The sequence below is a fragment of the Artibeus jamaicensis genome, unplaced genomic scaffold (assembly GCF_021234435.1).
Source record: "Artibeus jamaicensis isolate MK-2021 breed Jamaican fruit bat unplaced genomic scaffold, CSHL_Jam_final scaffold_1964, whole genome shotgun sequence".
In the NCBI taxonomy this organism is placed as follows: Eukaryota; Metazoa; Chordata; class Mammalia; order Chiroptera; family Phyllostomidae; genus Artibeus; species Artibeus jamaicensis.
Genome location: NW_026522030.1, coordinates 50,041,338 through 50,113,426, shown reverse-complemented (window position 1 = coordinate 50,113,426; position 72,089 = coordinate 50,041,338). Strand labels below are relative to the sequence as shown.

The following is a 72,089-nucleotide window of genomic DNA, read 5'->3' as shown; positions in this document are numbered from 1 at the left end:
AAGGTAATCTTGCTTTATAGTATATCTCATTGAAAAGTATTTCAAATGGATCATAAATAAATATCACAACCACCAAATGATAAATAACAAATAATTTATGTTAGAGCTGACCTACAGCACTGCTTTCTGTGGGGTACTGCAGAATGGTGTCACAAGTAAAGCGGGAAGTATGTTACCTAACACTTGTAGGGGATTTGGCAGTCAGATAATGCTGTCCGGTTGACTCCCCAGACGGCATTCAAAGGTACATTTTCAATTTAATGCATGAAAAAACAGTTTTGCAGGTGGCCGGATACCTCACAAGAGGAATCTTACATTGAAACTTAGAAGAGTTGACTATGAGTCTAAAGAACTTTTCACAAACACATAGGAACCTCACACTTATAGTAAGGTAAAATTGATACTTCCCATAATAAACAGTCTAAAACTTAATTCATGAAATCTAATCTGTAAAAATAATATCAAACGATGCACAGTATGTAAAAATGCTTTGCGAACTATAAAACAATAGAGATGCATTTCTATGTGTGAACCAGTGGTCACGGTATCAACATGTCAAATACAATACAAGTCTTCACACTTAAGTGTCCTTTTAAAAATATAATACATGTATTTTTTCTTTTTAACCTTTAATATGGAAAATAATCTACTTAACCATAAGGAAAATATCAATAAAATGGGAGAAGACAGTCTAGTCATAGAAGAAAAGTGAATGGACAATAAGCATGAACAGGCGTCCAACCTCACTAAATATTAATGAAGCAGAATGAAAAATGATTTTTGAGCTAAACCAAAAAGTTAAAATGTAATGTAACATTTATAGTTGGTAAATGTGCTGGAAAATGGACTCCTTAATGGACTGAGTAATTGGTACGACCCAGTAGAAGGGTAACTTGGCGAGTCTTTTAATGCTATCTTTAATTTAGATATGTAGCTGCTGTCTTAGAGTATTCACAATACACATGGGAAAGCGCAATGATGCATAGGAAACATTTCACATAGGCACGTATTTCTGGACCAGGTTGCAGTCATTCATAAACAGTATGAATGTCATGTTACATATTTTAAAAATGTTTTTATTTTACTGTGTAAACTTCATAGTTTTTATTATACTTAATAGTTTTATTAACAGTATCAGTTTCAGTGCATGTAGTACAGTTTAGTTAACATTCCCTATTGGTAGATACTTAGGTTCTTTCTACCTCACTCATTTAACTAATGTCACTACAGTTGCCGTTGTACTTAATGACTTTCTCCTCCCTTGGAATTCTTTTCTGTTGTTTTTGCTCTCAAAACTTTTAAATTTAGATAGTGTCAAGTTGTAAAGAATAGTGTCCATTTAATTGGACAGCAGCACGAGTCTTGCCTTTACTGGTCTTGTGAGCTGTCTAACGTTTTGGAGAGTGGACGAGAGTTCCCCTTCTCTCTAGTTTGAGTCCAAGCCTCTTCTCCTGGCTTCCTTTGTCAGGTTGCACCCTCTTAACTTTATATTCTGATTTATTCTCTAATGTGGTCTCGTTTTGACTAGCTCCTTGGCCTCTGGACCTTGGCTGTTGAGCCTAATTTGTAGCTTTGCAACTTTTTATTATGGGGTTTACTATTGACTTTTATTGTTTATTAATATTTATTTATTTAAATGAGGGAGGGAAAGAGAGAGAAGGAGAAACATATGTGCCTTGACCGGGGATCGAACCCACAACCTTGGCATTATCGGGACGCTCTAACGAACTGACCTACCTGACCAGGGCCTGACCTTTGTTATTTAAAAAATCTTTAGTAAGGATTTATTATCTTAAATCTTGATGACATTTCTAATCTTTTTGCTTTTCCCATTGGGAAGGAAGTCACCTCTTACATTGCAAGGCTGATACTGAGCAGAAGAGGCTTTTGAATGCCATGGTAAAGAAATTATTCTGCAATAGAAAGCTCTTAAATGGAGGTGATACAGTATAGAAGTATAGAATAACTATGACTAAGAGGACGTTTACATCAAAAAAATGTTTTATTCTTACTTGTTCAAAATAAATTTTATGAGAAATATGAAATAGGGTACACTTTCATAATTAGGAACACAAGCCCCTCTGAGAAGGTGCATTTATTTGCATTGCTAAAAGAAGTAATCACAGGATTTATTTAAAAGTGAATGGTTTCATTTAAAAATAAATAATTTCTCGTAATACCTGAGTAATACCAAAGTAAAACGAAGTAATCACAGTGACCCCAACAATTAATTATTCAGATTTCCCTGTAGAACTCTTAAGATACAATCTTGTGGTGAAACTATGTATTTTTTGTTTTTCACTTCCCAGTTCCTGAGTAAAACCTTGAAATTGAATTCTTAAGGCCTTCAAAGCCTGTAAGTTCCTACGTTCCTCATCAGACATAAGAACCTGAAATGTAAAAAGAAAGACTTTTTTTTTTACAGTGATTAATTTTATTTTTCCAAAACAGCATTCAGTGGACCCAACATGTCTTACTTTGCAAGTTCTTTGAGAGACTTGGGGTTTCAACATTTCTAATTAGTCATTTTAGAGTGCTGAGATTTCAGCCATTTTCATATGTGTGCCCGTCTTCCAGAATATGAAGTTATTTGCCTTGTGCCTCATTAACTCAAGTGGGAGCCCCTGTCATCAATTTAATGAGGACTTTGACCCTAACTGCTGGCAAATATTTAAACCTGGAACCATGCCAGTGAAAATCCACAAGAATGTTAATGTTCCAATGTTCTACGGGTGGTAAAAATTTTGAGGAAAGGTAGAGTCATGGTAGATGTTTAGTAAGTCATTTGGTGAATTTTTTATTGAATTAAAATGATCTCTCTGATAAATGGTATGTATATGTGACTGCAAATGATATCACCAGCCATTATTTTCTCACCTATTATTTTTTCACTGATTGATTTGATGAACCTAGTAGGAAAAGTAGACCAGGTGTGGTACATTTTAAATTGCACTCTTACTTATATCGTCTTTGTTTATTATTCTGTAGTAAATCTACCAGAGTAAGTCATCATGTACCTGGTATTGTATCTGTAAAAAGAAGAAGGTGATAGATGAATATTTCACTTCCATTCTTTAAACATAGTGGAATTCTTCAAGTGAAATTTGAGACAGCAAATTAACAATGTTTTAGAAAGGCTGGATGTCTAAAGAATTTTCTATGCATCTTGGTTCGTTTCCAGAAACTAGGTCTGAGAAAACAGAATCTGAATTTAGAATCATCTCATCATTTTGAAGACTTGACTATTACTGCAAGGCATGTACTGTAAAGGCAAAAACTTGTTTTGCTTAAAAATAATCCCCAGATTTATTAACTGTCTAATGATGACTCTGAGGACAAAAGAAAAACAACTGTATTTAGTTTGTGTAATTCACTGCTGGCGCTGTGTTAATCTTAAAACACGAGTTTCACTTTTAATGACTATTTTTGCTAGAGTTTTACAACTGCCATAGGAAATGGGGATGTCAGAAGCCCAAAATATTCTGAGTTCAGGAATGGTTTATATAAACAGCTCAAAGTCAGCAAAAAGTTTTCCAGAAACCCTTGTCAGATTTCTGCATACAACCTATTGGCTAATATTTTGTCCTATAGCCATGGCTAGCTACAAGGGTGGCTAAAAATGCGACAGTTTAACTTCTGCAGCCTCTGTAGAGAAAGGTGTCAACAGAGAAGTCATTTGGAAATAATGGTCGTACAACAGTATGCATACCTCAGTTATATCCCCTGTGATGGGCTGGTCTGAATGTCTTCCTCCTTAGATATAAACAGATTCTTTTACTTAATCATTTATTATAATGGCAGTGACAAAACGTATTACGTGTTTCCATGGGTAAGGCAGTATTTCAAGTACTTTCCAAGTATGAGTTAATTCTCCATCAATTCCATGAGGCAGGTTTCATTATGCCCATTTTACCAATGAGAAAACTGAGACACTTCTCTGTTCATCCATCTACTTGTTGACAGAACAGAAATACTCCGAAACCAGTGCCGTTCACACATGTTATTCCAGCCTTTAATGGGGTAAATGACTATCCATATCACTCCTTCAATGTCTTCCTTTTTACTTTTCATACTTATGTTTTAAATGGAATTTATTGTTTTTGCTTATTGTAGCAAATGTTGATCAGGTCATTTTCTGAAACATAATTTAAAAAGACAGCCTGGCTGCACTGTCTATCTTATGGTACAAGTTGCCTCAAAGTCCTCATTTTTGTTGGTAAGGTGATGGATTACTCTACATGTTCTCTAACAGACCTACAAGAGGACCTCACACCATATAATCTCAGAATTAGAAAAAAAATCAGGCATTTGCCCTGGCAGGTGTGGATCAGTTCCTAGGAGCGTCCTCCGTCCACCAGAAGGTTACAGATTAGATTCCTGGTCAGGGCACATACCCAGGTTGTGGGTTCGATCCCTGGTTGGGGCACTTGTGGGAGGCAACCGATCCATGTTTCTCACATCAATGCCCCTCTCTCTTCAAAATCATTAAACAATTCTTTTAAAAATCACACATTTTTGAGGGTCCAGAATGATAGTTACCTCAGTCCACTTTATATGAAGACAAAATTTTCAGATTGACAGCCATCCCTAATATGGTTGCTAAGAATCTTCAATAAAATGAAAAGATAATGCTTGAGAGGAAGGGCCAATGGACAAGAAGCTGGAATGCACCGGTGATAAAGGAATCAGAGATCTTATGACTGCTCACGTATATTCCTTTGCATAAGAAGAAAAAATGCAAAGTTGATAGCTAAAACTATATTTGATTTATAGGTGCACTTGGCTGATGTAAAAATAATTGTAGTAAATTATTCTGAGATGCCGCATCAAGAATGCGGCATTTCCCCTCCTGGTACACAATCCCTCCTTAGTCAGAAACGAGGTGGTGTAGGCCCTGACAACCCTCCTCCCACACTGGACAGACAGGCTCTGTGTGGGATGTGAATGACTTGAAAGATGCCAGCTCTGGGGAGTGTTTGGAATTTTGCTCTGCATTCACTCTAAATGGATGTGAGCTGATCCCAGCATTGGCACCAGTTTGGCTTGACCAAACCTCTGGTTAAACATGCTACACAGTCCAGAATGACAGGTGAGAAGATTTGAATGAATGTGTATTTAGTGGGAGTGCTCTACCAAACATTTAAACAGCAATAACTATGATTACATAGAAATAGTGAGAGACTGACACACCAGTCAATAAAATCCAAATAGAAACTATGTATCCTGTTGTGCAAGGAATTAAAACCCTGTAAAAATCCAATTCTCTCTACTTCCTTCTCTGTTCTATCATATACTTCTATCGTATTTCTGTTCTTATCCTGAGAACTCCTTCTGCTTTGCAAAACTGGATTTAAATCTTCCAGGCTTAAATGACATTTGACCATACCAAGGACGTGTTGTCTATAAATATAACTAACTGCATGCAAACAAATATTCTTTTGAAACTTCTCAAGCTAAGACACTTGGAGTTAAGCATCATGTTTTCGTGCCACAATCTGCATGTTGTGAGAAGTTTTGGAGTCTATAAAGCTCAGTTAAAATCTTAGATCTGACCATTACTGTCTGAATGAATTTGAGTAGTTTATTTAGAGATGTACCTCGGATAGAGAGAGCATGAACTTACTAACATGCATGAGGTCATCGGACTGCCCTGGAAGAATAATGTTCCATGTGACAGTTTATGGTATTCAATGGCTGGTATTAATCAAGGAAATAGTATTTTTGCTAATTTTTGTATTTATACTGATTCTGTTCAATAAATCCATCTTCTTGGAACAGGCAACAAATGAGTGCTATGACAAACTCTAAACTACCAATTTATTAGCATTATCTTAATAGTTCTCTTGGAAGATGGTCTAGGATTAAAACACAATTCAATGGTGATGAGTAAGATTTGTGCAGAAATAATTCTATTATGCTGTGCCTTTGTTAATAATGAAATGATGAGTAAAATAAACCTCCCTAATATATGCCTTGATATTTCCCAGTGATACAATTTAGTGATTTTTAGATTGATTCAATACCTCTTTCCACATTGGACCATGCTTCTTATTCAGCATCTATCACACTGTTTTATAATTGCTGTTCTTTATTTTTTCTTTAGATTATTGTTTCCATATGGGCAAAAAACATATCTTTTCAACATAATTCCAAATATTTTAGAACAACTTTAAATTTATCTGTGGTTTAGGTGGCACTGAAAGAGAAAAGGAGGCTATGTTATTGGCCACAGAGACATTTTATTGAAACTAATAATTAGAAGCATTTTTATAATATCTTTTTTTGACAGTACAGAAAATGTATTTGAAGCTTAACAGGTCTTCAAACAAATAAGCATCCCATAATAAACACTTCAAGATATAGTAACTCTGTGTTATGAATCACTGAAGAAATAAGCTCATGAAAATTATCTTATGAAAATTAAAACACCCAGTTTTTAAAATGGGTGCTCTCCCACTTAACCAGTGTGCTGAGGGGAGTGCAGGGCACACGGCTGACTTGCCCCAGTAGCATGCTTCAGCTCCCCTCCTAAGTGAGTGCTTCTCAGGAAGATGCACTTTCAGGGCTTCCTCCCAGAGTTGCAGCTGACAGTGGTGTCACTTTCGCTGTTAGAAGCCCAAGAATGGTTATAGAATTCATCATATTTATTCATGAAGTCAGAAGAAATGGGAATTTGTTTCCATAGCAGTTATCTAAAACATTATTTATAAAAATTGTGGGCAGTTGTCCAAGTCTAAATATAGCCTTTCTCTTACAATTTAGCCCAGAACTCCTTCTTGTTCAGGTATCTTCTTTGGCAGTAAAAAAGCAGACAATAAAGCAGAGAAAGACATTTGGAGAGGCACTGTGTTTGTGAGATAACACAAGATAACATATTCACGGGTTTTGAAGATTAGGGTGTAGGCATCTTTGGGGTGTCAGTACACCACATATGAAAGTTCCCTCTCTGGACCCCCACAATGCATGGCCATCTCATATGCAAATTATATTCACCCAATTCCAAGATTCCCAAGTGTCTCAACTCAATAAATGATCAACTTTTAGAAGCTTTCAAGATGGCAATGGAGTAGGATGGAGCAGATACCAGTTCCTAGTACAAAAGGGAGAGAAACCTGTCCGATTGGAGGAGGAGAAGCCAGCAAGCCAGCAGTTGCCAAGCATATACGAAAATAAGGGACCAGAAACCTTGACGGTCACAGAGGAACCAGATGTAATCTGTTATATCTTTTAAATTTTATTACTGTTTCATCTTTCGATACTTTTGTCCTCTTTTCTCGGATTTTCTGTTTTATTCCTTCTTCTTTTCTTTCTTAATTTATTGCTCTTTCTTCCATTTCCCTACCTTTTTCTTTCTTCCTTTTATTTCTTTCCTTGTCTTTTCTTTCTTTTACCCACAAGAGTCACAATCAACCTGAAAATGTGAAAAGACCAGAGCTGGACCCATAGAAGAGGCCTCCCAATAGTAGAGTCAGAATTGCACTTTGCTGTAGGAGAGAAGCCAAAAGTTGCTGCATATATGAGTAGGTGGAAGCAGAAAATGACAGGATAACCAAAAAAGACTGCACCACTGAAATCCACAGGCATTCCACTACAGAAGTTCACACCATAAACCCAGGGAGTCAAAACAGATTAATCTAAGAAGCTGAGGCTAACAAGAATAGTCTCACAAATAATGGGAAGACAAAGCAACAATTCCCAAATGAAAGGAAAGGAGGAACCCTCAGAAAGAATGTTAGATGAAATAGAGGCAAGTCAACTATCAGATACTGAATTCAAAGCATTGGTTATCAGGAATTTCAAAGAGCTCACAATGAGCTACCAGAAACTACAGGGAAGCTATAACAATATCACCACAAACTATATCAACATGAAAAAGGAAATGGAAATTATTAGCAAGGGCCAAGAGGAAATGAAGAATACAATTTCTGAATTGAAAAACACAGTAGAAAGCATTAAAAATAGGGTAGATGAAACAGAAGATCAGATTAGTGAGTTGGAGGACAAAGTAGAAAGCATCTCACAGAAAGAACAGGAAAGGGAAAAGAGGCTCAGAAAGAATGAAGAGGGATTCAGAGAAATGCAAGACAATATGAAACGTAATAATACCTGAATAATAGAAATACAAGAAGGAGAAGAAGAAGAACAAGGGATAGAAAATGTATTTGAAAGAGTAATGAGAGAAAATTTCCCTAATTTGATGAGAGAAAAAGTCACACAAATCCAGGAATCACAGACAGTCCCAATCAAGAGGAACCCAAAGAGGCCCACTTCAAGACACATCATCATTAAAATGGCAAAATTCCAGGACAAAGAGAGAATCTTAAAGGCAGCAAGGGAGAAAAAAGAAGTAACCTACAAGGGAGACCCCAATAAGGTAAGCTACTGACTTCTCAATGGAAACAGTTCAAGCAAGAAGAGAATGGCAAGAAATATTCCAAGTAACGAGAACCAGAGGCCTACAAACAAGGCTACTTTACCCAGTAAGGCTCTCAATCAAGATAGAAGGCCAAATAAAGAACTTCCAAGACAAAAGAAGTCTAAAAGAATATGCTGCCACCAAGCCAGCCCTACAAGAAATACTAAAAGGTCTGCTTTAAGAAAAGGAAGGAAAAGAGACAGAGAGGAACACAGGTACAAAAATGGCAATGAATAAGTACCTATCAAACATAAATGGATTAAATGCTCCAATCAAAAGAGACAGAATAGCTGCATGGATAAGAAAGCATGACCCACACATATGCTGCCTACAAGAGACCCACCTCAGGACAAAAGACCATCACAGACTTAAAGTGAAAGGCTGGAAACAAATTTTCCAAGCAAATGGACAAGAAAAAAAAAGCTGGGGTAGCAATTCTCATATCAGACAAAATAGACTTCAAAAAAAGGGCCATAAAGAGAGACTCAGAAGGTCACTTCATAATACTCAAGGGAAGAATCCACCAAGAAGACATTAACATCATAAATATATATGCACCCAATAATAGGAGCACCCAAATATATAAAGAAAATCTTAGAGGAATTCAAGAAAGATATAGACACAACACAATTATAGTAGGGGATTTTAACACCCCACTATCACAAATGGACAGATCTTCCAAACAAAATATCAACAAAGACATTGCGGCATTAAACAACACCCTTGATGAAATGGACCTAACTGATATATACAGAGCCCTTCATCCCAAAGAAGCTAAATACACATTCTTTTCAAATGCACATGGAACATTCTCAAAGATAGACCACATGATAGGGCACAAAACAAGCCTCACCAAATTCAAGAATATTGAAATCATACCAGGCATTTTCTCTGACCACAAGGGACTGAAACTGGAAACCAACCCCAAAGGAAAAAACCCAAAACACCGCAAATCATGGAGATTGAATAGCATGCTATTAAACAACGAATGGGTCAAGAATTAAATTAGGGAAGAAATAAAAAAATTTCTGGAAACAAATGAAAATGAACTCATGACAACCCAAAACTTTTTGATCACAGTGAAGGCAGTCCTGAGAGTAAAGTTTATAGCAATTCAGGCCTATCTAAAGAAGATAGAAACATTTCAAACAAACAACCTTACTCTATGCCTGCAAGAACTCGAGGAACAACAACAAAAATAGCCCAAAGCAAGTAGAAGGAAGGAAATAGCCAAGATCAGAGCAGAACTAAACGACATAGAGACTAAAAGCGCAATTCTAAGGATCAGTGAATCCAGGAGTTGGTTTTTTGAAAAGATAAACAAAATAGACAAGCCTTTAAGTAGGCTCATCATGAAAAGAAGGGAGAAGACACAAATAAACACAATCAGAAATGAAAGAGGAGAGATTACAACTGATACCACAGAAATAGAAAGGATTGTAAGAAATTACTATGAAGAAATGTATGCTAAGAAATTTGAAAACCTAGGGGAAATGGACACATTTCTAAAAAAATATAATCTCCCAAAACTCAATGAAAAAGAATTAGAAAACCTGAATAGACCAATAACAGCAAAAGAAATTGGAGCAGTAATAAAAAAACTCCCATCACACAAAAGCCCTGGACCAGATGGGTTCACAGGAGAATTCTACAAAGCATTTAAGGAAGAGCTAACCCCTATTCTTCACAGACTATTCCAAAAAATCCAAAAGGATGGAAAACTCCCGAACTCCTTTTATGAAGCCAGCATCATCCTAATTCCAAAACCAGATAGAGATACAACAAAGAAAGAAAACTTCAGACCAATATCGCTGATGAACATAGACACTAAAATCCTCAACAAAATATTGGCAAATCGCATCCAACAATATATCCAAAAGACTATACACCATGACCAAGTGGGATTCATCCCAGGGATGCAAGGATGGTTCAACATTTGCAAATCGGTAAGTGTAATACATCACATAAACAAAAATAAAGACAAAAACCACATGATCATATCAATAGAGTCGGAAAAAGCTTTTAATAAGGCACAACACCCATTTATGATAAAAAACACTCAGCAAAGTGGGAATACAGGGAGCATTCCTCAATATAATAAAGGCCATATATGAGAGACCTACAGCCAACATCATACTCAATGGGCAAAAACTAAAAGCTTTTCCACTAAGATCAGGAACAAGACAAGGATGTCCACTTTCACCACTTCTATTCAATATAGTATTGGAAGTTTTGGCCACACTGATCAGGCAGGAAAAGGAAATAAAAGGCATCCAAATAGGAAAGGAGGAAATAAAACTGTCACTGTTTGCAGATGACATGATAGTGTCCATGGAAAATCCTATAGACTCTACCAAAAAACTGCTCAAACTAATTCATGAATTTGGCAAAACAGCAGGATACAAAGTCAATGTCAAGAAATCAAAGGCATTTTTGTACGCTAACAATGAATCAGCAGAAGCAGAAATCAAGAAAAAAATCCCATGCAATATAGCAAAAACAGAAATAAAATATCTGGGAATACCTAACCAAGGAAGTAAAAGACCTGTATGCAGAAAACTACACAGCACTGAAGAAAGAAATCAGGGAAGACACAAACAAATGGAAACATATACCGTGTTCATGGATTGGAAGAATTAACCTCATCAAAATGTCCATACTACCCAAAGCAATATACAGATTCAATGCAATACTTATTAAAGTACCAATGGCATATTTCACAGACATAGAACAAACACTTCAAAAATTTATATGGAACCATAAACAACCCTGAATAGCAGCTGCAGTTTTGAGAAAGAAGAACAAAGTAGGAGGGATCACAATACCTGATATCAAACTGTATTACAAGGCTACTATAATCAAAACAGCCTGGTACTGGCATAAAAACAGGCACATGGACCAATGGAACAGAACAGAGAGCCCAGAAATCAACCCAACTCTACAGTCAATTAATATTCGACAAAGGGGGCAGTAACATAAAATGGAGTAAAGATAGCCTCTTCAGCAAATGGTGTTGGGAAACTGGACAGCTACATGCAAAAAAATGAAACTTGAGCACCAACTTACACCATACACCAAAATAAATTCAAGGTGGATAAAAGACTTAAATATAAGCCATGATACCATTAAAGTTCTAGAGGAGAACATTGGCAAGAAAATCTCAGATATTCCATGCAGCAATATTTTTTACCGATATATCCCCTAGAGCAAGGATCTAAAGGAAAGAATAAACAAATTGGATCTCATCAAAATAGAAAGCTTCTGCATGGCTAAAGAAAACAGTATTAAATTAAAAAGACAACCAACTGTATGGGAAAACATATTTGCCAATGATACCTCAGACAAAGGTTTAATCTCCAAAATATACAAAGAATTTACACGACTCCACTCTAAGAAGACAACGAACCCAATTAAAAAATGTGAAAAGGACTTGAACAGACACTTCTCTAAAGAGGACATACAGAATATCCAGAGACACATGAAGAGATGCTCAATATCGTTAGCTATCAGAGAGATGCAAGTTAAAACCACAATGAGATACCACTTTACACCAGTCAGGATGGCTATAATAGACAAAGCAACAAACAACAAATGTTGGAGAGGGTGTGGGGAAAAGGGGACCCTAGTTCACTGTTGGTGGGATTGCAGACTGGTACAACCATTATGGAAAACAGCATGGAATTTTCTCAGAAAAATAAAAATCGACCTGCCTTTTGACCCAGAAATTCCACTGCTAGGATTATATCCCAAGAATCCTAAAACATCAATTTCAAAGAACCTATGCACCACAATGTTCATAGCAGCACAATTTACAATAGCCAAGAGTTGGAAGCAACCTAGGTGCCCATCAGTAAATGAATGGATCAAAAAATTGTGGTACATATACACAATGGAATTCTATGCAGCAGAGAGAAAGAAGGAGCTACTACCCTTTGCAACAACATGGATGGAACTGGAAAGCATTATGCTGAGTGAAATAGGCCAGGTGTTGAAAGACAAATACCATATGATCTCACCTTTAACAGGAAGCTAAACAACAAAACAAACAAGCAGGCAGAATAAAAACCAAGACATTGAAATAGAGAACAAGGGGACAATGACCAGAGGGGAGAGGGAAGGGAATTTAAGGGGGGAAAAGGGGAGGGATTTGGAGGAACAAGTATGAAGGACACAGGGACGAGGACTGTGGGGGGGAGGAAATGGGGGGGTAGGTGGGGAGCATGGGTTGGGGGGGCTGGGATTGGAGAAATAGACAAAAACTATACTTGAAAAATAACTAAAATAAAATAAAAATGATCAACTTTTAAGTCTGAAATCTCACTGAAATCTCATCTTCTCAAAAGTCCTACACATCTTCATCTAGATTATCTAAATCAAGTATGGGTGAGGCTCTGGTTCTAATCCCTTCTGAGGTATAATTCCTCTTAATGTGCAAACCAGGGAAACTCAAGGAAAAAGTTATTTGCTCCACAATGATGGGGCAGGCATGAGATACCAATTACAGATATTTCAATTCAGAAATGGAGGATGGGAAGGGGGAAATAAAGTTCAACAGTCCCCAGCAACTTTAAAATGCAGCTGAGACATCAACATTAGGTTTAAAAGCCTGGGAGTAATTCTCTGTGGTTTTCAGCTCTCCCTGGATGTATGACTCTTCCCTCTTATGTTGAGGACCCACCCTGGTAGTCACCCTCCTTTTTTTTCATCAGGAGCAGCCTGTATTTGCCACTGCATAGTTTTACAGCCTATCTCCTGACTCCGGGGTTTTGGGGGGTTCTGTAGCCGTTTTTCATATTGACCTCTCTGTCCTTTCCAGTCCAAGCTGACAATGTCTCTGCTAGTATAAAGTTATCAAGACCCTTATGAGTCTCCTGTGAATGTCACAGGAATTCATTCCACGAGACAAGAAGCTCGTCTGCAGGCCTTTCATAGGTAGTCATATCTTTTTATTTTTGGGTTCTGCTGATGTGGCTGAGGGGATCCATGAATCACCTGCCTAAACTCTTTGAAGAGACTTCTCTGTGACTGAATACTGTGACCTTCTGAAACATTAGAAAAAAAGTTTTCCAGCCACACTCTTGGCTTTCCATCCAGAACACTTTTTCTTGACATTGTCTGAATGTTAGCATTTTTTGCAATCTGGATAGTCAAGAATATTCCATTTCATCAAGTCTTGCTTTTTTTCGATTAAGTTCTTTCCTCTTGCTTATACCTCTCCTCTTGCATTTTACTATAAGAAGCAGGAAGAAACCAAGTCAAATCTTTAACCACTTTGCTTGGGAATCTCCTTAGAACAATATCCAAGTTCATCAGTTGTAAGTTATGCCTTTCATATAACTGTAGAACACAATTCTGCTAAATTTTCTGCTGCTATATAACAGGACTTCTTTTCTGATATCTTTTTTGTTCCCTTCTGAGCCCTTATCAGCAGTACTTTTTCTCATCTTTCTGCTAGTCATCAGCTGATAATGATTTAAGTATCCTCCAAGACAGTATAGATTTTCTCTGCTGTGCTTCTCACTTTCTTTTGACTCTTAATTAGCAGAGCCATTAAAATTCATATTCCTAATGATAGTTTGTTCAAAGCAATTTAGGCTTTTTCTATCATGCTCCTCAAAATTCATTTACTATTTACCCTTTCCTCCATTCCAAAGCCACTTCCACATTTTTAGGTATTCGTTACAGCACCTTCCTACCTCCAGTTTCCAAGATCTGTATTAGTTTTTTATTGCTGCATTAACAAATTACTTCAAGGTTAGTGGCTGAAAACAACGCCAATTCATTATCTTATAATTCTGGAGGTCAGAAGTTCAAAATGGGTCTCACTCAGCTAAAACTGGGTGTCAATGGGGCTTTAGCGGATATCTATGTCTTTGCCTATTTCAGCTTCTAGAAGTTTCTTGCATTTTTTGACTCATGACTCTTCTATTCTCACAGCCAGAGTTATAACACATTCATAACTAACACTACCGCCTCTCATACAGAGCCTTATAATTACATTGGGACCACTTGGACAGGTCAGGGTCATCTCGCCATCTCAAGATCCTTGACTTAATCATATCTGCAAAGTTCCTTTTGCCATGTAAAACATTCACATATTCCAGGAATTAGGATATGGATATCATTAGGGTGGTGGAACATTATTTTCCTACCAGAGAAATATAGTATACATAGGTTCTTAAAAGCAGAGTTTACACCTTTCTTGTTTTTACATTACCAGAACCTAGCACAGTCATTGCCTGGTACCTAGAAGGCACTCAGTAAGTGTTCATTAATTGTTTTAGTAACAATAACATGTATTGGGCATTTGCCATGTGACAGAGACTCTTCTAAGAGATACAGCAGTGAAAAACGCACAGTTCTTATCCTCGCAGACTTTACATTCTAGTGTGGGGAAGAAGAAAGTATACACACAAAATGTTATTAGGTGATGATAGGAAGAAAGATCACCCCGGGTAAGTATAGAATATGCCAGGGGTGCTATGTAAGAAATCCTCTCAACAAGGCCCCATTTGATTGGAGACTAAAAAGAACTAGGGAATCAAGTCATAAATATTCGGGAGAAGAACATTTCAGAATGAGAAAATTCTAAGTGCAAAGATTCTGAGGTAGGAACCTGCAGGGATTTTGAGATTCTTAAGGAATGGTAAGAAGGCAAATGAGGTTCACAGTGTGGGGGGATGGAATAAGATGAAGTCAGACAGGTAGAAAGGTGGCAGGCTGCAGAGTATTTTGTAGTCTATGGTAAAAAGTCAGATTATACTCAGGGAAATGGAAGTACATTACAGGGATGGAACAGGCTGGCAAAAATCTGACTTGTATTTTTTTTTATTTTAATTGTTGTTCAAGTACAGTTTTCTGTCTTTTACTCCCATCCCAGCCCACCCCCCTCTGCCCTCCCCACCTCCCTCCCATTTCCACCCCTTTTAGTTTTTGTCCATGTGTCCTTTATACTTGTTCCTGTAAACCCTTCCCCTTTTCCCCTGAAATTCCCTCCCCTCTCCCCTCTGGTCCCTGTCAGCCTGTTCTCTATTTCAGTGTCTTTGGTTATATTTTGCTTGTCTGTTTGTTTTGTTGTTTTTTAAAAACATTATTGTGGTCACTATGTCAAATCCTGCCTGCAGGAAGGTAGGCCATTGCAGTGGTCCCGGGGACAATGAGGCTGACTTGGATCAGACTGCTAGCATTGCGAATGTGAGAATTTGTGGCTCATTCTGGACATGTATCTGAAGTAGAGCCCATGTGATTTCCAAGGCAGACTGCATGCGGTATGAGAGAGAGCAGTTAAAAATGATTTCATGAATTTGGGCTGAGCATTTGATCAGCAGAGGCTGATCGGTTCATTACTAAACTGGGGAAGATTATAGAACATGAACAAATTTCCGTTTTGAATAGGTTTACATTGAGATGCTTGTCAGACATTAAGTAGAGATGCTGTAAAGTCAGATGGACATGGGAGACTTGAGTTCAAGGGAGAGACTGAGGCTGGAATCAGAGCACCCAGGTGACATTCAACACTGTGAAGCTGGGTGAAATCCCAGGGGGAGGCATTTTAGCAGAGAAGTGATGCCAGCATTGGGCATAGAGTCACTGCTGTGTGTGTAGGTCAGGGATCTGAAGAGAAACTAGCACAGAGTGTGCTAAGAGGCAGGCAGTGGGGAATGAGGGGATCCAAGAGAGTGAGGTCCAGGAATCCAAATGAAGACACTTTTTTAAGAAAGGGGCCATCAGCCCTGGTTGGGTAGTTCAGCTGGTTAGAGCATTGTCTGGATATACCAAGGTTGCAGGTTCAATCCTCCGTCAGGGCACATGCAAGCATCAACCAGTAATTGCATAAATAAGCAGAATAGCAAATCAATGTTTCTCTCTTTCCTCTATCAAATCAATCAATCAATCAATAAAAAAGATTTATACAGATAATGGAGTGACCAAATGTGTTAGCTTCTGCTCTTCTGCTGAGACATCAGTAAGATGAGTACCTCAAAATAACCATTTGTTTTGACATCATGGAGGTGATTTTGTTTTGATGGAGTTGGGGATAGAGACATATAATCAAAGTTATTCATGGTACTCCAAGGGCCTTTATAATCCTCCAGGCAGAAAAGAATCCTTACTACATTTCTAAATGTTGAGGAAATGCTTAAAACTTACTGCTGAGGAATTTGGGCTGACTGGTAGTATAAACATTGGAATTTATTTGAAGTGTAGTCATGACTTCTAATTTAGTCATCTAGAGTTCATTTTTTTTTTTTTGCAAAACCCTCAAAATGTACTAACTTTAAATTGTCTAAATTCCTTACCTTCAATTATCTCTCTCTCAAAAGGCAGACGAGTCTATAAAAATGGAGAGATTAATGTAACTGAAGAAAATTCCATTCCTCTGGGAGAGCACAACTCAGTCCATGTGGAACAATCTGAAATGCACTTTTGTGTTAACATTTTTACCCCATTTCCTGATGGTGCTGACAGAGATCAAATATTAAATGCTTCAGGTCAGAGATTAGTTATGGAGTTCTTTAGTTGAAAATGCATTTATTCTCTTGAGATCAATAAATATGTTGGTAATTAACTAGTGTTGTTTAACTGCATATTTCCCTCCTTTTAGTAAAATCAGCTATGAAAACAGTATTGGCTTGTATGTGACTACATATATCTAAATCACAGACTCTATATTTGGTATCTTTTGAAAAATAGGCATAATTGTAAAGCACATAAAATACTGAAACCCGTGGAGCCAAAAAAAAATTCTTGAATATTCTGCCAAAGTTCCCTACAGGTTCTTTAAAGTTGAATGTATAAATGAAAACTGTTCCACACACTTTTCTCATAGTATATTCCTATGCTTTTTCATTTCCTTTCTACAGATGAAATGGATGGAGGGCATGGGATGGACAAATAACAAAGGAAGCTGATGGGGAAAAAGGGGGGCATAAAAGGAATTTGCAGGGTTGAATTTATAATGTGAAACTGCGATCCGAGGATAGAAATCAATTTCTCCGTGCCTGGCTTGATCTAGGCAAATGCTGGATTTTGCAGGGATTAGAATTTGCTCTTGATGCTTCATGTACTCTTGTTCTCTGCCTGCTTCCTTCTTATTAGGGATATTCTCCTTGCAATGGTGCAGGTATAAGGTTACACATTTCATTACCCTGTGTTTGAAATTTATCAGTCTTGGTCGTAAGAATGTTTTCTTGGCTGGGTCATGAGTGCTCTTGGATTTTAATCTAGTAAACTATTTGTGCTAAAAAAAATTGCTTGGCTTAATTTCAGATTAAAATCAAACAAAACAGTCAACCAACCAGCCTCTATTAAGTTGAATGGAAAAGAAAGCAGAAAGAGTGGAAATATATGAGGAACAGTTAGCATATGGCCAACTCTCTGATTCACCTATGGGCACAAAACTGACTCTGGACTTCTGATTTCAAGAATGGGTTTGGCACTGAAATAGAGAACAGGCTGACAGGGACCAGAGGGGAGAGGGGAGGGAATTTCAGGGGAAAAGGGGAAGGATTCACAGGAACAAGTATACAGGACACATGGACAAAAACTAACAGGGGTGGAAATGGGAGGAAGGTGGGGAGCACTGGGGGGGTGGGCTGGGATGGGAGGAAAAGACAGAAAACTCTACTTGAACAATAATTTTAAAAAGAAAAGAAAAAGAAAGGGTTTGGAAAGCTCACTATTGGAAAATGTATGTCCCACTGATTGGAAGGAGGAGGGTTGGTCACATTTTTCTTTTTGTCATGGGCTTCTATTTGCTTTCTCATCCATACTTAATTACCTAACTTCAATTCATACCAAAAGGGCTCTTGAGTGTTGTTGTTAGGAATAAGATATACCCAAGTTCACATCCCAGCTCTGACACTTACTAAGTGGTTTGACCCAGTAATCTACGTTTCTTCATAGAAGGAAAATCCCTTCATTATGAAATTGTTGTAATGAGCGTTGTATCAAGAAGTTTATGGGAAAGGACCAGTGTAAAATATAGAGCCTATAGATTTTAATTGAAAAGTGAATATTATATATCCTGGAAACAAACATGGTTCACTACAAAAATATAATTTGGCATCTCAATAGATTCACTTACTAGGAATCATCAAGGTAAAAGAAATGTTGAGAATAATATCACATCAAAACCAAATGTTTATCACATAAGTAATATTTTCATGTTATTTCAGAAAACTAAGAGATCATTTGTCCATTCCAGGATGAAATGATATCATATTAGACTTCATAAGTGAATTGTGATTTAGCTTTTCACGCTATATATCCATCCATCCATCCATTCATCCATCCATCCATCCATTGCATTATCTAAGTTTTTACCTATCTTATTAGGATTGCAAGTGTTGACTAGTGTGGGTCAGTTGGTTGGATGCCATCCCACAAGGCAAAGAAAGGGTCCCCAGCTGGGGCACATGGAAGAAGCAGCTGATTGATGTTTCTCTTTTGTGTTGATGTTTCTTTCCCCCTCTTCTTCCCTCCCTCCCTTCCTCTCTCTAGAAATAAATAAAATATTTATTAAAAAGAATTGAAAATGAACCTACATAAACTACAACAAAATCTCAAAATACAATGAAAGCCAAGACACCTTAATCTCTAATCACCATCATACGTGATCTTAATTATCTCTGAAATTTGGGAGGTCAGATATTATCACAAAACATAGTCTACAGTTTCAGTTGTAATCATCAGTTAGATGAGAAAATGCTGATCTACTATATAAACACAAAGGTGAACTGACTGCATGTAGTTGAGGCTTCCAAATGATTGCCTTAAAAAGTGTATGACTAAGAGTATTGTTGATTTTTATACTAGGAGGTTGGGGACTAGAAATAATGCCTAATTTGGTCCCAAGCATGGTGTTCAGTCTACTGTACAAACAATAATAAACATCATTATCTTCAAAGACAATAAAACTTTGAGTGATTTAAGAACACAAGCAACAGAATTAGCTGTTATCGGACTTTGGTTTATTGTAAAATTTAGCAAAGTTTTTGATGTAATCCCTGACCCCTTGCTCTGAAAACAAAAGCAAAACATAATTATTGCTTATTCTTCCCCCCTACTTTTTTGTGCCACTGTAAAGGAAGGGAGAAAAATCATTGTAATAAATAAAAATAGAAATGTAAGAAAGAAAGATAAATCAGTCCAGATGAGAAATATTAGGAGCAACAGAAATATTATCAAGCAGTTTCAAAATATGCCTCTTTTTAAAAGGTTGTCATGTAAAAAAAAGTCACACCAAAAATATAGCAGCAGAGAAGAAAGATAAATACTAGTTAATTGCACACCAATCCCATGCAAAAAACTGGGTCATTAGCCAAAGCAGTAGTATTCAGAATCCAATTTGGGATGCTTGTGCAGTGCCTGGGAGTCATCTATTATGGAGCTGTCGCTGAATTGGTCCAAGTCTGATGGGGTCTGATGGCCTGGAACATCATCTGCCAAAGTGTCCAGATAGCTCCCCACAGAGATGCCATCCAGCCCATCGCTGCCATCATGTAGGCTGTTGTAGCTGCCGTGGAAGGAGGTGCTCTGACTCTCCAATAGACTGCACAGGCTGCCGCTGAGACTGCTGCCTCGGCTCGTGATGGTGGCTTTCTCTTCGATCATCCACTTAATGGACTCAATGCTCTCATTGATAATGAGCAACTGGCGCATGAGCCTGACGTCTGTGGCTCTGAGATTAACCTACAGAGAAGAGGGAGAGGGAAAGACATTCCGGTTAGTCTACATTCCTGAAAGACCCAAAATACAATTGGGTTCAGTCTTATTTGATGCATAATTTTAAATTCATAGACTGAATTCACTTGATCTCAGGACTGCTGACCAATGGTAGGAATCATAAAGAACTCACTTCCTGCCAGATGCATCAGGCTCCGAAAGGGACAACAAAACTCCCACTGAATCCCTGACCAAGATGCCCGGAAATATCATATTGAATGTCAGGTTCTCAGCTAAAAAAAAATGTATTCTCTCTCTGGCCTGATTAGTCATTTATCCAAGTTTATTTGGGAATATGTACGTGGATGCTGAGAAGTAAGGAGAAGAGAAACGTCTAGAATTAAGGAATCATATCACCCATGTAGCAGCTTCTATTATAATGTGCCAGTGTTGCTATAACAGCTCAACACTCATTATAGCAACTCTGTACCACAGGTATTATTTTCATCCCCATTTTACAGATGAAGAAACAGAAAAGAGTTAAGAGTACAGAAAAGGTCTCTTTCCTTTGTGGCTATATTGACATAATACTGCTGAATTCATGTCTAGGAGGAACCAAATTGCTGTAATATTCCCTGAATCCACAAGAGTACCAATATACTAGGCTGATCTACCTTACAAGATGGAATATGCAGATATTTTCTGTAGATCTGATTATTTGCTTCAGATATATCAGGGACAGCCCCAATGAAAACTGGGATATGAGCTTCCGAGAAGGTTCCAAAACTCCCCTAGGTACCTTCTAGGTGTATATTTCTTCTGATAGTTCCAAGTTATTTTAGAGAAATCTGTCTTCAAAGCCCAAAGCAGAGTATCTCCCTAGGTCCTACACTCCAGTGGAAACATTTCCTGACATCAAAGGTGTGGCGTTTCTAGGGAAGGTGGGAAAGGGAGGCTGCATGAACACTCAGGGTGCCCTTCGTCATCGCTGGAGTTGGAGAGACAGGGCTCCTCTAGACTTGAGTGCCTGGACTGGGCGGCAGGGGCAGGTCTGGCCACTAGCCGTCCAAGTCACACTCATATGGTTTAAAATGGATTCCTAGCCTGTCCTTTCAGTTGGAATCTTTCTTTGACCCATGAGGCTGGGTTTTGCTAATTCTCTAAGATGCATGGCCAGTTCAGATTTGTGGGTTTCTAGAATTATCAAAGGCACTCAGTCATGAGCAATTCAAGCCATAAGGGAGAAAGGAGCCTATTGTCTTCAAGTGTATGCATTCATTTTTGTAAAAATATTTCCTGGTTAGGAGTTAATTCATAACTGAAGGAAAACTTTGGATTTAGTGAATGTGATGAACAAACATTAGGAGAGATGAAATTTCTGCCAATGACTTCAAAGAAGTAAGATTACATGTTAGAATATATATGCATAAATACAAAATGCACACAGTGCCATTTGAAACCTTTAATTTTGCAAAGATATTCAATAAAGTGACTTGGTGATTTCATTATCTTCTCTGGAGAAAAGCACTGAACATAAATTCTCTGGAAGGTAACCAGTGAAAATCCTTTCTGGATGAAACATTCACTAAAAGAATGATGTAAACTTAGTAAGTCTTGAGATGTTTTTCTACTTGTGGTGTCATCTCAGTGACCTTGCAGTGACCTGCTGGGGAAGGAGGCTTTCTGGAAGTTTATGGCCAAATTCACCCATACACCCCACGAGCCATCAAGATACTGTAATGCAACAAATATTTGCAAATCAGCAACAATTTGCCCAGGTCCACTGAAGGTCCTCTAGAAAATCAGTATGAGCTAAAGTCTTACAAAATTTTTCAGCATCTGCAGCTGGTAAAACTCACTGTGCCCACTGCAGGCATGGTTCCTTCCATGTAAAAGTGGCCGTTTCCCTGGAGAGCCCCAAATGAACCACGGCTGTCCATGTTCCCTTTTCCACCCTGTCCCATGGAGACATTCTGGCACGGGCTCAGCTCTGGGTGTGTTCCCCTCACTCAAAACATTTTACTCTCTTCCTCTCCAAATCCTCTCCATTCTTGAAGTCCTACTCCTTCCTTCCATCCCGCTTGCTGGCTCCAGCCTCCTCTGCAGTCCTTTCGGTTCGGATCTCAGGGTGTAGCTTGATTTTGTACTGTCTTATGTTGCTACCTATTATTGTGTCATCAAGTGAAGTTGGAGGTTTTTTTAGAAAGGAGCCATGTCTTCTTTCTCTTCTTCCATCTCTTCATGTGTGTCCTGAGCATTGATTGACTTTGATTTTTTAGAGATAGTCATCATTTTAGGATTATGACTATTCTGAAAACTTCAGCTCTTAAGAATTTCTCAGCAATTTTTACCTGAGTCACACAGTGGCTGCATCAAATACAATATTTTTTTAATTAATTTATCTTTAGAGGGGGAAGGGAAGGAGAGAGAGAGAGAAATATCAATGTACGGTTGCCTCTCATGCGTCCCCTGCTGGGAACCTGCCTGCAACCCAGGCATGTGCCCTGACTGGGAATCGAACCACAGTTGTTTGGTTTGCAGGCCCACACTCAATCCACTGAGCTATACCAGCCAGGGCCAAATACAATTTTAAAAAAATTTATTGTACAATATTGCCCTACCTGGTGTGGCTCAGTTGGCTGGGCATCATCCCGCAAAGCGAAAGGTCACCAGTTCGATTTCCACTCAGGGCACATGCCTGGATTGCGGATTTGGTCGCCACTGGGGCCCATGCAGGAGGTTTCTGTCCCTTTCTCCCTCCCTTCCCTTCTCTAAAAAAAATATTGCACAATATGAATAAGAGGGGAGTAGACTATGAAGTAACAAAAGCTTCCTTTGACCGTGAATGATTTATTTAAATACAAAAAATTCTTTTCTTCTGAAAGCAAACATTCACAGGCCATTGAGCCACTGTTGGAGAAAAAACTGACGACAGTTGGAACATGTTGATCTGGCTGATAATGATTACAGAGTTACTGTGTCTAATTCTCTGTCCTCCGTCCTCCGGGCGGTGGGAGAGTAAACAGCTTCCCAGCGCTGTGGGAGCACTGGGCCAGCCGGTTCACACGGCTGCCTGGTCATTTCCTGGAGCTCCAGGCTGCTTGCTCCACACTCACTACTCACTGCTTCTCCTAGTACTAAGGTGTGGTTATGCGACTACTGATGAACCTTGAAAGTATGAGCAATCCGCCACAGGACTAAATCACAATGTCACTTCTGTCTCCAGTAGCTGCCCCACCTTTCCTCAATATTATTCATGGCAGTCCTTATAAAGTCTGGCCATTGATTAAGAAGGCAGTAGACTTAAAAAAAAAAAAAGGAAGGAAAGAGAGGGTGGACTTGCCCTGTTGGCAGGGAACTGTGCTGTTCTTTCCCTTGAGGCTTTGTAAGGTCCTATGGCTTTACTTCTATGGTCTGCGTTGGTGTCCCCACTTCAGAGAGGGGGGCATGAGATCCAATCCTGACACCACATTTCTAGCGTTGCTCCCTTCATAATATTTATGACTAGTTGACATCATTCTGCTTCTCGTCTGTTGACTGATTTTCTGTCTCCCCCATCGGCATGTATGTGCACAGAGTTCTCAGGACTTAGTGTATCCTCTTCACCACTCTGTGCCCAGGACCTACAGAAGTGCTCGGCACGTAGTAGGTGCTTGATTACTACTTATTCAAGGCTAAGTAATGGCTTCAGATTGGGCCATCTGTCAGGAACGCCCCTCCCTCAAGTTTTGCTGTGGGCCAATGAAATGTGACTTGAGAGGAAGGAGGGAGAGTTTCCGGACAGAGCACTTGGGTACTGAAGCACTCCCAGCATGCTGTCCCGCTTCTATTCATCCACAGGATTCAAACACTGCGAAGCTGGTGCAAGGTAATTCCTACTTTTAATACACAGATTAGGACATAGTCTCTCTGAAAGGAAGTGGACTTTAAGGTGTGAATCACACTCCAAACATTGCTGTGTTTGTTCTGAGGTGATAACCCAGCACAGCACAGGTGTTCTGTAAACACTCGGTGGAATGAGTTAAACAAAGGAAATAAACACACCAGTAGGTCATTTACCCAAAAAAAAAGGTTTGCACTAATTGATCCAAAGAGATGTGGCTGTCCTTTCCTCTTCTCCTGTTCACCCTCTCCCACTCTGGCCCTTACAGTTATTGCAATGTGGTTCATCTTCGTCTTGTCTCTCATGCTTCAGGGCTATAGCATAACAGGTCTTTGTACTCTAGACTGAGTAAGTGCTGAAACTGCATTTCATTTTTAAACAGTTGGGTATGAATTGGGTCTATGGTAGACTTGAAATGAAGGGTCTGGAAAGAGCAAATATTCTTGATAATATACTTTTCCAGATCTATGTTTTCTTCCAGACTGTCATTTTAATACTGAGAAAATACAAGATTATGAACTGGCTCAATGGAATCAAAGACAGAGAGAATGCAGTCAAATTTGCAATTAGCAAGAGAACTGACACATGAGTCAACTTGTTTTGTGGTCGCATGTGAGGAGCATGGTGCAGGGTTCTGGCCTGTCACTGCCTCTCTCCACCTACGCGACCTTTGGGCAAAGTGGCTGGCACACAGGATCTGAAAACAAATTCATGTTGTATTATGTGAGCTGTGGCAGATTCAGTGGACGTGGTAAAGCAGTCTTATTGCTACCCAACAGTGAAGAGTTAACTGGCTGAGGAACCCGACTATCGTTTTTGTCTGCTTTGGGTGCTAAGGTGCTATTTGATAAGCAGAATCTGCAGATCGGATCACCTCAGTATTTCCCTGCATTCTGACACTGTCTCTGATTCTTTGTCAGTCCCGTGGCCATTTGATTACTAAATAGTTTTCTGCTATGAGAAAATTTTGCAAGTTAGAGAGGAAACAGCTTATATCAATTTTGCTGCTCAGCGTTTCCAGCAACAGATTTAGCTGAAAGTCAGGGCTCCAGCCAGAAGTTTGCGCTCTCCGTGAATGTTAATCACCTGTGGAAATTGTAATTTTAGCTCTCATTATTTGGGTTTAAATAAAAATCCTACTGTGTTCTGTCCCAAGATAAACATATATATCCTCTGTAATATGCCTATACATTAACTGGTATATGCACATGAACTGCAGAATTGTATTTTCAAATAAGGACATTATTTGCTATATCTTGTCATACCTAGGCTTGGATAGCACTGTGTTTCTATATCTCTTTCAAAGCTCTCCTTCAATATTTTTATCCTTTTATTTATGAGACTTAACTAACGAGATAAAAGCAAGCCATCTCTCTTAGTTATCCATTCCTACAGCAAAATCCACAATGTCCATGACCTAAATCTCAAATGTCCAGCAAGCTGTAATATGGATGAGAAGGGAAAAAGACTACTTTGCAAGCCAGTCCATAATAATGTACAAGTGGAAAGGAAAACAGATTAGATTTGCCTTTTAATGTGATGTTCTAATCCTAGTTTCAAATTAGAGGCAAACAATCAACATTTCTTTTCAACTATGTAATTGGTGGAAGCTTTCTTGTCTAGCCATATTTGTTTCTAAATATATGAAAAAAATCAAAGGCATCTGTATATACTAAGTTAAGGAGCTGTTTTAAAGATGCCTGGAGTATTGTTTTTCCAGCAGTTCATCCCAGTTCGTGTGCATGTTCACTGTGCTGAACCTTACTGTGTCCAAATTTGCTTTCTCCAAATTGACCACATCCTCAATTTGATGATCACAAGAGATTTTCTGCCTACCCATCCTTAAAATTTCCGGCAGCCTTATTAATAGCTTTATTTATAAAGCACTCCTCTTTTTCCTCAGAGGATCCATAAGGATATTATTTCCTCTGTGCTGTCTCAGGAAGCATTGTACATTTCCACCTACTGCCTTTGATTTGGAATATGCTTCAGGAGACAAGCCTTGTGCAAGTCAGTGCTATTCCACCAGTTTTCCTCCACTTTCTCAGCCAGTTCAAAATGCATCAAGAAATTTGTTTCTAACTGGGCAATAAAGGATTCTATTTTTATATCAGTCAGCTTTGTCTCCCTTCATTTGTGCTGTTTATATGTGGAATTGAACAATAACTAAAATAGGTCACTCTTTTCCCAAACCCTTATAGAAGAATAATTTCCCCAAAGATTAAATTATGTACATAAAAAGCTCAGCTGACTGATGGATGTTGTTTTGATACATCAGATAGGTGCATCTGGTTTATTTGAAAGGCACACGTATGACTTCCCCCAGTCCAAAACATAAATTCCTGCCCCAGTCCTACTCGTGAGCCCTGCAGAGTTCTGCTGATGGAGCCCTATGGCTGTCAAAGTAACAGAGGGAGATTTTCAGTCTCATCCCATCAGGTTTTAGGTCCAACTGACACTGAGATGCCTGTGAAGTGAGTTCCCTTCCCATGTCCTACCTAATACAGTGCAATTGTTTCCCGGAGTGCTTGGAGTATGTACCTGCAAAGTGGAATCACCTGGGCTGGAGTTCATTTGGAATAATGTCACAGACACCCACCTCTGTCCCAGAGAAGTTCACACACACAGACTAGTCAAGAAGTGTTTGCACTAATTTGTTATAAAAATAAATGTTCTTTCTGCACTGGTATTTTTCTAATTTCGAACTTAAGACAGTCTTTGTACATGGAAGACAAGTATACGGTAATGTGTGTAATACGCAGTAGCTGAGCTCGCACCGGGGGAAAGGAGGCTGCAAGGCGGTGTGCAGGGAAATGCTTCCCAGCTGGCTCCCTGGGAAACTACACACACACACCACAAATGGCCCTGAGATAAAAGACGTGCAGCATATACTTCACAAATAATACTAAAATATACAGTCCCTACCTTTAATGGTAAATTGCAGATAATTAATTGGTTCTCAGACAATGAAATGCTTGTGTTCATTTTTGTTAAAATATAGGTGCTGCAGTTCAACCACAGTTCAATGACTAGAAATTGATCCTAATCCACTGACTCTTTTCAATAATTTTCTGTCATTAAATCTGATGTCTGATCAGCTAACGTGTTTTTCACCCTTGTACAGGTGATATTTGTTAAACTTAAACTGTTTCACCTGCAGCACTGATTGCGCTGTCCAAGCTTTGCTGGTTGGTCAGTGGTGTGAGCAACTTTGTGAAGCTGGGTAATAGTTTTGAATACATGAAGAATATTTGCCTTTTTGTGTGTGCTACTGATAGAGTAATAGCTGAAGGCACAACCCCCTTTAGGCTTAATCTGCAGTGTTAACATTTTCCCCATCACTGTTTTGTGACATAAAATAAAAGGTAAGTTCTGTTTTTTAGTGTTTTCTAATTGCTGTGTTGTAAATATTCCTACCATGGTCAAGTTCAAGCTACCAATGGGATGTAACTAAACATAGGTCTGGTAAGAGATTTTCAGTAGCACAGCATTCGGCAGTATTTTTGCTCTATAGAAACAATAAGTGTTTTTGAATAACCTCAATGCAGTAAAATAATTACTAAGGGATGAGTTTTGAGTATTGATTACTTTAGTTTTCATATAAGTTACTAAGTTGTATGTTTATATATAAATACAAAAAGGTTATAAAAGTGACTGTGATTAAAAAGCAGTTCATAAAACTGAAAATTTAACAAATAGCTCACACAGGCCAGCGGGACTGAGCTCTAATATACCACTGAAGGTGCTGTATAATGGCTTTCCCTAATCTACTGCACTTTTCATAAGTATATTAAAGATTTTTCATTTTCCCACTTAGGGCATTTATTTTCCTAAACAGTAATAAAAGCCTAATGTAATTTTATCTTCTAACTACAATTTGAGGAAAACATAAAGGATTCATACCAATGTTAGTATTTTTTATATTAAGATTTCAAATATTGAGGTAAGAAATGTACTTAGAAAAGGAACAATCTAGATTTGAAACTAACTTAAGTAGTTGTGTTTTTATGGGATAATTTTTGATGGATAGATTTCTAAATGTGCTACACACTTCTCTAGATAAATAGAACCAAGGAGAATCAAGTATAAACAGCATTTCTAATACATAGTTACTCAGCAGTGCACTTAAGGGTTGGTGAAAGAATAGGATCATAGCTCCCCCTTTTTTAATAGCTCCACACATTCCTACCAGACTCCAATGCTTAATCTCCTTTTTCAGTAACTTTTTAGTGTTCAGATTAGGTTTCTATCAGTCATTATGCCCCCTTTCTCTTCCTCAGTCTCCCAGTTCTATTTCTATTCTGCTATCTGCAGCCCAGTGGTACTTCAATAGGGCAGAACTGAGTTGCAAAAAACCTGATCTTTACACTTCTTGGAAATGAACGTATACTAATGAGTTAAATTAAGTGAGGAAGCATCCTCCCCAACAGAATAAAGCATGTGGGCCTTGCTCCCTAGGTCAGCGCTTCTCAGCATTTAATACACACACAGATCACTTTGGAATCTTGTTCAAATTCAGGTGCTTTCACTAGTCTCATGCTGCATTTCTAACAAGTTCCCAGCGACTGCCGGTGGACGTGGGCAACCTCTGCAATGTCTCCCGAGAATCTCCTCCTTCCTAGTATCTGCATCTTTGTGTAGCTCCTTGCCCTTGCTTGTGATCTGATCTATAGACTTGTTCCAATGGAACAGAATAAGGAGAAGTGGTGGGACATCACTCCTGAAAAAAGTAACAAAAGGACTGTGGTTTCTGTCTGGGGCATATTACTTGCTCTCGTGAGAGCCATCTGCCAGGCTGTGAAGTGTTCTGTTGTGTGATCTACATGATAAGGAACTAATGTCTCTGGACAGCAGCTAGCAAGCAGCAAGGCCTGCCAACTGCTACCGGCTGCGTGGGTGAGCTTGGAAGCAGATCCTCCCTGATTTCAGCTTTGAGGTGACTGCCGCCCCAACTGGAAGGATGATTGCAGACTTTTGCTGAGACTCTGCACCAGAGCCACTCAGTTAATTGGTGCCCAAACTCTGACTCACAGAAGCTGTGAGATAACGCGTTTCTTGTTTACCTTGCTAAGTTTTAGAGTGTTTATTATGCAGCATGAATAAGGAATACACCAGTGAATGCTTTTGGTAAATGGACCACACTGAGTAGCAAGGGCCTAGAGATCTTTTTACTTGTGGATCATTTTGGGTGATAGATGATGGACTACTCTCTTGATGAAATCTTACTCAACTGATACATTATCATATAGTTTGAAAAAAGTGAAAAATAGAATAAATAGGTAGATATTTATTGATGAAGACAAAAATGTTCATGGGCAGTCAAGGTCTTCATTGAGGGGGCCACTGCATCTCCCACAGGATAGCTGTTTTTCTCCCTAAGAAAAGGGGGTTTTTACCATGAAGGAGAAATGACAGGCTTGGATATAGCACAGATTTTGGAATGATTGGACTGAAAATTTAAAATAGCTATGATTAATATGCTAAGGGAACTAATGAACAAATGGACTGTATGCAAGAACAGGTGGGTAAAGAAAACAGAAAGTTGAAAATTCAAAGATTCAGAATAAAGTGGTATAAATCAAAAACACTGTAATGTAAATGGAGAATGCCTTTGATGAATATAGCAATAGGCTGGACAGAACCAAAGAGAAAATTGATGAGTTTGAAGATATTTAAATACTTTGTCCTTTTAATGACATCCCTAGGAGGGCCTAAGAGAATCAGCAAAGCATTATTTAATTATCTATGGGATTACCTTTATGTGACCTGCTACTTACTATTAATTTGGTCAGACTTATAAAGTTATAAATTGGTTTATAGATTTATGTCTAGGAGACCTGAAAACAACTTCTGTCTAGCTAAGAAATAATCTCAAAGGTTATGGTTTTCTTGTCCTTCTGGACATTAAACATTTTGTCTCTCACTTAACAAAATGATTTCGTGTGTCTTTTTGAGAAAATATATCAATCTTTCCTCCAGCTCCCTTTTGAACCAGCTATATCATGATGGGAAAGTCAGTCATGGGGTGATCCAACCATAAATTCCTGACCAGGCAGTCACATGGGTAGTCAAGCCTTAGGCATATAGTGTCTTTAGTAAAAGGTTTATCTTTGCCTTAAGCAAGCCCCGTCTATTATTTCTTTGCATTTAAGTTAACCACTCCTTTGAATAAGCATAACTACTCTGAAGAGAGCGCATAGTCTTCTTAACTGTCCTGTAATCTAATCCCCACCTTGCCTGGGGAAAATAATCTTCCTTTGTTCTCTCCAGAACTTCAACTGATAAGAGAAATTGCAAAACTGCAATTCCCCAGAGCATTTGAGATCTTGCTTCCCAGCAATTGTCATCATTTTTGGCTCAAATTAACTGTAATAAAAATTCTCTATAGGTTTGGACATTTTTTGTGTCCACACCATCTTGCTGGTTCTCTCATTAAATGAGCTAAATAAATCTGCGACTGTGCTCTCTCTGTATAAGAGTCATGTTTTCATCTTTTCAAAAACTACCCTTTGCTCAACTGCTAGAACTAGTTAAACTGAGTTGCCCAGGAAGAGGCTTCTGGAGTGAATGAATCACCAGTTGCAATAAAATTGAACCTTTTCTGAGTGTCAGTTTTCTTGGGATTTGGTTCCTTTTGTTCTGATTTGTTTAGTTTCTGTTGTTTCAGATTCTTGGCCAACAACAAATGCGTTAGTGGGTCTGTATTGCTTGTCTACTGGTGTGCTCAGATCCATGTGGAAAATATTCTGTCCCCACCGATCAGGTGGGTGGCCCTTTGAATGTGTGTTCTGTGTGTTCCAGTGCCCTGTGCCGGAGGGAGTAGGACTGGAATTCCAAGTCCGGTTTATGGTTGAGCATTTGAGAAACACCTTTTACTGCTTATGATAAAAAATATATATATATTTTTCTACTTTTAGAGTATGCCACTACATTAGATTATAAAGTCTACTTTTAGAGTATATCAGTAAGTTAGATTATAAAGTCCCTTATAATTTTCTAACTATAGAGGTTAATAAATACTTGCAAAATTTTAACATTTCCCAGAATTTCAAGAAAATAAAAACTGAACTCTAATACACTGATATTTTTAAGAAAAAACAACAAAAAACATTCTTTACAGACAATGCTACAGAAGCATTTTTGTAGAAAAATCAAAGGGAATCTTTAGAGAGGACTTGGTTTCATAAATTTAGGTAACAAATAGGTAAAAGCTTTTTCTTGGTTTCTTCAGTGTGAAGAATAAGCATAATTTAATTTAATTTTCGAGATTGGTTTTATTTTCCTATAAAGAGACTAGTTAATGTCAACTTCCTAAAATGTTTTTAAAATATTTTATTAATTTATTTTAGAGAGAGGGGAAGGGAGGGAGAAAGGGGTGGGGGGAAACATCAGTGTGTGGTTGCCTCTCACACACCCGCTACTGGGAACCTGGCCTACAACTGGGGCATGTGCCCTGACTGGGAATCCAACCTGTGACCCTTTGGTTCTCAGGCTGGTACTCAATCCAGCAAGTCACACCAGCCAGAGCTAACTTCCTAAATGTCTTATATTAGTTTACTGATAAGCTTTGTGTCTTCTCTGTATTATATAAGAATAAGAAAGTATACAATATGTATTCTGCTATATGTTAAATTATTATTCTTTTTTTAATTCAGCTGTAATTATTTTCTTTACTGTATCAGCTTAAATATAATTTGCAAGATACTTATTAATTTAGAACTTAGACTAATACCAAGTTAATAAACAAAAATTTATGAATACCTGTGTAATTACTAAGGAAGATAGAATATTGAAACACTGGTCACCAATTGTCATTGATATCTTGGCTTTTTATTTTAATGGTAATAAAGTGTATCTTTGGGTCATTTTAACGAACATACCAATTTTGCCATCTACAAAGGTGTGAAAAGTATGTTTTTGGCTGTGGAGGTCTTTTAGTGCAGCATGTAAGCTTTGCTGGACTTCTAAAAAGCTTGTTTATGACACTGATTCTAATTTCTCTCTGAAATATTAGTAAATTTGATTAAAAATTATGGCTTGTCTGGGTAGTTGAGACTACACTGGGAATGATCATGAGAAAGAACTTTAACCAAAATACAGTTTTGTATATTGGAGAGGAGAGTATTTTTGCTCTTAATCAGAATTGTTCCAGAATGTGAAAGGAGATGGTGAAGGATAGACCTGAACTTGATACAGAAAACAAGGTACAAAAAAAATGATTTGCCTTGAATTATAATGTCTATAAGGAATAATTCTGAAAATAATAAAATGGATAGAAATGTTAGTAAATTTGCTCAGTTTAGATGAACTTATTGGGAGATAAATTTTCATTGCACATGTGAATAAATTACTGCTAAATATAGTAATACAAAACTAGAACTATTTTTTTGCCCTCTGTTGGAATAAAAAATTGGTTTAAAAATTTATTTTGCTCAATTTATGCGTTGCTCTTAAGTAGAGATAGTAACAGGTAATTCTTTTTGCCCAGATAGCAGAGATTCCTTATCTAACCTGAAAGTTTCCTGCTCTGTGCTCACTTGGATTTGCCCTATTTAAAAAAAAAAGAAGAAAGAAAAGGAGGGGGTGATTACTTAAAATTATGTTGAAATCCTATTCCACACTGTAATCGTTCATTGTTTCCAGACACATATGAAAGTGTTTTAATCAAATAATAAAATCTATTAAAATAACCCTTTTAATTTGGCTTTCCCAAGACAAAGCCCTAAATTTAGGTCAAAAAATTTTAAGATATCTTTTATTCCCAAACCATTCCTTGAGGGTCTCTGACGAGGACCCCTGGGAGTGACTTAGAGGAAGAGAGTCACGGCAGTCTTAGTAAACGACTGCGCATGCCTGTGTTCCAATAAAAGTACTTACAAAAAGAGGCAAGCTGGATTTAGGCATTCTGTTGCTGTGGAGTACCATTTTTACAGGTTTTGTTTTTTTCTAAAGACACTTCCTTGGGAATTAAAGTCAGTATATCTTTCCTAAAAGACTATTTGCCCTCTGCTCCTCTATTTCTTCCTTTACCCACCTTTTCCAGTCTGATGGTTCAGCACATTGAAAGTTAAATAGCCCTGACTGGTGTGGCTCAGTGGGCTGGGCGTCGTCCCACAGACTGAAAGGTCACCAGTCTGATTCCCAGTCAGGGGCCTGGGTTGCAGGCCAGGTGTGTGGCTAGTAGCATGTGAGAGGAAACTGATCAGTGTTTCTCTCTCTTTCTCTCTTTCCAGCTCTCTAAAAAATAAATACATAGCATCTTACAAAAAAGAATGAAATCTTTAGCATATACTTGCGTTACTTGTATGACTTGTGTTTTTGACATTTTTAAAAATTTACTTTGATGAAATCAAATACTAGAGTCACAGACAGAAATCTGTTAGGCCTGGCACAAATGCGTTGGGGCCCAGAACAGTATAGATGGTGCAGATGGTGTACTGTAAAGGAACTTAAAAACGTTGTAACGAAATTTTCTGTTAAGTTTCTGTCGCCAGTACACTAACTGCTTTTTTATCTTCTCTTATCTTCTATGTATTGCATAAGAGAACATTTGATACCCTAAACGTAACATTCCAAATAAGAATAAGTTGTCTTTTCAGTGTGAACCAAGGTAAATTCTATGAGGAAGGAGTGAGTTTGTTGGTTATTTCCAATGGTTTTATCTCTTAAATTATTTGTGATTCAGCACATACCAAGTATTGCAATGATTCAGTGCTCATTATCTTACTGCGATGTTCACATTTTATTTCCCACAAATAGCTTAATGATGTCTTTGGCACTTGCAGATTATCAAATACTAAATTTATATCTACTATCTTCTAGTCTTTTAGAAATTAAAGTGCTTAAAATATCCCTTTGCACAATATTCTTTTGAAAAATTGTTTATTTTAATGAGATTAATTATAGTCATTAAAATAACATTGCATAAAATATTATGTTCATTTTTTCCAATATAGCATTTTCTTAGAATTTTACTCTAATTGATGTAGATTATTTTACCTGGATATGTGAGTTTTTTCTTCTATGAATATGATGTAATTTGTCATGTTTATATCTATATTGACCCATTTCTAACAGAAATAATATGCAAAGAAATTTAAAACAGAGGTGATGGGTGATTTATTTATTCACACAATTGATGCCCTGCAACCCAACTGAGGCCCTGCATATCAATTGATGATGTAGTCAGTGAGAATAGAAAGGAAAAAAAATTTGGTTCTCATCTTGGTTTCATTAATAACTTAACCTATGAATTGTAACAAGTTACTCAACCTAATCTTCCCATGCCTCTGTTTTCCTTTGTTAGATGAGAATATTGGAGGCCATCTTTAAAATTCCTTCAAGCCCTAAAATGCCTTGATTCTTGGGTAAAGCTCGTTAACAGTATGTGATCAAGTATAGAATTTATAAAGAGAGAGAGAGAGAGAGGGGAGGAGGTTTATCTATGTGTCCGATAGAGCATAGTTGGAATGATCTTAGAGTTTGATTCTGAGAGATGACTGACTACATTGGTAGAAAGAGATTACGTATGAACAAGGGGATTTTTCAAGATAGAGAATTTTTAAAGATATGGGAGGAACAAACACATAGGTGACAGTTGAAAGATAAATGTCAAAGAAGGGGTAAGCATAGAGAACTCTAGTGTGGTGGGTCCGTCCTGTCCACTAACCCTGGTTTTTAACTGGGATTATTAGCACATGGCAAACGAGTGGGGGAAATGGCTGGGAGAGGAAAACCAGCAACATATGCATATGGTAGTGCAGCAGAGGATCAGGATGCATTTGCTTTCTCTGGGAAAAGAAGATATAACCGTTTAATAATTTAAAAAAGGGATGGATTTGGATAGAGAAAGGTGGGTATGGGTGGCCTATGCTTAGAAAGTTGCAATAATTTGAGCCTGCAGCGAGGAAGATAAGCAAAGGCCTGGAGATGTAAAAGTTCATTTCATACTCAGGAAGTAGCAAGCCAGCCAGAGGGCTGAGGATCTAGAATGTGCTAGGGAGGTAATCTGCGGGCATATCATGTTTGCAGTGTTGAGCAAGGATAGCTCTGAGAAATGATTTTACAACCCATTCCATAGAACAGCTCACCGCATTGTCTTAAACAGAGCCTCTTGAGCAGAGTACTATTATTACACTGCTGTGATCTGGGTTGCTGACTTGGAGCCGACCTCAAAAGAGCATAAGGGGGTTTCATTTGCATCTGAGCCTGTTCTTTAGTTTGGGCAAAAATTTACTAGTTGCAACAACAGAGGAATTAAAGAAAAAAGTAAGCTGACTGTATAGGAAAGTTAGATGAGGACTATGGCTTAGATTGACATCAGGCTGTCTTTATCATGTCCATCTCTTTCTGGAATGGATGCTGACTCTTCCAGAATGAGTCTTAGGATTCTTTGTCAGGATGCTGACTAATTTTGCTAAACTTTGAGTGACTTTGAACTCCAGAATCCAAAGGGACAGATTCACTGGTAGGGGGAATTTGCTGAGAATTCAAAGAGAGTTTATTTGTATACGTGAAGCAAGGATGTTTACCATTTTTCAATCAGAAGCAGAGTGGGGTGAAGTGCTTTTCAAGTATATGATATACAAAGGCAGAGGTCTTGACTCCAAATTCTTATTTTGATCTCTCATTTCCTGCCCATAAATGCAGTCTTATTGTTCTTAAAATTCTCATGACAAATATGTTCTTTCTTTTGGATTTTGATTTGTTCTCCCAATTTGGGGACATACTTAAGTTTCTCTGTAGTCTATGTATTTTTCCTGCTTTAAAAAAATAATTGGACACAAAGGAAGTTTGTTACTTGCCTTTCAAATGCAATAACATTAATTGTTCCTAACCTAATGGCTAAACACATTTGTTTTAATTGAGTCCATGTATAAAGGACACATGGACAAAGCCAAAGGGAGGTAGGATTGAGGGTGGGAGGTGGGAATAGTTGGAGTCGGGGGGAGTGGTAGGGGGAATATGGAGACAACCGTACTTGAACAACAATAAATTTTTTTTAATGTTCTTAAAGCAGAATTTCCTTTTTAAGTTGTATTCTTATAGCAGTTTAATGAAGACAATATAGTATAAATTTTTTAAGTGATGGATGATTTGATAGTCCCACGTTTCCCTTTAGGAAAAAAAGATGGTTCAGTACTCCATGATAAGGAACAGCATATAGATTCCTAAGAGATACTTCTAGGTACTCCTAAGTCACTTCACTATGAGCAAGTTTCTGAACAGCTTTCACCCTCTTTAATATACTTAACCACCAATAAAATAATATCCTGATGCCACTTCAGAGAGATGCAGCTGGATCCTTTTAGTCATAGCTTGTGATGATTATTTATAGTTATAACTGTTAGTTAGAGATGGTCTTGAATGAAAGATGCTATGTAGAACTGCAGTATGGTTATTATAATGAGATCACCTTCTCAGTTTATGCAATGCATTAGGAAAATATTTTTGTAGCGATAATAAGAATTACATAATTATCATTCTATAAAAGACCTAAAATTTTCAGTTGATTTTATACCATAGGTATCACAATTAACTTTATGCCTAGTCAAAAAATAAAATAAGAGGTACAATTTTCTGCGTGAGCTTGTCAAGAAAGACTACCATCCAGACACTATTTCTTTTCCATTGTAAAAATTACAAAAAGATATTGGACATTAAGGTGATCTTAAGAGATTCTTGCTCACATAGCAATTATGCCACTATAATCATAATATAATTTAATTTCTATATCATAATATAATTTAATGTAATCATACAGAGTTTACCTAATTGCTTTCCCTAAAATCAAATAAGGAATGATATATATATTTTTTGTTTTATTCTATATTTTTCCTTTTTGACTCAGTATGTTTGGCCATTTCTTTGCTATTTTCTTATGAAGTTCAAAATAAAAACAGTGTAGGAAAATTGTATTCCAGAGGAATTGGAACCCTAGGAAAAAAATATGGGTTTGGATATTTAAAGAACAGGAATAAAGTGCAATTCTTCCCCTAATTAGCTTCTTGAATTTTAATGTGGCTTAATAATTTGTTTACATCAATTTTATAATCCATAAAATGGATTACTCAATGAATATGGTTGGTAGCACTATATGAGATAATGTATAGATGCAGTATGAGCCTTTCCCATTGGTGCTCAATAAAATTTAGTTACCTCTTGAAGTTTATAGTGGTGAGCACCTATGTTAGAAAAGAAAAATAAGTCCCAATTCAACAACCTAACTTTATACCTCAAGGAACTAGAAGAGACAAACAAAATAAATCCAAGGTTTACAGAGAGAAGGAAATATTTAAAATATTTCAGTAGAAATAATCAAAATAGAGAATAGGAAAAAGATCAATGGAACTGTTGATTTTTTTAAAAAATTTCAACGAAATTGACGAAACCTAAGCTAGACTAAGACAGAGAAAACAACACAAATCAGAAGTGAAAGAAGAGACATTACAACTGATGCCACAGAAATAACAAGAATGACAATAGACTTCAGTGAACAATTATATGCTAACTAATTAGATAACTCAGATGAAGTGGATACATTCTAGAAATAAAAGCTTTGAATGCTGAATTATAAAGAATAAAATATCTAGACAGACCTAAGATGGTACTTAGGACAGGCTACCCCCCAAAATGGTACGTTGGCATATTAAATATTTTAAGCTGAAGGAATTTGAGAAAACAGCAGAAGCAGACTGCTAGAGCTCAAAGATCCATAGTTAATCATTGAATCAGGCTACCACATTCTATGAGAAAAGTAGACTAAAAACTGATGACTTGCCAAAATTGTATTATTGCTTAATGATAGAAATAGGACCGACACTTTGGTCTTCTGATTCCAACACACTGATATTTCCCCAATGCTGAAGAATTGAGAAATATAACACTATGGTCTGATCAGTGTGGTGTGAGCCTTTAATATTTTGTCAACTTTCTGATGACAGTTTTGGATTGGTTAGAAATGAATCATCTTATTAAAAAGAAACAATTCTACCACTTGGATTAAACAGGCACCGACCTGTGTAAGTATTCAATAACAACTCTAGTGGCAAAAGTAGGCTTAGAGGTGTTCATATAAATAATACAACAGTTAATAAATAATACTACAAGAATAAACACTGTGTTGTGTTTCATGTACTCACAAATATAGACCTACTTTTGCCTACCCTGTATGATGTCACATTTACTTTGTTGTAAATTCAACACATTTTACAATCAAGGATCACTCCTCCCAATTTGCTGTTAAGAAATGGAGTTACAGAGGTATTACAATTATCTGAAAGTTATACACCTATTCAAAAAAGGTAGCTGGGAATAAAAATACATTGTTATTTCTATTCTTGTCCTCTTGTACTTCCTGACATCTGAGAATCGCTGCTGCCAGATTAAACAGTTTGTGAATAGCTGTTCTCATGCAGTAAAGATTAGCATAAATTCAACATTAATTTATCATGTCAATCTTTGAAGGATCACAAGTGAGGATGATAAAAACAGATGCCTAGCATATGGCAACAGACTGGTCACCACATTTAAAAAGAACTAGTGGGAAGAGGATGGTTCACTTTTCTCAATTCTTATCACATAAGGTGAAAAGGATGGAGAAGAAAACAATCAAGGCAATGCAGACTTAACTGAGTCCTAATTTTCCTATAGCTTGTAAGTGTCTTATTAAAATATGAGGCGTGTAGTTTGCTAGCATGTTCCAGGGCATAGTCATGCAGAAAAATCCATACTGGGAAGAATCAAGGTAGAAATCTACAGGGCCTACTGGCAAAATATGGCTGCTGGTGGCAAGAATTATTGGAGCAGACGCTGCATGAAGAATTCTTCAGGGCATATCCAGATATTCAGCTTCATAACAATACCAAGTTTTTTACTATTTTGCTCAGATGATGCCTTATTCTGCATTACACCGAAAGTTTCATCTATGATGTATTTAAAATTTTGCTATAGTTACACATGTTTTTTATTATAAACAAAAATAAGAATGGTGCTTATGATAAAACTTTGACTCAATACCCATAAAACATTAGAGAGATACCCTAAGATGGGATGCTTGCCCAAGGAACTAGCATCCAAATTACTATTCTTTTTAAGGGATATTCCATTGTATATTTGGAATTCATTCCATAAATACAATTCATACACTCAGATGATTTTAAAAAAGTATTTGTACTCATACACATTATACTAACGAATAGCTGGGCTTTACTAAATATAACTGTTTGACATATAACTAGCAAAGATGATGCCAGATCATGTTTTCTCTTGGCTGTGAATCTTCCAAATAAGGCTCTACCTGGGTTGGTTTACCTCTTTCTGTTAAAGAAAATACATGATTCTTATTCCAATAAAATCCTTAAAATTTTTCTGAAGTTGAAACTCAAAAGTTAATTCTAAATTATAATACAGAAGACAAAGTTACCTCAGTGAAATCTCAAACTTTCATTAGAATTTGAGGTTATTTTTTTATTAATTAAAATCTTGGTAGATACAGCTTAAAAAATGTAAGCAGAATTATATTTAGGCTCCTCTGGAAGCAGTAAAATAGCCTATTTTCTTTCCCCACTATCTGTCTCCTGATTCCATCTACAACTTGGAATTGGTCTCTCCTAACATTCTGTATATGCTGCTTTTATAAACTAATCAGTGCGACCGTCAATATCAATCTTCAATAATAGCAATCACATCTTTCTAGGCTGATTTTACGATGATTGGAATTCACTGCTCAGGAAGTAGCATAAAGAGCGCCTGGAGGTGGTATGTTGAATTTTAGGAAATAAGTATAATTCTTATAAGTAAAGCCCTCCCTTGGGTTGATGGCAGCTAGAGGAAGGATCCTGGTAGCAATGCATTTTAGTGATAGTAGAGCTATTTGCTGCTTTGATTTTTTTTTATTGTTTTTGTAATCCCACACAGAAAATTTTAACTAATCCAGGTGACAGCAAAGAATTCCAGCAACATTAATAATAGCATAAATAATAGCTAGCACTAGTTCCAGGCACTATGACAAATACTTTATATATACTTGCATTTTTCAGCTAATCTCCACAAAAACTCTAATGTTAGATACTATCTTTAAATTGCAACTCGGAAAGGATCTGTAACTGCCAATATCAGACAACTACCAAGCAATGGGGCCGGGATTCAGACCTGGCTCTACCTGGTTCTGACCCACCAGATGCACCCTGTGCGAGGGCTCAGAAAACACAGCATTCGTGAACCCCTTACCAAAATCTTCTAGAATACTCAGTCTGACAAAAAGGAAATCAAGAATTAGAAAATCGTGTTATAAATAGAATGACATTTATTCCCTCAGCCTAGGAATTGTTAAGGCAATTACCTGAAATGTTGTATCATCACAGCAAAAATATAAGAAACAAGTTAAATATCCAGTATTAGAAAAGTGCATGTAAAATGTCTCAGCACACCTGTTACTTTGTAAGGAGCAGAGCCTTAGGTATTTGCCAGGGCAGGGCAACTGTTGTTGCTGAGTTTCCCACTGTATGTGGGGAAGGGGACTGAGAGGGAACAATGGTGCTTGCTTGGCTCTCAGGGGCTTTTGGTCACTCCCCCCACTACCCACAAGCAAATTGTACCCCTCTGGTGCTGATTTCCAGGCAGGCGGGTTTGTGTACATTCTAGGACTCTGTAGGTCTCTTAGATGAGCTCTCCTAGGAGTCTGGGAGTCTCTCCTGGCACCAAAACCCCCACAAGTTTTTACAGACAGAGGTTGCGAGGTTTTATTTCCCTGCGTTGGAACCCTGGGTCTCATAGTCTGTCTCCCTCCCCAGTTGTTCCTCCTGGTTTATCTGCATGCAAATGTGGGAACTTGGTCCTCTAGCCACAGCCTTGGTACATGTCCTCTTTGCCCCAGCTGACCATCTCTGCCCCTCCTACCAGTCGAATGAATGTTTCTTCTTTAACTCCTTGGTTGTCAGACTTCTATATAGTTTGATTCTTTGGCAGTTCTGATTATTTTCTGTTTTTAAATTTGTTGTTGTCCTTTTGGTTGTGCAAGAAGGCAAAGTGTATCTACCTATGCCAACATCTTGGCCAGAAGTCCCAGACATACCAACACAAAAAATATGGCCCAAATGAAAGAACCAATGAAAACTCCAATAATAGAACTAAGCAATGAAGAGACAGCTAACCTATTAGACACACAGTTCAAAACACTGGTAATCAGGATGCTCACAGAAATGGTTGAGTATTGTCACAAAATAGAGGAAAAAGTGAAGGCTATGTAAAGTGAAATAAAGAAAAATATACAGGGAACCAACAGTGAAAGGAAGGAAAACAAGACTCAAATCAAACATTTGGAGCAGAAGGAAGAATAAACATTTAACCAGAACAGAATGAAGAAACAAGAGTTCAAAAACATAAGGAGAGGCTTAGGAACCTCCGGAACAACTTTAAACATTCCAACATCCAAATCATAGGGGTGCCAGAAGGAAAAGAGAGAGAGCAAGAAATTGAAAACTTATTTGAAGAAAAAATGAAGTAGAACTTCCCCAATCTGGCAAAGAAAATAGACTTCCAAGAAGTCCAGGAAGCTCAGAGTCCCAAAGGAGTTGAACCCAAGGAAGCACACACCAAGGCACATCATCATTAAGTTCCCCAAGATGAAAGGTAAGGAGAGAATCTCAAGAGCAGCAAGAGAAAAGGAGACAGTTACCTACAAAGGAGTTCCTATAAGACTATTAGCTGATTTCTCTCAAAAGAAACCTTACAGGCAAGAAGGGGCTGGAAAAAAATATTCAAAGTCATGAAAGGCAAGGGCCTACATCCAAGATTATTCTATCCAGCAGAGCTATCATTTAGAATTAAAGGGCAGATGAAGTGCTTCCCAGATAAGGTGAAATTAAAGGAGTTCATCATCACTAAGCTCTCATTATATGAAATGTTAAAGGTACTTATCTAAGAAAAACAATGATCAAAACTATGAACAATAAAATGACAACAAACTCACAACTATGAAAAACTGAACCCCAAACCCCCCAAACCCAAAACAAACTAAGCAAACAACTAGAGCAGGAACAGAATCACAGAAATGGAGATCACATGGAGGGTTATCAGCTGGGAGGGGTGGGGGAGAATGTGGAAATGTACAGGGAATAAGAAGCATAATTGGTAGGTACAAAACAGACATGGGGAGGTTAAGAATAGTATGGGTAATGGAGAAGCCAAAGAAGTTATATGCAAGTCCCATGGACATGAACTAAGGGGTCAGGGAGAATGTTGGTGGACAGGTTTTGCAGGACAGAGGGAAATAAAGGGGAGAAAAACAATGGGACAATTGTAATGGCCTAATCAATAAAATATATTTTTTTAAAAAGAAAAATGTACATTAAATGGAATATCACTCAGGCAATAACAATTAGGTTTAGGAAAATTACATATGAAAAAGTTTATGATACTATGTCAAGCAAAAACATAGAAACATAGGCTGTACAAAAAAATAACATATAAGTTACATATTATAATTTCAACAATGCAAAAGAAAAAGTACAGAAGAAAAATAATTAAATATAAGACAAATTATATAATAATGGTCTTGAGTATTGTGATAATTATTTTTGTATACCCTTATATGTATGTACTATCGAAAATATTTATCAAGTGTGTTTATTCCATTTTAATCAGTAAAAAACTTAATGACAACATAAATCACATAATCATAAACATGTACACTTATATAAATAATCATTTAATGTTAATTGAATAATTAAAACATTAATTTTTATTTAGAAAACAGTGTAGTAATAAAAGCAACTTAGATTAATTGAAGGTATATTTTGTAACTACAAAATATGTAATTATGAAATGAAATCTGATAGAAAGAAAACCATTTTTGCAATATTTATATCTTGTACAAGTATAAGTTCTCTCTTTCTTGTTCCAAAAATATTTTTGTCATTTTTTACTTTATTGCATACTTTCATTCCTTAGTAATCAACAGTATGCTGTTTTGTTTATGAGTATTTCAAAAGTACAGCATACTTTAAGGATCCCATAATAGAAAACACATGGAAACTGTTTAGTTCTCAAGAAGAAAAATTTTAAGTAAAAAATAAAGTATTCAAAAATATAACTCAGCTTTCATTACATAACTTCCCTAAAATAACAACTACAAATGGTCCTTATTGACTGTCCATCCATACTCCAACTTCTTAGCTCAGGATTCTCTCTTAATTGTGATTGTTTTACCTTGTCTGTCTTATATTCATTAACTCCAATATACCTTCCCACCTAACTCAATCATTCCCATTTTAGATTCCTAGGTAATCAGTGCTTATTCTACCCCCAAATTTGCTCAGGCTGTTCGCTTTACCTATGTTCACTCTCCTGTCTAATTACTTTTTGCAGGTCACTTCAAGATACCTTTAGTAATTTATTTATCCCATACTGAGCTCTTGTACTCTGCTTAATTTATATAGATGAAATATACTGGACCTGGTTCTAGCAGTGAAAGAACTTATAGTCTAGAGAGTGATACAAAAAGTAAAAAAATAAAAAAACAAAACCAAAATATATAGTGTCATGACTTGAAGAATAAAAAGTCCAAGTGAATGGGATGAGGTGTGAGGTACAGCGGTGGTAAAGGAAGAAATATCCAGGCAACAGGTACAACCTGAACAAATGTCAAGAAATAAAAGTACACATGGAGCGTGTGAGGAACTGAGTAGGGCTGGAGTCGTACATGATGATGTAAATGACCAGGTCTTAGGCACAGTATTAAGTGGTTATGATATAATTTGTTTCTTATAAAAACTATATTTTATTATAGATCATGGGCCTTTGGAATTAGAACAGAAATTTTTAATATCATGGGGTTAAATATTGCTAATATTTTAGTAGTAACCTCACTGATTTGCAAGTAACCAGGAATCCATGTCTTCAACTTCATTTGTATTTCTTCTGGGGCCTATAGAGGAGTGGGATATAGTCCATGCTTAAAAATGTGTTGTACTCACTCAATTACTACTATAGTAACATTTCTAGCAGCAGAGGTGGGGAACAGGGTGGGTATTTATATAGTTAAATGGTGTGCAACTGAGAGTTTCTATCTGTTTTCAAGGCCCAATAAGGGGTGAGGATTTGGAAATATGGATGTTTATTATAGATATGCATCAGTGTTTCATGGGAATATCCAAGATTTTTATGAAAAATTAATTTCACATGTAAAGTCAAGAGGTGGCAAATACATTCTTGTTAGGTTACTTTCCAAGTATGTGAGTCACTCAGCATATACTTATCTTATTTGTTCTCAGAAGAGTTAGCAAATATGAGCTGCTTTCAAAGTCTGATTACAAAAAGGCACAGGGTTATTTTCATGTAGAAGATAATTTTTTCAAGCTATTTGATACTATTGTCACAAAATTAACTCAATGACATTTAAAAAAGAGTAAAAATGTAGTTCTTAAAGAATTTTGGGGGAAATCCAAGTGGAATAAATTTGTTTTAAGACTTTCGGCAAACAAAAGTAACCGAGCACTTAATATTATGGAATTGCTGACCATCGCCAGTCATGATCTGGACTTTTGGAAAGTCTAAGTGCAAATTCCTTTCCTCTGTTTATGTTGGCCAGTCCACGGCACCCAAGACAACCAATTGGGAAGTGGAAAATCCTGGCCTTGTCTGTATCTACTGTAAATTGCTACCTATTTGCATTCCCAACTCAGCAATGTGAGCACTGGATAGTGCTCCTATGAGACTTGATGGTTAGTGGTTTCGAATAAAACAGTGTTATAGAATCTAACAATAATCGTTGCCACACACTTGCTTATCAATAAGGTAAGATGGTTGTGCTGTGTGATTATTTAAAAGGACCATCACAGAAAGTAGCGTATATTTATGAGTTCAGCCTTGTTATTAATTTTCTGACTGCTAATGATCATAGTAAGAACTCATTTTATTTATTAATTAAATCAAAATATTCTAGCAATCCCATTTTGTGCTGGCATTGGGCTTCAAAGCATGTTGATTTCCCATGTCTAATGCCGAGTGAAGCCATGGTTAAGTTAAAAGATTACTTTCTCTCTCATGACTGATAGAAGCACTGTCTGAAGAAGCTTTTTCACTGTCTTTTTAATTGCTCTTTAAAATTATAGTATACTACATTATAATAATGTAATAATGATAGTAAAGGTGTAGTGTACATTGATATAAAACATAATGACCACTCATATCTTCTCAAAATTCCTGACCTTATCATGTATGAATCCACATAAGATTTTAACTTTAATAGCAAGGAAGTAGGACAATTGCTTTACTAAATAAATCGTCCATCTTCTATGAAATTAATCTTTTAATCGAACTTATAAATGTAAATTGTAACATGGTTAGAAAGGACAGCAATTTAAAATTACTGCCATTGAGTAACTGAATATATCCCCAAATGCCTATTCTCACATAAATTATGTCCATCAGTTTAAATGTACTCCAAAGTATAGATCATAATCGTGGACAACAAATATGTAAGCTAATAAAAGTCAGCTTGATTAAGTGATAACCCAAAAATATTATACCAATACAAACATCTAAGAAAATAGTTTTATTTTACATTAAATGTACTGGCATAGAGGATACAGCAGGGATTTCATTTCCCTATGGCACAAGATAACCTTGAAGCAGGACACACATTTGTAGACATGTGTGTGGTAATTTATATAATTTCCCTGACCACTGAAGGATGGTGATTGGAGGGAGGGGAACTGCCAAAAATTGGGGGAAATTTCAAGATCCATTTGTCCTGTTTATGCTTGGTTCCTATTAAAATAACATGTACTCTGAGTCTATCATGATGAGTACAAAGTCTACCAAAATAATCCTTGTTATATTCTAGCTTACTTTTCCCCACTGACAAAAACGCACATACAAAGAAGACATAAATCTCTTATACTGATTTTCTTCTTGTATACTTATTCTGGCATTCCCAAACTAATTTTTAAGAACTCCCAAATAAGGGATAATTGAAACAAATATTACATCACAAAGTGAACACAAAAATTTAAAGGGTGAATTAATAAATTCAAAGTTAAGAAGTAGAATATAAACCCGATCAGTGTGGTTCAGTTGGTTGGCCATCGTTCTACAGAGTGAATGGTCGCATTCCTGGTCAGGGCACATGCCTGGGTTGCAGGCTGGTCCCTGGTTGGAATGCATGCGAGAGGCAACCAGTACATGATTCTCTCACATGCTGATGTTTCTCTATCTTTCTTTCTCCTTCTTTTCCCCTCTCTCTAAAAGTAAATAAAATCTTTAAAAAAAGAAGTAAAATTTAAAATTAAAATTTAATTTCATTTTATCAGAGTTGTCAGGGCCATAGTTCCTGGCAAATTCTGAACATAGCCAATTAAAGGAAAAACAAGTGAATGTTTTTGAAGTTAATTCAACACACGGATTTTACTATTAAATATCATCCTCAAAAGGAGTTTAGCACATGACGATAGTGATAGTCTAGCTTGATTCACTACTTACTTGGCCAAGTAACTGTTATTAGGCAGAAGCTGTCATTAATAGTCACATTTATTGGGCAAATATTCTAGAAAATATATGCTATAAACATTGCACTGAACATATGTAGCAAATTTATATTCACTGTCGAAGCATTATAACATCATTAACTCCAGGAGTGAGGAAAGAAGATAGCGTATGTGAAAATGCTTGGTAAACTATGGTGCATAGTACAAAATAATGACCCACAGGAAAAGTCTTTTCTTAGACAACAATGCTAAAAAATTCTTTCCTTTTCCTGTGATCTTTCCTCTCACTTAACAAAACTGGCTCTTCAAATCCTTGTTGCCATACCAATTAAAGAATAGAAGACAATAGTGTTATTACTATATCCAGCTTTCAAAATATATTTACTGAATACTACCTATGGTGCAAAATCTTCCATCTGCTATTCCATATTTTCATATGTATCATAAGCTTTGGCTAAAAAGGTGATTTTGTGAGAACAGAATTTCTGACGTTAAATCAATAGGAAGGTGAGAAACTGAGGGCATTTTCTGATTGCCCCTAGTGTGCTGGTCTGATTGATGGGAGGTGGCTACTTGTGGTACTCTTTTGAAAGATATTCTTAGGAAAGGTCTGAACTCAGCAGGAAAAAGGATGCAAGTCATTAATTATGACTATAATTATGCAAGAGGGAGGAAGGACATTTATGCCCTATAACCGTTCTTGTTTATGAGAAATGCTCACTGATGTATTTAGAAGTAAAGTGATATCATATCCGTCCCCCCTGTTTTTTGAGACTACATTTATTAAAGCTTGGGACAGTGAACCAAATGAAAGCTTTAAGGTAGAAGAACTAACAGGAGAGAGACTAGGCAGTGCTGTGCTTTGGCTCCCTAGAAATGTTATAGGAAAGGAGTAAGCCAAGGCAGGGCTGCTGCTAGTTCACTGGGAAGCCAGAGAAAGGAGAGGCTTACAGACAGGTTCAAGGGGTTGTTAGTCTAGGACAGACTACTGCTGACCCTTGCTCCCCTGGCTGCAAGTCTCGTGGGGCCCCCGTAGAGTTTTGGAGAGAAAAGCAAAGATGCATGTCTGAGAGGGAAGAAAAGCATGGTCATACTTCAGAGACAGCCCACCTATTTGCCACTCTTTAAGTCAAAGAATCTTTAAGGAAATTGTGTCTGTGTGTGCACATATGCACATGCAGACACAGAGAGAGACAGACAGAGGAGGGGGAGAGAGAATGACAAGGTCAATGTAAATTGTTAACGGGTGGAAGAATCTGGATGAGGGTTATATAGTAATTTTTGGTTCTGTTTTTGTAGCTTTTATGTAAAGTCTAACATTATTTTTAAATAAAACATTTTTTTAAATGCTTGTCACATATTTGGAACTCCTGCTGTGGATGACATAAATTAAAAAAGAGCAAGGTTAAAAACAGCAAGAGTCCATGAGTGTGGCTTTTGGAAGGTGGTTACACTAATGACTTTGGGAAAATGAGTATTTAAAAAGTTCACATAGGGACACAACCCAGAAGGAAGGCTATCCAGTTGCTGATTTAGTAGCAATACTATGATAGTTGGTAGTAATTTTTCACCTTTTCACACTAGTTCCAAATGAAAAATAGAAAAATAGCTTGATTCCTTAAACCTCCTTTCAATTCCATAATCTTATATTGAACTCTCAGGAAACATACCTTTTTTTTTCACTTTGTCCACCCAGCATATCCATCTAGATATTGAAAATGTGATGCTCACTGCAGTTTGCTTAGCTGCCTCAAACATCTAAGACACAGTGTTCCCAAGCTGCATTGCACTCCTAGGTCCCCAACTCTGCACTGAGGACAGTGCCAAGAACAGTCTGAGAATTACTGTCCTTGATGATTAATGCTGCCCAGTTACTAAATTAGGCTGCCAAAATGAATGATTATTTATATTCAACCAAAATGAATGATTATTTATATTCAACCCAAACCACATAGATTGTACTGTATATCAATATGCATACTACTCATTGCTATCAATAATGTCTTTTTTTTCAATTGTCTTTTCACTCTGAAACTTCAAAATCTCATTCTAGAGCAGGAAAAAAGGATGGCAAAAACTAAAATGTGCACTTTCTCTGTGTACTTATCAGAGATTAAAAAATGACTCATTTTTGTGTTCTGCCAGTACCCCTGAGAACAGTGACTGTTGAGACTGACAACATCAAGGATAGAGCAGGTCCTGCAACCAGGAAGAAATTCTGCTGGTTTTACTTCAAGAAAATTGATCTCTTTCTCTCTCTCTCTCTGGGCATGCTAACAGATATTTGAAAGATGTTTTACTTTTTCTTCAAACAAAACCCTAAGATGCAGGTAATGGGGTTTGGCTGACGGGAAGCAGAGGAGGAATTGGGATCCTATGTTCCAGTCCAATGAGGATACCTTGCTAATTCATTCCAAACCCCCAAAATTAGAAGCAGGACCAAGGTGTACTTTAATTTACATGTAAAATGCTGAGTTTCTAAATAATTGGCTGGGCATTATGGAAATATAAGCATTGATTAGTCATAGCCTCTGCCCTCAAGGAGATTATAGTGAGGAAGAAGATAGTGATATTACTAACCAAGTTGAAATATGCAGCCTAAAATGGCACAATAGGAAGGTGACAAATGAAGTCATGTACATAGAATTTTGTCAGAGTTTCACCCTGTGGAAATATTTAGCTCCAGAGACTTATAAATGCATTTTAACTAATAATGTGCTTTTCTTCAGAAAGATTTTTTCAGTGAACAATATTCAGTTGACCATTAAATCATTAAGTTTTCTCTTTTTTAAAGATTTTGTATTTATTGATTTTTAGACAGAGGAGAAGGGAGAAAGAAAGAGAGAGAGAGAGAGAGAAACTGCAATGTGTGGTTGCCTCCCACATGCCCCCTACTGGGGATCTGGCCCACAACCCAGGCATGTGCTCTGACTGGGAATTGAACCAGTGACCCTTTGCTTTGCAGGCCAGCATTCAATACACTGGAGCCACACCAGCCATGGCTAAATCATTACGTTGCATAGTGTTACTAAAATCACTGATCTGGTGATTAAGTTATACTTGATAATTCCATATGTATTATTTCTTTGCAATATAATTTTGTTATCACCTTTTAAAATAGTAAAATATTATTTACCTGATTTCTGTTTCTGATATTTTCTTGGTATACAAAAATGCCTTCAATTTCTGAATATTGACTTTATATCCCGCTGTTTGCAAAATTCACTTATTAGGTTTAGAAGTTTTTTGGTAGGGTCTGTAGGGTTTTCTATGTATACTATCATGTCATCTTCAAACAATGACAGCTTTACTTCCTTCTTTCCAATTTGTATGCTTTCTATTTCTTCTTCTTGTTTGATTGCTGTGGCTTTCAGTACTATGTGGAATAGAACATACTATGGAAAGATATATTTGCCAATGATATCTCAGACAAGGGTTTGATCTCCAAATCATATAAAGAACTCACACAACTCCATACCAGGAAGAAACACAATCCAATTAAAAAATGGGCAAAGGACGTGAACAGACACTTTTCAAAGAAGGACATACATAGGACCCAGAGACATATGAAAGGATGCCCAGCATCACTAGCCATCAGAGAGATGCCAATTAAAACTGCAATGAGGAACCACTTCATACCAGTCAGAATGGCCATGAAAAACAAATCAACAAACAACAAGTGCTGGTGAGGTTGTAGACAAAAGGGAACCCTAGTACATTGTTGGTGGGAAGTTAGGCTGATGCAGCCACTGTGGAAAACAGTATGGAATTTCCTCAGAAAACTAAAAATGGAACTGCCTGTTGACCCAGCAATTCCACTGCTGGGATTATACCCTAAGAGTCCTGAGACATTATTTCAGAAGAATGTATGCATGCCAATGTTCATAGAAGCACAATTTACAATAGCCAACTGCTGGAAGCAACTCAGGTGCCAGTTAGTAAATGAGTGGATCAAAAAACTGTGGTACATTTACACAATGGAATACTATGCAGCAGAAAGAAAGAAGGAGCTCCTAACCTTTTTGACAACATGGATGGAACTGGAGAGCATTCTGCTAAGTAAAGTAAGCCAGCTGGTGAAAGACAAATACCATATGATCTCACCTATAAATGGAACCTAATCAACAAAACAAACAAGCAAGCAAAATACAACCAGGGACACTGAAGTAAAGAACAAACTGACAGTAACCAGAAGGGAGAGGGTTGGGAACTAACTAGGGGAAGAAGGAAAAGGGTCATCAAGGAACACATATAAAGGACCCACGGACAAAGCCAAATGGGGGTGGGATTGAGGGTGGGAGGCGTAGGTGGGTGAGGTGGGGGAAAGTTGTGGTGGGAAAATGGAGACAACTGTATTCAAACAGCAATCAATCAATCAATAGTAAAATATTAGAAAACAGGTTCAGATTCTTTGCCCATGAAATTCTATTTGATTATTTCTTATCCTTTTCTGCATTCTGAACAGTGACTAATTTTCTCTCTAAAAATGTGTATACACATCCATTCGAGTTCTAATATTTTCTTCTCACTTATTTCTGGTGAGAAGTATGAGGTTCATATGAAGAATGCTTTGTAAATATTTCTGAGATTAGTTGTCATTGTCACTACCTTTCTATGGTGAACTTGTCCATGTTTAGCATCAGACACTATAACTAAAATCCTGAAGGGTCAGTTGTTTTTAATTCACCTTATTCTACAGAGAGGACATTCCCAAGTTGAAGTGGCCAATTCTTACTTGGGCACTAAGCATTTCAGGTGTCACTTCTGTGCAGGAATGTTCGAGGCCAAATTTAGCTACTCTGACATAGTTGTGCAGGATAAAAAGTTATTGTGCATGTAGCCATGCCCCTTCTCATATGAAACAGAATAAAAGGAAGAAAGAGAAAAATGGGTAGTAGGGACAATTCTAACCTCATTTTTACTATAAGCATTAAAGAGCCAAGCCATTAATCAAATGGGAAGGACATAGAAACTAATGCTTAAGAGCTCTTACTATTTAGCCAGCAGAACCCCAGCTATTTTACACACATTAAATTCATTATGTGCTTAAAGACACTTAGCTGGCAAAAGGCAGGGCTATAATTCCTTTATTTCAGCTCTACCTGATGCTAAAGCACATATTCTTTTTATTTTTTATTGGTATTTTTAAAATTCTATCTGTGATTTTTTTAAATCAAAATACAATATATACTAGGTGTCGAGAAATTAGATAAAACAAGAGTTAGACAGAAAAACAAAATGTAAGCCCTGAGTGGTTTAGCTCAGTGGATTGGGCACGGGCCTGTGAAGCAAAGGGTTGCTGGTTCAATTCCCAGTCAGGGCACATGCCTGGGTTGCAGGCCAGGTCCTCAGTAGGGGACACATGAGAGGCAACCACACATTGATGTTTCTCTCCCACACTTTCTCCTTCCCTTCCTCTCTCTAAAAATAAATAAATAAAATATTAAAAAAAAACAAAAACAAAATGTATCACCGATAACCCCACCATCCAATGATACCACTGTGAATATTATAGGATATTTTATCTCCAGCCACTTGCTCTAATCATATTATATCTACAGCTATTTTCTCTTTTCCATAAATAATTTTACAACATAATTTTAATAGCTAAACAAACTTATAGCATAACATATAAGGGACCTATCTAACATTATTAGCCATTTAGATTATTTCTATTTTTCAATCATGTATAATACCAAAGGAAAGACTATATTTTTTGTACAAATTCATCATTATTTCTTTAGGGTAAGCACATTTCTATATTTATCCTGAGGATTCCTGGCACCAGAATTGCTACGTGAAAGGGTATTTTTTTCTTTGTTAAATACGGTGTGAAGTTGATCTCTAAAGGTGCCTTAAACATACACCTTCTGCAGCAGATCAGCAGATCGCTCATTTCTCTCCACCCCTGCCGACACATGGCATTGCCCTCCTTTTCTCATTTTGCAAGAAAGGCAGGGAAGTCTTTTATTTTAGTCATGCACACATAATCCCAGGTGGAACTTATTGAGCTTTCAATGTATTTTATACTTGAGAGCTTTGGTATTAAGTTATAAATCCATCGCTTGCAGACACCCGTGCTAGAGCATTGTTTTCCCCATGCTGAATGACTCTAGACTTTGTCTTTTGATGAACAACTGGAATTGCCAGTTAATAAATACAATGCACAGAGATGTCTGAAAATGGAATATTCTGTTTTGCAAGCCAGTGAAGTATCCCATTACTGAAGAAGTTCAAGCAAAAAAAAAAAAGGATAAATAGCTGAGTAGGATACTCCTGGGTCTAGATGATCTCTATTCTTTCTTCTTCCCTGAAAGTTCTCTGATGCTATTTTCTGTTTCTAGAGATTATTGACTCTGTATGTTTGCCTCATCAGTTTTAATATTTTTATACAAAAGTAGTGATTCTCTCTGACTGCTGTGCTTTGTCAGTAATCTATCTAAAGTGGCAACAGTGTAAGTTGTGCTTTGGAGCAATATCAGTACAATCAACACCAGAGTGTTTGCTCATCTAGAAAATTAGCTGAAACCTGAGCTCCTGATAGTCTCAATTTGAAAATTATACATGCACGTACATCCACAAATGTATGTCTATAATTATAATTATAGCTAAAGTATGTAAGAAATTATAGGTGTGTTTTCATATGTTCAGAAAATTTCTAGAATACATAAAAATATTACTCTTAGTCATTGTCTGTAAGGAATGGAAATTGGGTAAAGGGATGTGGGGAACTTTTATTTTTCACTTAAATCCTTTAATATTGTTTGCATGTTTCAATAGCTGCATGTATCATTTTAATAATAATTTTAAGATTTTATGAAATTAAGAAAAAGCCTGAACACAAAGTCACATTCACACCAATGAAAAGCTAGTAGCAGCTATTTATAATTAAATTGTCAGCAAAGGATCTATAGGTCTCCTCATTGAGCAGCCTTAAAAGTCGGACTTTATCAACATGAGGAGTGACTTTTCTTCTTAATTTTGGTCTCAAGCTTTGATTGGTTGCCATCAAAACAACAAATCAATGTAGACAAGTTTAATGTTTTTTTTACAAAACAAAAACAAAAACAGGGAAACTGTTGGAATAATAAATTAACTAGTTGTAACAGACATATTTCACCATTTATGATATGGTCTTAAAATCTTTTTATGAGTATCATGAGGTCTGTATTACTATAGCAATAATTTTACCCTCTCCCCAAACTTATGGTATGTTGGAAACTTAAACCCTAATTTAAAATATAGAGAAAAAAATAAAATCCCATAATTTTAATTTCAAACAATCCTAATCCTTTCTGTTTATATAAAAAGAAACCATAGCATCCATGAAATATTTTTTAAAACTTAAAAATTATTCAAGAAAAGCAATGTGATGCTGGTAGTGGCGGGGGTGGGGAGATTCATGTGAATGTGGGGTGGCCCCTAGAACTTAGAAAATCTGAACTCAATCCTAAAACATCGGAGGATTGAGAACTCACCCCCAAAGACAGTCCAGTATGCCTGACTCTAATGGATGGGGTTAACATTTTGAAGAATAAGGTGTGCCAGTTAGAATATAGGCTTAATGGCAAAGGACATGCTGGCAGACCCAGCCAAGACAGTTAGTTATCTTGGGAGCTGCCCTGAAGCTGCCGAAAGACGAGCTGGGTTCAGTGGTGCCAGGACACAATCCAATTCCAGCTGACTCTCGCCCTGATTTCTGGCTTTGCCAGCTTCTGGCTTTCCATGACATGGGCCTTCAGAGAGAAGGCTTACTAGCAATGTAGTTGTCGTTTTATATATCACTTTCTTGTAATAATCATGTTGAAGGCTATTAGTTCTTTAATTGAAGAGTCAAAAGTTCTGATTACTTGTGATCTCTCAGAACAGAGCCTGTTTTTTTCATAACGAGCATTCCAAAGTCTGAACACTTCTAAGACTGTGAGTCATGAGGACTGAAGTTGCACTAAACTCTCCAGTGGCCATTCTGCCCTCTCCGTGTGGCGTGGGTCACCTTGTGCCACGTTAGCCTTTGGATCCAACTTTTAGGTGTTTTATTAACATTGTTATCACCTGGAAAAACTCAACGGTATATGAATAAGGAGAGGCACGTTTTAATGTGAAGACAGTTATTATTTCTTCAATGGAAGAATGAAATATTTGAAGTCAGAAATCTATAGATGGAATTTACTTTCTAAAAACTATTAAACATTTGTATAATAACCTATAATAGTAAGTGAAGTAATTGCCTTTTATTTTAATTAGTAACCCATTGAAGTTTATATAAGAGAAGTGACAAAATAAGATAAAAATTAACTAGATAAACATTTCTTAAGCTCTTTCAGAAATCTGTTTATATTACCTAACACCCCAAAGTGCGTACATCAGAAGTGGGTGAGGGGTGAGAATGAAATGACATACTATATAAAAATTGTTCATAGTAGTAATTGGCATTTTCTTATCATCCAATAAATGTCAGATAATATAAAATTTATTATGTAAAACAAAGAAATTGAAATCTTAATACATCAAAATTACATAAATATATATATATATCTATATCTACATCTACATATCTATCTTTCTATCTATCTACAGGCAAAGAAATAGAAAAAGACCAGAGAGAGAGGATTCACACCAGATTGTCAGCAGTGGTTTCCTTTGGGGTCTAGAGTATTACGGGGGGAGATACAGTACTGGGACTAGGTGAAGGGGAACTTTTGTTTTTCTTTTCACAATAGTCTGTATTTCTGGAGGTCTTATAATGAAAAAAACTATCTTAAATTTTTTTAAAAAGAAATAGTTTTTTAAAGAAATATCAAAAGATCCATTGGTAGATGTGTGTGAAACTGTTCATTCACAATAAATGAGCACATTTCATGGTACTTAGATGTAGAATGATTTCAGAGTAATTTGGACCTACCACATGGCCAGGCTCACAGTGGTTCTTGTTTGAATAAATGGCTGAGAAACCACTTACAGTGATTTAGTCAAGGTACTTAACTCCTGTAAGCCAGTTATCTCATCTATAAAATGAGCATAATTATAGCTACATATAAACATCCAGCACGTATCCCCTTTTTAGAAAGATAAATTATTAGGTTTTATTTTGAAGACTCAGACTCTGTGATTTTTGAAGTACAAGTTTGAACATATAATCTTTTTATCTTGTAAATTCTATAAACACAATTTACATTGAGCACAATTTGGACCAGTGTTTTAAGCACACATCTGGGAAGTCAGGCAATGGGTCAGCATTCCCAGTTTCTAATTCTTTCAGTGAGTGTTCTAAGATTCAAGCTTTATCCTGAACAGAATCTTTCAGGGAACTAAAATGGTACCAATGGTAAGCTTTAAATCTGTAAGTCATGAATGCATTTTAGCTCCACTACGAAACTGCGAGCTTTGAACTGGTCAAGGCAAAGAATTTATCACTAGCAGCTCTTATAAAGTCAAACTATTTATGAAAGTCTTGGTGATAGTGGCAAAAAAAAGAAAGGGCACAATTGCTGGGAACCAGGTGACTTCTGAATATGTTCATCCAAACCTTAAGTGTCCCTGAGACAGACACTTGACTTTAGTTCTTACTCCTCCTGGGAGAGCTTATGATTAACAAACATACAGTTCAAATTATTTGATATTTTGAAATTCTGGAAGAAGAACAGAGACACACATTTAATCCTGGGTGTCCACCCAAGCACAGCAGCACTCTCAAGCATGAAATGTAATACAACATTCATAGTTAAAAGCTCAGATTCTGACCTCAGTCTAGCTCATCACCTTACTATCTTAAACATTAACAATAAACCTCAATACTTTCTCTACAAGATAGTTGTGAGTATTATGTTTAGTTAACTCTACAGTTTCAATGACATAAAAATGTTTAATAAAATAAAACATAAAATGTTTAACAGAGTGCCTTGCACATAGAGAAATCTCATTATAAGTAACCAACTTGTAATGAGTACCAATCTCAATTCTTCAAACTGCCTGGGCGACTAGAAATTAGGTTCTTTAATCTATGCTATTATACTCTGCTTGCACTGAAGCTGAGGAAAGGCTCAGCATATTTTTTTGCTTTTATATAGAAATGTGGTCTCTATAGAAGATCAAATAACATGGTAGGTGCTATGATAATCAGTTTGATAGAAGAGGTGCCTATACTTTGATCAGTTGCAAACCACATTACCCATATAGGTAATGTGTAAGATCAACAGAACAGTCAAGAAATTGACCTAATAACTACTAACTGCCATCATCCTCACTGTCGAATGCCTATATAATAGCTAGTTTTCTTATATCGTTTCATTGAATTTTTACAGTGCCTTAATAGAGACACCTTTATCCCTGTGTGAACAAGAAAGTTGAGTTCCAGAATGGCTATAGAACTTGCTCAATTCCACATGCCGCTGAGTGAAAGAGCCCAGACTAGAGTGAGGGACACTGAGAGCTGGACAGGCCCTGCCCCTGGGAAGAAGGACTGAAAGTGTCCGCAGGGATAGGGTGTTGGGCCTTGATAGCTTGCTGAGCCCTGTTAGTGTCCTGACTTGCTCTGTCCGTGACTGGAATCCCAGCTTGTCTGATTCCACAGCCTGGGAAGTTTCCACCAAACCAGAGGCCCACCACTGGAGTAGTGAGTAAACATCCTTCAAAGAAGAACAAAAAATAATGTCCTTCAAAGAAACAAAAAAATCACAATTTCTCAGGGACCCCAAAAACTGCACACATAAATCCCAGTTTCTGAAGTAGCATCTTAAAAACTAAAATGTTAGTATGTGAAAATCTTTTAATTGTGAGTCATCATTATAAAATGGAAGGTAAAGTGTGTTTTTTATGTCATCACTGAAGAGAACATAATCAATGTTAAACTATGAATAAAACGTGGTCTCTCAAGGTCAGGGCAGTTAATTTGTATAACTTGAATAAAAATGGAAGGTACTTCATTCTTGTCAGAATATGTTCCTCATGTGGGTACCAGTCATTCAACATACATTCCTAGGGACAGGGCTGGGCTCGTCAGTTTTTGAAATGCCACTGTTTTCAAGTTATGTCTAAATCCTCTAAATTCTGTGCACGTAACATTACTATCTTTTTCTGCACTGCTCTCAATGTTGAGCCGCTGTGTAAGGAAAACGTGTTTCAACAAGATTGATTTATTAGATTAAGGAAGTATAATAATACTCTATGCACAAAATGACAGAAGAAACTACAGTTAGGAATCAGATTTCCTCATCTCCTTTATGTCTTTATCCCTAATATTAATCAAGACTTTAATTTGCATAGTTATTAGCACTTTGAGTTTCCTGTACAAGGCATGTCTGCTGTGAGAAATTTCCTGAGCTTCCTCTGTTAGTCTCAACATTCATGTCTGGTCTCCACTGTGGCATCACCACACCCACTGACGTATTTGTAATTTTTCTCTGGCCAAATTGCAATACCATTTTATCTTTCCAGCTATCTTGTGAACTCACTAAGGAGGGTTCCTTCTATTTAACAGCTTCTCAATTATATACCTAAGGGTTTTCCTTAAGTTTATGCCCAACTTAAAAATAACTAAATCTCATAGCCTACTTTGAAGTGTATCTGAAGCAACTGTGAAGTTCATTTAATGAAATTATCCATTTGTGAGGGAATCCAAAATTATTTTTCTTTTTATTATAAAATAAGTAAGCTATCTAACATGGGCAGACATATAAAAAAGACCAGTAAAAAAAGGTATTGATAACATTTTGATTTATGTTCCAGCATCACTTGATGTGTTCACATTTATGTGTTTTTGTGTCTAGTACTGGGTATTGCCTAGAAAACTTTATTAAAGCAAGAGCTGGTGCACTGGGTGAGGTATTTGATGCTTTAACAGTAGTAAAACATAAATAATTCATTTGAGATTGTTTATACCTTAGTAGTAGTTGCTATTTAAGTAATTGCCAAAAATATGGAAATCAAGATACAATGTTTTCAAATTAGTTTTTATAATGGCACTGCATTAATCATCCTGGCATAATGAAGAATTGACTAAAATCCAGAATATGGCATTAATGGGTAGAATGAACTTCATTAAAAACTACACTTTGATTTTGTAAATGGTAATTCACAGGCAAATGTGGAAGAGGGCATTAAACTCCTTCTAGTTCCAGGCTCCGATTCTTTAGTAATTGCCTTTATAAACTTATGTATTTCTAATTTCTCCCAGAATAAATGAATGAAAATCATTTTCACTCTCAAACTAGACGTATGACCTGGACATATGGAGATAGCTATAAAACCCTTTGAACACATTGTAAAAGTACAATATAAAATTTATCACTAAGAAGGAGAATGCAGGTTTTGACAGAGATTATTGATATTATTGGAAAAATATGTTGGATATTATAAGATATTCTAAAACTTAGAGTTAATACTATTTGATAAGTAATGCTTAAAGTCTTACTCTTAAAATTTTGCAAAAGAAGTCTTTGTGTAGACTGTGGGGTGAAAACTTCAACAAGACAGAACCTCTGATGACTGACTTCTTGAAGTATACATTTTGTTTTATATACCCAAGGTCTTGAGGCAAGCCTGGTAAATAGGAGGCACTCAATAAATACTTGCTTTTTACTGAATGAAGGTCTATCTGAAACAACCCCTGACATGCATCCTGAGAGATTCTTTTTGTTGGTCCCATAGTACATATTTATAGTACATATAAATAGTACATATTTGTTGGTCCCATAGTACATATAAATATGTACTATAAATAGTACATATTTATAAAATTATACTTACTTTGAAGGGAAATCATTGGGATGCATACGGGATTGGGTAAAAGCCACAGTGCATGGATTCAGAGAATATGATGTGATTCTGTTCACTAATTAGCTATGTGACCACATTTGTAAAACACCAAAGAAAATAATTCCTCTTCCCCAGTATTGCCTTAGGCTCCAGTGATATGACAGATACTAAAACTGTCTGTGAACTGAGAAGTAGTGAACTGAGAAGTACAAACTTTGTACAAGAGGTCTGAAATCTTCTTCCAAATACATTATACATTTCCTATGTGTACCTCTTTATTTGCTTATTGTCAAATTTCCATATCTCTAAGTTCAAAATAAAAGTACTTTACACACTGGGAGAATTTGCTCTTTCCCCAAAGCATCCTGACAGTTACCTTTAATTGGCCTATTGTACCAACTATATTCCTGAAAATATTCTTTTCCAACATTTTCCTTCCTACAGCCTTTATTAATAAGAGCTTTGACCTTAAAAAATTTGGCCTCAAAAAGCTTCTTTCCACCTCTTCAATTTCTTTCAAATTTCTTTCATTACATGTGCATTTCACAGACCTCTAAGTGCATGGATTATAACATTGACAGACAAGAGTTAAAGAAACTATTCATAAAAGCATGAAAGGAGATAAGAGAGACAATAATAAAGTCATGTGTATGTAAAAATCCATAAGTGCTGAGACTACTTTTTCAATTCTATGTTGAATTGTACCAATGGTATATGCATCCGTTCTAACAGAAAAAGAAAGAAGGCTGATTTCTGGAAGTACCTAGAAAGCCATGTGCATGGTTAAGGTGTTTCTTAGGAAGGAGATCTGACGGCAGGACCAAAGTCTGGTAACTCTAGGCTATCCACAAGAAAAATCTTTGAACAACTCAAAATAGTGAGCATACAATGTGGGGTCATGCATAATACCACTAGGGTTAACCCAGTGCTCATGGTAGAGGGTAGACAAGAGCATAAAATCATGATTAAGAGGTCACAGCTCAACTTTTTTACATCGAGACGCTAGCGAGAGATAAGAAGAACTGCATTTGTGTGGTGTTTATAACAAAACTGCCAAGTCTACATCAAAACAAATCTGTTGCTTTGCCGTTATACTGAAGCTGGGGTTTTCAGCACCCACAGAGTTATGTTAAGAGGAGGAGAAACTCTCTCATTGGCAAGTGAATGTCCCTGTTTTCCGTCCTTTTCTCTAGACTCTCATAGCCAATGTTATCATTTGCTCCGTGGAGATCTTCACTGATGTGCAAAGTTGAGCACAAAACATCTGTTCTGGCATGAATTTCCTAAGTGCATGGATACTGATGCTTCACATGGAAAATATATAGAATAGTCGATTTGGCAATCTGCCTCTGCCTTTACTGTTTCTATTTGCTTTTATAAATGTACTTATTAATATACCATAATCATTATATATAGCAAGATCTGGTTGGGGGAAGTAGATTTGTATTAACTCTGTGAGACATTTTCATTTAGCAAAATAGATATATCTAGAAAGTGCTGAAGGGGAACAGAATACGTGACCCCTATATATGCCACTTTGGAATGTAGATTATTTTGACCTGAAGAAAATCAAGATCCAGCAGGCTCAAGAAAAATTTTTACCTCTCTCTTAACAACCCAAAAGAATTTAGATAGGAGGCCTGGTTCAGAGAGAGCTATTCCAGACATAACTTTTATCCGAATGACATTTCTTCATAAGGTAGGCAAACACATAATCACAAAACATCTGCTCTTCTTACTGTCCTTTGAATTACCTCTCTCCCCTTTGAGGCCCTCAGTTCCTATTCTATTACTTTTCTTTTTATTTAATCTTCATTGTATTTTTTTTCCATTACACATTGGCCCCCTTAGACCTTCCACCCCTCAGCAATTACCACACTGTTGTCCATGTCCATGAGCCCCTCTCCATTGCTTTTCTCAACATGGCAAATAAGCTTCAACTGCCTAAATTGCCCACGTGTCTCACATTCTAATGGGGCTACCGTACGTATGAAATTAGATTTGTTTTTCTCCTGTTAATGTCTTATGTAGACTTAATTGTTAGGCTAGCTAAAGAACCAAAAAGAGCAGAAGGAAATTTTCCTCTTCAGTAGTGTCTTTAGTTGATAATAACCAGATTTTTTTTAACCCTACAGAGTTCTAGAACACACAAGTTGATATACTACAAATAATAAATGGCAAATGAGTGCAAGAAATTTGAGAGCCCTACATAAATAGGTGCCTTGCCTTTTTCATGTTGTATTTTCATCAACCAGTTACTTACCAGGTATAATAAATGCTTAATAAAAACGTATTGAATAACTAATATGTATAACCTATGTATCTGGCCAGTGAAACATAAAAAATCATTTACATTACATTGATGTATGACTATATATACACACACACATAAATATATTTTCATACACACATCTATATATTTTTGAAACATCTGGGCATTCCAAGTATGAAGAAAACCAATACTTGAGACATAAATACAATAGGCTGACTTCAAAGATCTTGAGAGAGGTTTTTTAAAAAATTTATTTTAATTGTTGTTCAAGTATAGTTTTCTATCTTTTACTCCCATCCCAGCTCACCCCTCTAGTGCTCCCCACCTCCCTCCCATTTCCATCCCCCTTAGTTGATGTCCATGTGTCCTCTATGTTTGTTCCTGTAAATCCTTCCCCTTTTCCCCTGAAATTCCCTCCCCTTTACCCTCTAGTTACTGTCAGCCTGTTCTCAATTTCAGTGCCTTTGGTTATCTTTTGCTTGTTTGTTTGATTTGTCGTTTAGGTTCCTGTTAAAGGTGAGATCATATGGTATTTGTCTTTCACCACCTGGCTTATTTCACTCAGCATAATGCTTTCCAGTTCCATCCATGCTGTTGCAATGGGTAGTAGCTCCTTTCTTTCTGCTGCATAGAATTCCATTGTGTATATGTACCACAGTTTTTGGATCCATTCATTTACTGATGGGCAGCTAGGTTGCTTCCAGCACTTCGCTATTGTAAATTGTGCTGCTATGAACATTGGGGTGCATAGGTTCTTTTGGATTGGTGTTTCAGGGTTCTTAGGATATAATCCTAGCAGTGGAATTGCTAGGTCAAAAGGCAAATCTATTTTTAGTTTTCTGAGAAAATTTCATACTGTTTTCCATAGTGGTTGTACCAGTCTGCAATCCTAACAACAGTGAACTAGGGTCCTCTTTTCTCCATAACCTCTCCAACACTTGTTGTTTGTTGCTTTATTTATGATGGTCATTCTGACTAGTGTAAAATGGCATCTCATTGTGGTTTTTAAAGGCCACTGTAATTAAAACAGCCTGGTACTGGCATAAAAAACAGGCACATGGACCAATGGAACAGAACAGAGAGCCAAGAAATCAATCAAGTCTCTATGATCGATTAATATTTGACAAAGGGGCAGCAACATAAAGTGGAGTAAAAATAGCCTCTTCAACAAATGGTATTGGGAGAACTGGACAGCTACGTGCAAAAAAATGAAACTCAAGCACCAACTTACACCATATACAAAAATAAATTCAAGGTGGATTAAAGATTTAAATATAAGTCATGACACCATTAAAGTCCTAGAGAAGAACACAGGCAGGAAAACCTCAGATATTTCACACAGCAACATTTTTAGTGATATGTCCCCTAGACCAAAGGACATAAAAGAAAGAATAAACAAATGGGATCTCATCAAAATAAAAGGCTTCTGCAGGGCTAAAGAAAGCAGTATTCAAATAAAAAGAGAACCAACTGTTTGGGAAAACATAATTGCCAATGATACCTCAGACAAGGTTTTAATCTCCAAAATATATAAAGAACTTACATGACTCTATTCTAAGAAGACAAGCAACCCAATTAAAAAAATGGGCAAAGGACTTGAACAGATACTTCTCAAAGGAGGACATACAGAGGATCCAGAGACACATGAAAAGATGCTCAATATCGCTAGCTCTCAAAGAGGTTTTTAGAGTAATATTCTAGCAGGAGTGTCCAGCCTTTTGGCTTCTCTGGGCCACACTGGAAGAAGAGTTGTCTTGGGCCACACATTAAATACACAAACACTAATGAAAACTGATGAGCAAAAAAAAAAGGTTTCAAGTAAACATGTTTTGGGTCAGGCACATTCATAGCCATCCTGGACTGCATGCGTCTGGCCTGTGGATTGGACACTCCTGCTAGAGATTTCCTGTGGATAGTGAAAGTTCATTTTCACTGTTCATTTTTCACATGGTGAAAATTCTTAACATAGGACATGATCTTGAAGACTGGATTTTTGCACTAATATGTTTGCCAATTACTTTATGCTGTGGAATTTATTCCCTCCTGAGTGTTCCAACTACAGAGAGGATGGAAACACCTCGTTACTGTTTTTTTAATGCAAAGCTCCAGTAGACAGCATCATTTATGTAGAAAATCCTTCACCTTTGAGAAGGCCCCTATTTCAACTTTCCTCCTCTCCTAGCTAGTAGAAAATACTTGTGTATTTGTAGTCATTTTCTTCAAAAGATTTAGGTAGGAATCATTCCCTCCCACCAGTTGACTGTACAAATAAACTGAAGTCAGCAGAGGAGAAGTGACTTGCATAAGAGCTTATGGAAAGTAAGTATCTTTATGTAAGCACATCCGGAGGATGTAATATTTTCTGACTCCTTATGAATCCCATCCTTCCCTTCTTAGGGTAATATTTGCAAACAGCACAGAAAACAATTGCAGAATGAGGGTTGAGTGGGAAGGGTAGGAAGTGGTAATTAGCACATCTCTGGGCCTGGGGATCACCTGCTCTCTTGGATCAAAGCAGCATAACAAGCTATTCATAAGAACATCAAGGAAGAGTGGGTCATTGTTTTTCCAGAACCAGCTGTGGAGAATCAGCTCAACAGTGGCCTTCGAACAGCTGCTGCACCAAAGGGCGGAGGCCATAGAGGTGGAAGAAAAGTGAGCAACGCAGCCTGCAGGCACCCCGCCGCCACCTTTCGGCAAACCAGGAAGTATTTTTGCATTAAGTGCAAGGCTTGCGCAACCTTTTCAACTGAAAGTGTGAATGGCTCACAGCAGCCCCCAGATGTATGTAGAAACTGCAAATCCTCTGGAGACTGGTGCCCAGGACTCCGCGGGCTAGCCTCCAAGTGGTGAGAGCCTGAGAGCGCCCAGTCCGCTCTATCAGAAAGTACACAGAACACAGCAGGCTCTGCTATCTTAGCGAACCGTGAAGGGACAAAGTCCGGGGTAAACAAGACTCTCCGCTGCCCCTGCATGCTCCTCTACCCCTGATTTCCCACGCTCCGGGCACCTTCACCTGGCAGCGTAAGCCACCCTCTCTCCCAGGCCCCATTATCCGATAGCTGCAGCAAGACCTGAGCTCGCACTCTCACCGCTGGCGCACCTCACTCACCATCTCTTTCCTGAGGAGGTGAAGCTTGGTTTCCAGCCTCTCCAGGGCGGTGGAGTGGCTACGTCTTCGTGGGGAGCTCGAGGTTGGGGAAGATGAAGAGGAGGACGACAAGGAGGGAGGGAAGCTGCTGCTGCTGCTACCGCTACTGCAGCCGCTGCCACTGCCGCTGCTCCCCCCGCAGGGGTCCCTGTCTTTTTCCAGGGGAACCAGCTCCTCCCCACGGAGCGAGCGCACTAGGCTCTCTGGTACTTTGCGTCCCAGCTTCAGCTCGATGTCTCTGAGGTCTGGCAGCACCCCGTCTTCCATGACTTTTCAAGAACTATGCTAATGGTAGTAAAACGTTGCGGATGTGAGGCAGCAGCGGCCTCCAAGTCTGCTGTGAGACCAGCAGACCACTCCTGCTGCACAAGTCTCTATCCTCGGCTGATCTAATGCGCCATCCACTCCATAACCGCCTTTGCTGTATCAGCCCTGCAGTCTGCACAGGACTCCGCAGGTCCCAGGCGCCGTTCCGGTGGCTGTAACTCCTCTGACTCTTACCAAGATTCTATTATAGAGACCAATTCATCTTCATCCTTTTTGGTCACTCCACTGCAAAGTTGAGTTAATTGGTATTGCAGAGGAGAGGGAGAATATGCAAGTACCACAAACCAAAAGAAAATAGAGGGAAATGAAGTCTGTTTTAGCTTTATGGGGGGAAAAATCACATTATAAAACTGTCCGTCACATCCCTGCGCCATTCACTGACTGCCCATCTGGTACCATGCGACACGATAATGATGTGGCCATACTCCAGCGTCGTTTCATTTTCCAGCCATAAATCTCCAAGCTTTCGAAGTATCGTTAGAAATAATCTCTGGTCTGGGATGGAGGAGGATGGTTGGGTGCATGGACGCACAAAAAGCAGATAGTTTAGCAGGCGCTTAACAGCTTTCTCCATGCGGCAGAAATACCCTTCTTGCCATTTAGGCTGTTTGATCCCAGTCGTTGTGTTCTGGCGAGTCTCGGAAACTTTAAACTCCGCTGGCAGGTGGACCAAACCAGGGCCAACCCCTGTACCGTATATCATAGGCAAGAAGAGCAACAAATTTCCCCACCCCCTGCTGCTAGTGGTAGTTTCGCAGTCCTATTTTAGTTGGGAGTTCCTAATACGTGTATTAGATTTTCAGTTTTCCTGGCGGAATTGCCTGGCACCTACAACAATGAACAAATATTAGAAGGAGATAAATGAGTTCAAGTGTAGTGTCATTCCTCACCCCAGCTCCCATATTCTTAAGACAAAAATCTAGCTTTCGAATCCTTTCCTAATAATTTTATACTAATAAAAAGTGACTAGCAAGAATGTGCAACCAAAATTAATGGTTTTACCAAGTGTAACACTGTGTTATTACAAGCAGAAATGAAGAATTAAATAGCCAGAGTAATGTATGTGACCATGGATGAAAGCAGTGGATTTAAAAAGGGGAACTGGTTGAAATATTTTACTTTAATTTTGGAGGGAAAATATCAAGTGTAAGTAGTTAAAAACTTCTCTTTGATAATTTATCTATATTTTTCAGCCAGTTAAAAGCATGTAATCTATCGATGTGAGATACTACTTCTACCAAGTGAGTTATTATGAACTATAATGGATTATAGGTTTTGATTCAACATTGAATTTGTGGTAATAATCTTTAAGTAGAGGATACTATTTTCCACAAAGTAAACCCTAATTTGGGGGGTTCCATTGGAATATTTTGAAATATGTTCTCTCTGTTTCTGGAACAAATAAATATTTGTGTTCTTGGTCCTTCCAACCCTCCATTCCCAGAGACATCACTCAGGTTTTTTAAACATTTGTATGTTCATAGGCAGACATACCTCAAAAGCTTGTTTTTAGCATAACCTCATCTATGAAGTCTAAGGATAGAAAACAGGCCTTCTCAATGAAGTATTTCATGTTGGGGAGAAAGTTGAAGTTTTCTTGTCAACATATAAAATATTTGTATGGTTTTTCTCACTCAAAAAAGAAAGAAAGAAAATTATTGTAAATTAAGTGGCCCATTTTAAAGTTGGAACAATCATTTATGAAATCAAAGAGAGCAAGACTGAGTCTCAACTAACTGATAAAACTGCATGCTTTTTACTTGGAAAACTACAGCTCAGTGGGTAAGAATTGCATTGTTGCACATAATTATGGAAGGCTTGCATCTCAGTCAAGGAGGGCTTTTTTTGTTTGTTTGTTTTTTAATTATAAAACCCTTACAAATTTCAGCATAGAGCTAGCTGAGAAGAGTAGCTTAGCTTACAAATGCAATATGTACCTTGAACTTCAGCAATAAAACCTTTATTTTCAAATTATGATCAATCTCATCTGCAAAAAAGGAATATGTCCTTTACTGTGAGTCACAGATGGTGAAATTAGTATTTGATACTGATGATAACTCAAAATAGAAAACTTTTTTTTTTGCTTTTTAAATGTCTGCAAACTTCTCCAAAATTAAAAATATGATCTATATTGAAAGTAATACTTTGTGCCAGTGCAATATAAAACAAATGTTCAGACTCTTAAAATTTCTCAATTTAATGCTTTATGACATTTTAGTTTAAAATGGAGATATTTTGAGTGCTGAAATGCTAATTTCAAAAACATGTTGGAATCACAAAACTCTTATCAGGCCTCTAATAGATTGTGTTAACTCTGTTATTACTGCTTTATGTGGTCTGATCTCTGGACATGCCTTATCCAAAATGTTAAAAAATAAGGATCTTTTTACCTTCAGGTCTTGAGAGCATTTTTTGTTTCCTTTTAAGATTCTTCTATGATTTAAAAAAATGTGTGAGAGGTTTAACCCACTGCTGTTAGCCTGGTATGTTAATTCCACACATCTTGACTTGGGGCATGACTTGACAACAGCTTGGTCCAGGGTGGCGAATTAGGATGGGAGGGAGAGAGGTCATCCATGAGATGAAGCATGTGCAGAGAGAAAACTGAGAAAGAAATGAGGAAAAGCCCTCACAGCAACCATTTTATATATATATATATATATATATATATATACACACACACACACACACACATATATATATATGTATATATTTAGACTCAGACTACCTTACATATGCTTCATTTTCTGACCACCTAATGTATAAACTGGGTTTACCTTTTTTTTTTCTATTTAGACTAAGGAATCTAGGAATAAGTATTATTAAACTATGGAGAACTTTAAGAAACTTGAGTGTCTTTCCCAGTTGCCCTGTGTTTATAGAGAAGAAAGGGGAGATTCTTATTTATCATTTATTTAAAAATAGCTATGGCTAATTTAATAAGAACATTGTTGGACTCAGATGATAGGTTTTAAAAGAATATCTCGGTCCCCCAAACAGAGGGATGTGGCCCATGCTTCACACCTTCCACACTTAAGACACTTCCGGATGTGAAAGTTAGAGCAAAGGTAGACTCAGCAAGACTTTGTGTAATGTGAGCAGAGCCACTCCTTAATCTGCTGGCACTGTGGTTAAAAGAAAATAGACCTGCCATCTTCTCTCAGCCACAGAGTGAAAGTTTGCAGAATTTCCAGCTCTTGCTGGCACCAGGTTCAAGGACTAGGGCACATTCTCTAACCTGAGACTCCATTGCCCACAGTGCAGGATAATATCAGGCAGCTTACAGCCTCAAATTACTGTTAAGAATTTTGAGAAGTAACTATTTATGGGTATCAGCTTTTTTAGATCTTTGTTTTAAATGTGTAGAGGTGTTGTTTTCTAGAAACATTTTTGTTTAGCTGATGACATGCTTAACAAGGAAGATGTCATAGCAAGACTAAAGATTCTATCCATACATTGTAGAATTATATGAGTATATCCACTAAAACTACAAAGATGTCACCCTGCCTATTTATAAAGTGATTTCATTCACCTATAATTTGGTAGGTGGGTCTGTTTTACAGAATAAAATCATTTAGTTTATTACCAATTTGAATAACTTGTACATGTGTATGCCATCCATTATCACTACATTTATCTATCTATCATCTATCTATTTATCATTTATCTATCAGAAATGTCTCTCTTTAAGGAGTACAGATCCTTTAAACACTACTCCGATTGGAATCTAATTAATGTTTATTATCAGAGCTCCCTGGGAGATTTCGTAGACAATACCAAAAGTAGGTCACCAGCATCTAAGTCAGCCTTATCCCCTCTTCACAATCCCTGTCAAATCTCTCTGCCTTCATTATTTAATGGAATCCTTCATTTGTTTTTACCTGTTTTGCTGAGCTCTGAAGTCCTGCTGCAACGTGCAAAGCAGGGCCCAGAAAAGAGATCTCTCCAACGAAGCTGACTTGGGTTTGTTCCTCTATACCCGTTCCAGTCTGGCTTATAGAATAGGCTTCTGGGTTGTATTTCAAAGGCATATTTACAACTATATCTCTGAAAATATGAAAAATAACTGTTTTGTAGCTTTTGACAATTTTCATGGTGTAAATATTTCACTGTGGTTGATTTCAAGCTATGGAGGCAGACTTGAAGGCTTAAAGCCACAGGGAAGAAATAGATAACAGGCTTTTACTCCTAATCAGGAAAAATATATTAAAAATGACAGGCTAGTTTACCTTTATTCATAATCACCTATGATTAGATAATAACAGCTGTAGGCTTTCTTTTTTTTAAAGTATGTTTTTATAGGCTAGAAATCTGATCACAGAAACATTCTTATCCTGCAATCCAGTGGCATAGTCATGGACATAATTAATGTAACCCACCTTGATGTCTTTTACCAAACACCTTGACTATTTATAGGATTGAATAGGAGGTGAGTTCTAACAATAAATAGTATAAATATAAAAATGAACACAAAAGGCCTAAAGAAATATCCTATTTCCATGTCCTAGCTTAGAGAAAGTTTTATGAATTTGATTTGGAAAAAACTTGACAGATTTCATTTGAAATATTTATTTTACACAATGTGGAAGCTAAGCATTCATTATTGAACTAGACGCCCAGTGAGGGTGGAGAAAAACAATGAACACTCATGGAAAGGATGGTATCTAAGAAGGTGAGAGAGACCTGTGATCTTCCACAAAGGTTTTGACCTGTAAATGTGGCACGTGCCACAGAACTCCCACTTGAATGTCATGGCATCAGGCTCAACGCCCATTTCTGGCAAATGTCTTATGAATAGCTCAGTTCTTCTCCATAGGTGAGCTTCTAGATTCTCATTATCCTTGGTGTTATAGTTGTGAGAGAAAAGGTAGAAGTGCCTTTCAGTAGTCTTAGAAATAAGAAAATAAGGAATAAAAGTTCATATGCATTTTTTAAATTTAAAAACATCACAAAGATTCTATGTAAAGACACACATGAATAAGGTAACATTATTTGGGAGTTAAAACTCAAGAACTCTCCGTATTAGAATTTCAGATCTTAGTTTTTTGAGTTACGACCATTACAGTTGAAATGTAGCCTTTTTAAGCTATTAAATAGCCTTGCTGTGTGGGGCAGGGAGGGGAGAGGGGGAGAGAGAGAGAAGGAGGGAGGGAGGGAGAAAGAAGAGAGAAAAGGGAAGAGAGGGAGGGCATATGGATGTAATTTTCTTTCAGAAGTAGGTATGAGTCAATGCAAATACTTTTGTGACCATAATGAGACATTTTGAGTGTATGCACCTTATATAAAAGATAAATATTGTAATTTTGTTCTGAAAATATTAAGGCAGATAGTTACTGGTTATTTTACTCATCTGATGAATCAGTGAGAAGATTTTTTGACGGAGAAAAACACTTTAAATTGGAGCAGCACAAATTAACAAGGATAAAATAAAGTGACTGAAAAAGTGCTGGCCATAGGCGGAGCTGTTATATATCAAACATTATTTTTTGATAGAGTCTTTGCATGTTTTGTATCATTTAATCCTCACAACAAGCCAGAGAAACAAATTAAATTAACCCTGCTCTCCTAAGATTAACGTGAAGTTCCAGATTAATGTGTATGTTCCAGTGAACATACTTGCCCAATGTTCACTGGCCTCCTTCAGTAACAAAGCTGGGATTTGTCCCAAATTACAGTTTACTCTCAAACTCATGTTGTTTCCATGTCTTATTGATGGGCATTAATTAACTCTCCTTCAGAACTGTTAAGATGTTCTACTGCTGAACGTGTATTTTTAAGAAGCTAGCACGAAGTCACTGCTTCTGATGTTTTGGGGGAATTCGTATTCTAAGTGAGGTAGTGATAAAAATTGAAATAGGTTTAAAAATAAGTGCATTCACAGAGGATCTATTTATAATGAATTATTTAGGGACATTATGGTATTCCGCAAGGCTGTTCCCATGCTCCACCTTTGCTTCCCTGTGAATTATCACTTCCTCTTCTAGTACAGGGCCAGTACTTGAGACTGCACAAAGCACTTGATGGAACCCAGGTCTGTTTAGATGTGGGAATTAAGTTTTTGGTTTATAAAGTGGTGGCCGTAAAAGAAATGAAAGAGCTGTGGGAGAAAACCAGTCATAAACAGGTGGTGTATGAAAGCTTGTGTAATAATCAGGGCTAGACAGAAGGGTGTAAGACCTTTTGACCAGGGAAATTTCTCCTTGCCAGTCTGCTGTGGCAAGTGCCGGTGGCATGACAAAGTCGCCCTACCACTGCAGAAGATAAAGGGCAGTAAGAGTGCAATTGCTTTACCTCTTTCTTGTTCATCTTCCTATACTCAATCCATGTATTAATTTTGTGATGGCTCACACTGAATTCCATAGTAACCTTTGGTTTATAATCTTAGGCTCTACTTCCATAGGTCAAATACTTCAACGGTTGTTTTAAGAACACTGCTAAAGTCTATTTAAACTTCATTGTGCTCTACCAAAACCACTTCATATTTGTATTGAATTTGTGAGTCAGTGCTGATTCTTAGGTGGTCATTTAAAACGATGAGATAGTAAATATCTGTGGTGCCTGCCATAGCACAAGCTATGGTCTCAGAAAGAAACAGAGTATGGGAAGGAGGAAAGGAGGAAAGAGAACAAGCATGGGAGAGAGAGTGACAGAGCTCTCCTGACAGGTAAACGCCTAAGAGTTTCATGCAGGCAGGCACGGTTGCTGTTGCTACAATAGCAACCAATCTAATTTGACAGCTGTATAGAAATTTGCAGCAGAAATACCACTCATTCTTATTCTCTCAGTTTTGTGCTAGAGATGACTTAGGGGAGTAATGGGATTCTGAAAGGACAGTTTTGATTACTTGTAAGTAGGTAGTTACAACTCCTTTGCAAAGAACAAAAAAGACAGAAAGCAAAGCATTTATTTATTTTCTTATTTCCTTACCAACTTACCTAAAATTTAGAAGTCCCTGAGTTGTGACTAAATCAGGTGTGAATTAAATATAATGCTGGTGAACATGTAAATTGCAAACATTTTTAGAGGATCAATGATCAAATTTTAAGATCAGCATAACATGAGATTCAGCAATTTATTTTCTAGGGTATTATCTCTAAAAAGGTAATCAGCAATATGTAGAGAGATTTATTTAT

At 37.2% G+C, this 72,089-nt stretch overlaps 1 protein-coding gene across 1 annotated transcript; it reads right to left on the bottom strand.

Moving 5' to 3' along the window:
- Positions 1 to 19,372: 19,372 nt before the first annotated feature.
- LURAP1L (leucine rich adaptor protein 1 like) lies at positions 19,373 to 65,593 on the bottom strand. Its single transcript, XM_037131261.2, has 2 exons — positions 64,591 to 65,593; positions 19,373 to 20,110 (listed from the first exon to the last, which is right to left on the bottom strand). Exons 1-2 carry the CDS (start codon positions 64,894 to 64,896, stop codon positions 19,736 to 19,738), a joined length of 681 nt encoding a protein of 226 aa, XP_036987156.1. The 5' UTR covers positions 64,897 to 65,593; the 3' UTR covers positions 19,373 to 19,735.
- Between the last annotated feature and the right edge of the window lie 6,496 nt (positions 65,594 to 72,089).

Coding starts and splice junctions, on each gene's coding strand:
- LURAP1L (XM_037131261.2), bottom strand. CDS start 64,896: ATGGAAGACGGGGTGCTGCCAGACCTCAGAGACATCGAGCTGAAGCTG. Junction 20,111..64,590: donor ACCTCCTCAGGAAAGAGATG/GTGAGTGAGGTG, acceptor TCTTCTCTGTAG/GTTAATCTCAGAGCCACAGA.